This window comes from Mytilus edulis, chromosome 7 (assembly GCF_963676685.1).
Source record: "Mytilus edulis chromosome 7, xbMytEdul2.2, whole genome shotgun sequence".
Classification (NCBI taxonomy): Eukaryota; Metazoa; Mollusca; class Bivalvia; order Mytilida; family Mytilidae; genus Mytilus; species Mytilus edulis.
In genome coordinates, this window is record NC_092350.1 from 60,431,596 (window position 1) to 60,503,684 (window position 72,089).

The 72,089-nt window shown below is 32.4% G+C and overlaps 1 protein-coding gene across 1 annotated transcript; it reads left to right on the top strand.

Moving 5' to 3' along the window:
• Positions 1–31,751: 31,751 nt before the first annotated feature.
• On the top strand, positions 31,752–49,540 carry LOC139483281 (uncharacterized). The gene is made up of 5 exons (XM_071267311.1): positions 31,752–31,763; positions 32,372–32,429; positions 35,552–35,779; positions 37,117–37,365; positions 49,029–49,540. The coding sequence occupies exons 1-5, from the start codon at positions 31,752–31,754 to the stop codon at positions 49,277–49,279; spliced, it is 798 nt and encodes a 265-aa protein (XP_071123412.1). The 3' UTR covers positions 49,280–49,540.
• The last annotated feature ends 22,549 nt before the right edge of the window (positions 49,541–72,089 follow it).

Here is a 72,089-nt window from a genome sequence, read left to right on the forward strand (position 1 = left end):
TAATTAGGATTTTCTTTGTATGGAGCGCGGGAGGGTCAAAATGCTTAAATGAGTATAGTGTTTCTCAAAATCAATTTCTCAGCCATGCCCTTAGTGCACCAATGAAGGATTGACAGGAACACCAGCAACTTCCCTTAGTCAATGCAGTACTTTTTTAGCCGAAAAAATCTTGTCACGTGTTGACGTAAAGCGAAGGAAGTGCTCCTCCCTTCACGATTGTTTTTTCTTGTCTACGAGATATCGACCTATCCTATGCAGTTGTAATTTGTCGATATCTGTTTGTTAGTCTCTGAACTGTTGCCTAGTGCACATTAAATCGAGCCATGATGTCAACAACCCTCATTCCGGCATCAACCGTTTCAAGACCTTTCTGACTGTCATTTTCGGGGTGGCCTGGTTGACGCCCCAAGCAAATTTTTCAACGGTGTTTGTGTTTTTCTTACCAATGGTGTGTTTCTGAACGTTAGTGAAAAAGAATTTTTTAATATCGTTTTAAAATTACAGGTACAGAAGTAAAAACATCATTGACACGTGCAAAGCTGAAATGGCGCGAAATCAATCAGCAGGAAAACAGTACGACTGTTACAGGTAAAACTAAGGATTATATCAATGATGTTTAAATATTTTTTTCCAAAAACAACAAAAAAAAAATTATAAAAACCTTTTTGGCTCAGTATATATACGGAAAAACAAGGTGGATATTTAATCATCGGCTCTCGTGAAGTTTTCTTGTAGGTTAAAAGAAGGGGACAGTATACCTCTAAGTAATAAAACTTTAAGATTTGTATTCTTTAAATTGTATAACGTCTTAGTCTGGCTTTCTCTTCAATTTTTAGATTATATTCAGAATCAAGTTTTTATGCCAGATCTTTTATCATTTGTTAAATCAAAGACATGTAGTAGATGTATTTTTTTTAGACCAAAAAAACTATCATACGGTATTCCACATGTACGGTGAATTAAATTATTGACAAGCATACCACATCTTCTTATATTCATTCGTTATTTGATGAAGATCTTCAACAAGCCTTAAAGGGATAATTCGCGATTTTTCACTTTAAATAAATGATTTTGAAAATGAACTTATTGATAACTATACACTTTTTAATTCTAAATAATTATGTTTATCCAGAGACATATAATTGTATTATATGTCTCTGGAACAAGCATGTGCATACAATAATGCATGTATGTATACGCATGAGGTTCTCGCTACATTAAAGACCCGTAATTAAGGCCTTCCTCTTTTGTCTGCTCTATAGTCGGGTTTTTGTCTCTTTTACACATTCCTCATTTTCATTCTCAATTTTTGTAATATACGACGGTATATTGTTCCTGTATCAAATACCATGTACATGTACATATATGAGGCTATGAAAGTAAGTTTACAGAAATAAAGATGATAGTGGAATAAGCACTTTAAATTACAGAATAAAGAGATGAAAATATAAAGAATAGATTAAATGATTCATGATTGCTTAACGCCCAGTTACAAATATTACACTCTACCCCTCCATCTTTTTGTCCATCCAATTTAAAATGATTCTTATAGGAGGGTCTGAGTTGGGGGGGGGGGGGGGGGGGGGGCTGTTTTTCTGTAAACATTTAATTTTCACCCCTTTTTTTCTAATCTTCAAAAAATAAGTCTATTCTTTAAAAGTAATTTTTTACGCATTATTCTCTAATTTTTCCCCAGTTTTCTTTAATCTTTAAAAAAAAGAGTAAAAATCATTCTTTTAAATGAATGAGAACGGTGATTTCCAAACAACAGCACGGCTTTCATTTGTTACTCAACAATGACGTGTTGGTGTGTATTGTTCTGCATGATTTAAGTGCTAGTTCTATGAAGTAACAAGTCCAAGTTTTCATCAGTTCTTTCCAGTGATTTTGACTACACATAAGAAGATGCCAATGAGACAACTCTTCGAAGAGACCAAATGACACAGAAATTAACAACTATAGGTCACTGTACGGCTTGCAACAATGAGCTAAAGCCAACCGCATAGTCAGATATAAACAGGGGCGGATTCAGGCTTTTTGAAAGAGGGGCTGTAGTTTTGTAACGAGGGGAGCGAGGCGAAATTTTTTTTTGCCTCTTTTTAAGACTTAAAACATAAAATAAGTGAAATATGCACTTTTTAAACGGTTCCTGGCGTGGGGCATGCATATTTTGTAGTTGCTGGTAAGGTGTAAGGGTTGGACATTTTAGATGCTGCATCTCCCTATTAATTCACGAAGTCTAGTCTGATTAATCATTTAAAAAAAAAGTCCAAGCAAAAGGGGAGGTGTACGCCCTCTACGCCCCCTCTGGATCCGCCACTGAATTTAAAGCCCGAGTAGAAGTATCGGAAACCAGTTCATATTGACTGAATCCTATAGTCTGTTACCACGAAACCAAAAAAGGTTTACCAAGTTTGTTTTCACTTTTATCATATTTTTACAATGATAACTTTGATAATTTTCTTTAAATTTTAAGAAGAGAAAATTCTGTTACCAGATAATGTTAAGAATTTTCTTTTATTAATCATTCAATAAAATTCAGGTATCTTTTAGCGTTTTCTTTTATTGATCATTCAATGTTCATTATATTTTTAGACCACACATTTCTCTAATCTTTATTTTTTATGCCCATTATTCTCTAATCTTCATTTTTCAAGGGCATTATTCTCTAATCATTGAACCCCATCCAAACCCTCGGTATGGGCATTACTCATTGTTGAAGGCTGTACGGTGATCTATATTTGTTAATGTCTCTGTCATTTTGGTCTCTTGTGGACTGTTGTCTAATTGGAAATCATACCACATCTTCTTTTTTATATTCCTGTCCTTTTAAAATGCCCATTATAGACATATAATAATACATTAGGCTTAACATTTCAATTTATAAATATCAAATAGCGAAAAATTTATATATTTATTCAATAACGACAATGTTGCTGCAATAGATGCCAAAAACATCAACAATATTTTATTGAAAAGAAACGGCATTTTATTTCACTTGTTCTTAAATAAAAAGATGTTTCATTTCATTTGTTAAATACGGACACTGTAAATTTTGAATGTAAATGAGTAAAAATTTGTTTATATTTATATATTGTGTCTTATACGCGTCTCATTTCTCTTTTTAAAGATTGATGCACACAATGCAAATGTTTAAATGTTTTGTTTAGTTCTGTGATTCTCATTTTACGTTTGTATGTGGTGAGACTTTAAAAAATAATAATAATGATAAAATATTGAATCTAAAAATATTCAGAAACTATTAACTTTTCTTAAATTTATACTTGAGTCAGAAAATTAAAACCAGCAGTGTCAAACATGTTTAACACTCAGCGGGCATTCGATATCATTGACATACTATATAGCACTAATCGCAATATGTATACATGCATGTACATATATTTTGGGCATCTTATCAGTAATCTCTCTATTGAAGATGTTGAAATATATGTATTATAATTATTCGCTTATTAGGCAAATTCATATTCTACAAAGATATTTTCAATCATTTTTGTTTTGATAAATACCATTACAAATAACTTATTTTGTCTAGTTTCCTGTGTGAGGATATTTGATTGATAAAATTCAATAAACAATTTAAGGTTGTCGGGTAAATGTGGATTACGGATTAAGATGTTACATGTCAAACTTGAATTAACAAACTAAGGTGAATTTAACCCGAATATATAGTTTCTCTTCAACAGTGTTTTAATTCCAATTTCCTTATTTTCATTTAAACTAAATTAATTAGAATGAAAGAAAGATTCGAAACTAAAGATAGTCACAATTAAAAATATGTATTTTGAAAAAAAGACAAAAACCGCCAGATCATATCTGATTTAAATCCAGGGTCCGTATATGCATCTTCTGACTTCAGACTCAGACTTCTCTTGAACTGAATCTTAATGTGCGTATTGTTATGCGTTTACTTTTCTACATTGGCTAGAGGTATAGGGGTGGTTGAGATCATAAACATGTTTGCGCCTGTTCCAAGTCAGGAGTCTCTGGCCTTTGTTAGTCTTGTATTATTTTAATTTTGGTTTCTTGTGTACAATTTGGAAATTAGTATGGCGTTCATTATCACTGGACTATATATATATATATATATATATATATATATATATATATATAGTATATATTTGTTAAGGGGCCAACTGAAGGACGCCTCCGGGTGCGGGAATTTCTCGCTACATTGAAGACCTGTTGATGACCTTCTGCTCAATGTTGGTTTTTTTCTTTGGTCGGGTTGTTGTCTCTTTGACACATTCCTCATTTTCCATTCTCAATTTTACAATGGTACGTAAATTAAGATTTTATTCGAAAAGACGGATTTTTCTACATGTTCTACATGTACCAAAAAAAATGTACAACTATTGAATATTGTAAATGTTTAATGATGATACATGTCCAGATCTAGATCGAACTGCTTTGCTTCGTCGAAAGTACGAATATAGAAAAATCACAGATTTATATTACAACTAGAAAGTCCTCGAACAGTTGAAGAAATCATCAGAATTTGTTTATTGTAAGTTATTTTGTACATGTATAACTATAATGCGAACCCGAAGTTGTGAAATCGCAACTAAGCGTACTTTGGAAAAGCGACGGTTCTATGAAAACCTATTGTCAAGTTCAAGTTCTGTTTCGACATCATTGTAATATATGTCACTGAACGTTAAAATTCAATCCTTTATTTCGTCTTCGTCTTCGTCAAATAGTGCTGTTGGTTTCTTTTTATTATTATTACATACTAGTATACATGAATACACCACAAGTTATTCCTATGTAATCTCATTTAGATATTTAGTAGTTTAAACATATTTTATTGTTCTAAACAAATGGATTAGAAATTTAGTGCATGCAAAGTAAATTTTAAAGATGACAATGATTGCAGTATCTGTGTGAATCTACTTCTCAATCACGCTTCACAAAGATATTACAGAATATTCAAGATTTACAACTTTTCGTGAATATGATTGCCAATGGAATAAACCATGCAGCAGATTTCAAAATAACCATATTAATTTGTGTCTGAATTATAACAACTGAAACTGTAATTCTGCTGTAGTGCACCTTTAGAACTTGTATTTCAGATAATTTGACCACGTGACAAGAAATTATACAATAAACATTGGTCACGCACGATAGGTTCTGATGTAAGACACGTACCGTTACAATACCCAGTTTACACGCATCAGCGCACACAGGTTTCTCGAATGGGGCAGTTGATTGGAGGAAAGTTACCCAAAACCACGCCTACCTTTACCTATTATTCAATCAAACGCCTTTGACATAAACATAAATAATACATGATTAATATTACAGAGATTTTGAAAAAAGTTGAGACTCTAAATTCTAACTTGAAATTATAAATTTATGCTCGTAATGCATTTTCGCAATTTACAATAAATGTTATACATACTTTCACCTATCTAGTGAGGAAAAAATAGAAATTAAAAAAAATTGCAATTTACAACTATTTCGAATTATAGTGCACAGCAAGGACGTATATTTGTTTTTCGTCCTTGTGCACAGTTTGTGATAAATGGGTGTCAAAATGTATTAAGCAGAAACCCAAAGACCAGTTTCAAGAAGAATTCTTTGCTTTTATGCAGAATCGCATAAAACATAATGCTGTCATATTTTCAAAAAGAATTATCAATTAGAAAACTCCTTTTTACATTTCTAAATTCATATATTACGCAGATATAGATGTGGTAGTTGCCGATTGAGTCCAGAAGGTTTCAGGATTTACACAGAGAAGACAGAATATGTCGTCTCTGTGACACAAACAACATTGATGATGAGTACCATTACATTATGAATTGTAGAACATATAAACTATAGAAAAAGAAGGAAATGTTTAAGGAACTACTGTTAGTCAAACCCTTATATCTTTAACGCTGATCAACAGTTAAACTCATCAAATATTGTAATATTAGAAAAACTATGTAAAAGTTATAAATGTGAAAGTCAGTCCTCCAAGCTAATTTAGTTGTATCGTTTACACATGCATGTACTAATTTTACCTTATAGTTATGTGTATGTATGTTCTTGACAACTAATAATTGAAGTTTTATGAGAAATAACGTATTCGTATTCCTTTAAACATGTAAACCATAAATTGCAGTACACGAAGACAGCCTACGGGTAAAGTACAAGTGAATATATCACAAAAAGATTATATTTAATCCTCATCCGTACGCGTCCTTGTAAATGCCGAAAACTCTGGATTTTCTTTGAAAATTACCTGAGAGGTTATAAAAGATCTAGAAAAGACCAAAAATGAATTGAAATAAAAGATTTTTGTGTAGACGAGTTACAACATTGCATAAGCAAGATTAGGAAATTTGAACAAAAAAAGTTCGTGCTCATCTTTGTAGTGGCGAAAAACACGCATATCGAGTTACGTAGACGAAAAAGAATAATTACATTCATAATAATTATGATGTAAATTCACGAAATTAAAAGGTTATAATTAGAAAACAATCAAAAACACGATTCGTCATTCCCCATGTATAATTATAGATTAAAACAAAATTATAATTTTAATTCTGAAATTCAAAAGGCATGTTTCTGATACGTGACAGTTCAGCGAACACTATTACATGAAATGCACGATGATATTGACCGAAAACAAAGGTGAAAGATTCAAATTGTAAAATCATTCGCTGAACGGTAGAATTTCTATCAATCATTCAACGATATAAAAAGACTTTTGAGTGTAAAAGTATGATAGAAATACTTTTAATTTATTGAAATGCCTGTTATATTGTTCCAGTCATTGGTTACTAGTGCATGATTGTCAGTCCATTTCAATATTTCATAGTACTTTTACAAATTCTGAAGAAAAAAAAGAAAAGAAAAAACTAATATTCCCATGGGAAAAATATATCTTCCCATGAGAAGGAAATTGTCCCGCAAAGTGTTCAACTCCCACAAAAGGGAATCTAACCAACTAAGAAATGCATAATCATCTGTAGATTGATTTTTATATATGAAACGATATGTATTGATTTTACTTGGTTCAATGTTCAGTGGCAAGTATTTTATATATGCGCAGGTCCTGAGACAGATAATCAAATTATCAGATTGCGGGATGACGGACAGGAAGACTCCAAACGTAACAGTGTGAACTAGCTGTTAGAAACTTAAGTACTCTCAGATTCTTTCATCGTTGAAGACCCTCTAGCGACTATAAAGATGAACAGGAATACAAACGCTGACCATTGATAATTTGTATTTTTGTTAAGCTCTGACTTTGTGTTCGATTAGGTCCCGTGTATGTTTACCCCATATTCCTTTATTTTCTATAAAGGCGTCTGTCTTGACAGTAAGTTGACACGACTTAATCATGTTAATACTAGTTAAACCCTTAAATGTAAGACACCAGATGGAAATACTCAAAAAGGACAGCCAGTTTGGTTCTCTTTAATGTTAGAGTTCAAATCTTCATGAAGAAACGACTATATGTTTTCTGTATTCAGCATAGAATAATATCTTCTAAACTATATTTTTTCGCACAATGTCTGGATATTGGTGGACATGCATTATTGCGAAACCAGACATTTACAAATGAAAATTAACACTTAGACTATAGACATTTAGTAGGGAAGTAAATGAACAAAAGACAAGTAATTCAGTTGGGAATGGAAATAGGGAATGCATGGATCACGCAAAATTAAGCAGGGGCGACATCGGAGTAATGGGAGTTTGCTCTTGCAAGACATTCGCCGTGAAAACAATTTGATATGAAGACAAGCCTTTGTACTGTGACTTTGTTTTAAAATTTCAAACATGAGGCTGTTACGGCCCTGGTCAATGTTTTTAAGCAATACATAGTTTCCTTTCATTTTGTTGTTGGCTTTCTGAAATAAATGTTTACATATTATAGACTATCATGATCCTTTTTTTTCAATTTCAGTTAAACACTATGTCTGATTTGCTTTTTCAGAAACTTTAGCATGTTTAAATGTCTTTTTCTTTTTCTTCATCTTTTTGAAACCCTAGTTTTGTATTACCACTGACCAGTTCAGTAAAAAAACAGCTGCTTCATGTTTGTATAAATGTGTTTGTAACCTTTCTAACATGCTATTATTTTCCGTTATTTTTTATTCCGTGTCTATAGATAGTCTTGATCGGAGAGTCAAGATTTATTTTGTCTGTTGGTTGCTTGGCTAGCGTAAGCTAATCGATTTACCTCACATTTTGAAGTTGGATGGAGATTGTTTTTAAATAAATGCCGTACCTTTGTACTTTGGTTTCCTGTCGGTTTTTTCTCAATTTTAAATTGGGAAGTTTTATCATTTGTTTTGCATGATTATAAATTTTGACTTGCAAATGAACAATTAATAAATCTAGTCCCATGTGTGCTAGCGAAATGTCTTTAGTGTAATCTCGGAGTGTAATTTTTATTTCAACTTTTACGTTTGCTTCAGCACAACCTAAAACACGAAAACTTTCATTGTCTTGTAAGAATGAGATTCGTTACTTCAAACAAAAATCGCTTTTATCTTTTTTTTTTTTTTTTGCAGTAAAAGACCGGTTTCTTAAAAAAAACTTTCATACAATCGACTAAACGAAGTATAAGCTTCGGGAAGGTCAAGGATTATAACATATTTTTCGTAATTTTGCAAAAATCGAAAATTTACGGTAATTAATGGTCGAATTGAAGCTTAATACCTACCAAAAAATCTCAATGAGCGAAAAGACTTTCATTTTAGTCATCTCTGGTGTATTTATGATGGCTTGGTTTGAAGCGAGAACAGACGAACTATGCTTACTAGTGTTGCATAAAAAAAACATGAGGATATGGTTTGTCCTTTATGAATCTATATTGCAAATTTGACTCATATATACATGCATATAAGGATAATGATTGTCTCATAGAAAAATCGGTAGTTTTAACCGATAATTTATTTTTCGATTTTTATCGGATATAGTAGTTATTTGGAAAAATACAAACCGTATAATTAATTATTAAAGTTTCGTATGCATCATAAATCAACCGGCTCCGGCAACTTTTGACTTGTTCTAATATCAATAGTAATGATTTTCAGCGGAGAAAAAGATAGATATTTTGGTCGTGGTTGAAAGAATCGTAAAAGTGTTATTTTTCTAAATTCTGTTTGTTTAATCGGACAAAGTAGAGTCTTAATTTGATTTTTTTTGCCGAACTAGACTCTATATTGTGTATTGAATTGAAAGTTTGCAAACGTCCCGACCAATGAAATTCATTTTAATATGTAACGCGAACTTCAACGTTTAACGAGAGCACCTAGATGAAATATTTTATCTATACTACAAGTATGGACACAGACGCAAATTGTCAGTGGGGTTAAAGGTCGTTACATATGTATTGAAAGCTAGACTGGAAATGTGTATTAACAAATTGAGTTGATGTGTACATGTCTTCATTCAAATGCATTGACTGATAAAAAAAGGAGGCTTCAACTTCCACCCCTCTCTATGAATTAGTTGTTTGAGTGTTTGAATATGGAGTTTGTTAATAAATAGCTGCACTGTAAGCGCATGATATGTCTTGATTCCTTTTAAGCTTGCTTAAAGGTTGAACTATTTTGTTTTGTACAATTATTAGTCTATTTGTTTTCTCATTTCATTTGTTTTATATTTGTCATTTTAAGGTCTTTTATAGCTGACTGTGCTGTATGAGCTTTTGTCATTGTTGAAGGCTATTTGGGGACCTGTAGTTGTTAATCTTGTTTTAAATTTTGGAATGCAGCTGAAGTCAACAAACAGACATAGACAATTCACCCAAGTTTTATAAAATGATGTGGAAGTGTTTATGTGAATAATTGAGATGGGAAATGAGGAAAGTGTCAAAGTGACAACAACCCAACCATAGAGTAGACAACAGCTGAAGGCCTCCAATGGGTTTTCAATGTAGCCAGAAACTCCTGCAATTATAGGTGTCCAAAAACTATAAAATCCCTTCTTTTTTTTAGCATATATAAAAATTCATAACACAGAAATGTATAATCTGAAATTTATTACAATCAAAAGGGACCTTAGGTCAATAGTGTAAACAATTCACCAAAGTTTAATTAAAGGTGATGGATGCATTTTTGTGTTATTGTTCAAAATTGGAAAATTCTCTCTTTTTTAAGGATAAAATCTCTCTTCATAACATGGAAATGAAAATTCTGAAATTTATAAAATCGATGTGGAGCTAATGTCAATAGATATAAACATTTCAACAAAGTTTCTTGAAAGTAGGGGGAAGTGTTTTCTAGTTATTGTCTGAAGTGTGGATGATGGACTGATAGACAACAGTATACTATAATATGTTGTGTGTGAGACATTGGTATACTAAAATGGTTTTGAATGAATAATGATTAGAAACTGTTTAATGCAGTTATTGAGGGAACGACAGTGAAGAAATTGCTGAGATCAATGCGTTTGAATCCTAAGAATTCAATTTTTGTTGAAATGAAACAAAGTTCAATTTTTGACCCTTTGGATCTTAATGTAGACCAATTTGAAAACGGGACAATCCTGTGCAATTGAATATTTCTGGCTATTGGCAATACTGTGCAATTGAAAATTTCTTGCTATTGCGCAATATTGTGCAATTAGATATTTCTTGCTATTGTGCAATACTGTGCAATTAAATATCTTGCTATTGCACAATACTGTGCAATTGGAGATTTCTTGCTAGTGTGCAATACTGTGCAATTGAACATTTCTTGCTATTGAACAATACTGCGCATTGCAGAATACTGCGCAATTGAAAATTTCTTGCTATTGCACAATACTTAGTATAATAATTTTTGACCCCGATTTGGACCAACTTGAAAACTGGGCCCATAATCAAAAATCTAAGTACATGTTCAGACTCACCATATCAAAGAACCCCAAGAATTCAATTTTTATTAAAATCAAGCTTATTTTAATTTTGGACCCTTTGGACTTTAATGTAGACCAATTAGAAAACAGGACCTAAAATTAAGAATTTGGACATGGTTAGATTTGGCACATCAAAGAAGCACAATACCGTAATTCATTTTTTTGATGAAATCAAACAAAGTTTAATTTTGGCCCCTTATTCCTTGGGACCAAAACTCCAAAATTAATCCAAACCTTCCTTTTGTGGTCATAAACCTTTATAGATTTCTATTAACTTATACTAAAGTTATTGTTCAAAAACCAAGAAAAATGCTTATTTGGGGCCTGTTTTTGACCCCTAAATCCTACACTGTTGGAACTAAAATTACCAAAATCTATCCCAACCCTCCTTATGTGGCCATAGACCTTATGTTAAAATATCGTAGATTTCTGTTTACTAATACTTAAGTTATCTTGTGTCTAAATTTCATATATTTCTATTTTACTTTTACTGAAGTTAGAGTGTGAAAACCGAATGTCTTTGGATGAAGACGATGATGCCAACGTGATACCAATGTACAACCAAAAAGTTTTCAATTTTTGCGGTTGTATAAAAATGATCTCAAATCAAATTTTTAATGGAGTTTGCAACAGTAATTATTCAACTACTCATTTCAATACATCATAAAGTATTAAAGTGTAAATGTCATACAGTCATGGTGATGATGCCTCCGCTAGCATATAACATTATAAAGGTACATAAATCAAGAACTGTAAAAGTGAAGCTGCTAAAAATTGAACTTAAACCGAGTTTAGAGGTACCGGTAATACATGTAAGCATTGTATACACATTTCACTAAATTTAGTTGAGACAAACTTGAGAAATTTTTCCATTTGTGAAAGGGGATAACCCTAGAATGATAATCAAAGTGCTTGTAATCACTGAATGGCTATTAAAGACTGCTTAAATTTATCAGTTGGTAGTAAAGTGAATTTTGCATTGTATATTGTATATATAGCATTATTTTAAGTCGATTCAACTACTATTCTGGACAGAGAAAGATAACTCCAATTTTCAAAGAAGATTTCATAAAGCAATGGTTTTAGGTAATATTAATTGAACAACCATTCTGGACGAAGAAAGATAACTCCAATTTATTGTCTTGAATCTACAAAAATGTTTGTTTTTGGCCCTAAATTCCTCGACTGTTTGCCCAATAACCCACAAAATTATATAAAAATTTCAAATATGTACAATGAAATATAGTTTTAGAAATTGATAAGCCTAGATAGGCCTTATATTTTTTTCCCCACATAGTTGAAGGACCATATACACTCAGGACAGAGTCATAAGTAGGCAGTAGTCTACAGATGTATTAAAACAACCTAGCATCATATTGCTAGTACAAATATAGTGGGAGTAGCATTCTCGGGTAAATTTGTTCTTTTTTTTATATAAATATGTTTGGTTCAAATCAAAATAGAATGCTTTTATCTCCCTAATACTTACATTGTAAATAGAGGTGGTACTACTTTGACAAATCCTTGTACATGAGAGTTTTCTGTCAAATCTTTATTTCACAAAGAATGAATTGCATAACAATGAACTGAGCTCAAAGCAAAGTACTTTAATAATACACTTAGACAAAGAGCTAAATCCAGTGATATACTTTGTACTACAGGTCCTTCATTAACATCCATTGACCAAAACCATATCTCAACAACATTCCATACTACATGGTTGGATTCGGAAGTCCTGAAAAAGACATGATTTTTTTTAACATATTTTAAGTATATATACACAGGTTAAAACTTTCTTGTTGTATAATCATTCCGTATCTAGCAACTATCAATTTACTTAATGCACATATTGATATATGTTGAGTGTACCTCTGTTGGAAATAAGAACACACAAACCTCCACCTACATGTAGTTTTAGTCAATGGACAAAACATTCAAAACTATAAAATATTATAGATCTAAGACTTGTCAGTGTCTATTTACCATTGCCACTGAATCAGTGATATATGTATTGTACACATAATTATATACATGCAAGACTAAAATTATAAAGTACATACATGTTTGTATATAAGACTAAAACTGACATTCAGTCTTTGCAACATCTTCATTCCCAGAGTCATTTTCAAATCTGACTTCATGGTAAAATAAGATTCCATATCTACAACCAATTAAAAGGAAAAATCCTTCTGATAGACTAGCATTTAAATCCAATTTCTGAAATGGAAGCTAGGTCACCTTGGAACTTAGAACTAAAAAAAAATCGAACAATATATCTGATATATTTCAAATGCATGTACATGAAATAATATAAATCTCTAAAATTCACCATATTGTTCCCTTTTTCATCTTCTGTTAGATACTGTATATCCAGTGGCGGATCCAGAAATTTTCTTAAGTGGGGGCCCACTGACTGACCTAAGAGGGGGCTCGTCATGATTCAGTATTCCCTATATAAGCAACCGAATTTTTTCTCAAAAAGCAGGACCCCCCCCCCCCCTAAATCTGCCTCTGATATCAACCTCTAGATGTCTTTCAATTACATTCAGTTTAGTGTGGGTTGATCTTTGATTGTTGTACATGTTACAACCAGATTCCCGGCAGGGGGCAACTTTGTAAGACCGCAGAGGTTCAAGCTTAGATTTTGAAATAAGGGGAAAATGTAACCTTTTCAATTGATAAAACAGGCTCAACATCATTTCTATACATATATAAACATATTCTAAATTGTGGACACACCTTCATTAAATATTCTACTTCAATTAGTGGAGGAGATCAAATTAAAAAGTTGCAATGGTTAAATACTCCAATCACAGTCTTTCCTGCTAAAATCTCATGTGTAGAATGTGATAGACGGTTTTTGGGTCTATATATTGTCCTTGATATTGAGGTTATTTTGACACAGCAAAATATAAAGAAAATGTAAACTATGATCTGGAAATTGACTTCGTTTTCACAAAATAAGCCCACTTAAACTGAACTTTAAATGCAAAAGACCTCTAAATGGCTAACAGATATTGCTATATAAAAGAATAGTCCATGATTATACATGTACATGATATTAAAGAATTCATGATTTACACTGATTCTGTCAGTTGAATGGACTAGAATGAGATAAGTTATAAACATGTACATGATAGACATAAAGGTTTTTTCCAACAGTTGTGGTGTAAATCAAATTAGTTGTATTTTATGGTTGTTATATTTATGTACATGTATGTAAATCATTGGCTCTTCAACCAATGATATTTTACAATATCGATTATTTGTTTATTTTTCTATTGTTGGTATTTGTCAGCATACTAAAAATGTTTTAACACAACACGAGCGCAAGCTTGATAGGGTGTCCTCACACAGGGTTTCCGCTGGCGGTCGCCATTTTCCCAATTTGCGAAAAAATAATACTTGTGGCGGTAAAAATTCGTCATTTGCTGAAGAATTTGGCGAAAGAAATATATAGAAAGATTTATTTTCCTCCTTGTTTATTTACTTTTTTTGAGTTTCTCGGACTTTAACTTATCAGACAATACTCGGAATTCACCTTGACCTCATTAAGATTTTGACAGAAAATCAATTATCAGCTATCGAATGGGGGGGGGGGGGGGGGGGGGGGAATGCTTTCTGGCGTCACAATTTCAAATGACATAGGATAACATATGATCTGTCCATATACATGTATGAGGGTAGAAATGGGGGTATCTTATTGAAGTATTCTTGCCAAATGAAGATTAAACAGTAATTCTTAGACATGACCATAAAAGAGGGGGGATAGGACCTTTATCGGGACTCCGGGATCGGGTGTTTTTAAGCTCGGGATTATCCCCCCTCATAAAATGTACACTTTTTTCCAGACGATTAAAAAATCAGCTGAATTTGACAAATCACACTATTTGTTTTCCAAAAATAACCGTAATTGGATGGGGGTTCTGTGTATTCACATTATATATAATAGACTACTGACATATAGATACGTAGTTGACTACGTATTGACGACAAACAATATTCCTACGACTTTTGCAATTTGGGAAATCTCAACTACTTGTCTTTAGAGATTTTCGGCGATTAAATATTTCATACATTTGTTCTTTGACATCTTAGTAATGTAAATGGACTATAAGTATGACTTTTGAGCAAATTTAAAGGGAAATGACAAATTAGCGTTCAAGGGGAGCAAATGCTTTTTAAATTGGTAAGCGGGTTTTAATATATAGAGGGAAAGTGGAGTCATCTTTTTAGACTTTAGTTACATGTAAATATAACTTATGTAGACTTACCTTCTAATTCTATAGGCTATCAAAAAAAAACCAAAAAAAACCTCGGAACTATTTCTACAATTCACTTGGACTACTGATATGCAAACCTAAAAACAAAAACAAAAATATCATAAAATAGTGATTGAAAGAGTCATAACACTTTGAAAGGATAATTCAGACACGTGTTACACGGGGAGCATGTTTGTTTACAAATAATAATGTCACGTGATCGCGCACTGACCTCGCATGCTGCATCGCCCTTACAATTCACTAATACATGTACATAACCATTTTCATGCAAACATGCAACGTGAATGTGATTGGTTATCAAATTATACAAAAATAATGCATGAACCGTTGAAAAAGAAATTATTTCATCAAACAGATTGGATTTTTCATTTCGACACGAATAGGTCGAGTTGACATTCCTGTCATCGGACATAGTATTGAGATAAATGGGATAAAACGGGAAGCACATCAGTAGAACCTTAACATAAATAAGTAATACTTACCAAAATTTCTCTAATTGATAACCTATCGAACTGAAATTTCACAAAAATACCGGTAAATAATTTTGTTCATTGTGATGCTGGTTAAATAAATATTCTTACTCCTATTGCTTCATGTAAAAAAAATGTATAGAATTGAATTCGACTACAGTTTAGCATAAAAAAACGTGAATATGTAAAAGCCAGGTAATATGTTAATTATAAAGTGTGTATAAATTTCCGTAAACGAAGTTACCCGTATACTTCACCAAGAATTACATTTGAGCGCAAAGTTCTGTATATGTGTGATTTGGTTGGTTTATGTAACATTAATTTAGACTGGGATCCTGGCTAATCTTGACCTTACGACGCGCAGCTAGATTGGGCCGGATCCCAGGCTAATGTAACATCGTAGAACTCAGGATAACGGAATTTTTTGCGTTGCTATTAGATCATTGAGGCCATCTATTTTTATTGCGGGTTCCACATATTTAAATCGGAATTATAGAAAAAATGGAATGTTGTGAGCAACATCAAAACAGGAATGATGAAAACTGCAACATTTCCAGCAAAATATAAATAGGATGGAGGATCTGTGTATTCACATTATTTGTAAAACTCTCCTTATTCATGTGAAGCGTGTGCTTTACATCGAGGCTTATTCTTTACATCGAGGCTTATTATGCTAATCATCGACGCCAAAGTACTTCAACCAATCAGACAATGTTTATTTGGGGCATTCGATCGATTTTAACTCAGATTTTGGAATATTTCAATCGAAATTATAGAAAAATGGAATGTTGTTAGTACATATAAAATAGAAAATGATGAATACTTTTAGCTAAAGATAATTTGGATGGGAGTTCTGTGTATTCTCATTATTTGCACAACTCTCCTTACTGATGCCATATTTTGGAATTTCCGTGACCTAAATGGTTCGCGAAAATTAATATTTTTATATATAGTATAGTAACAATCAGTTTTAACTTAGAAATTTCCGCTCAAATATATAGGAAATAAAATTATATGAAAACAACAATGCAGAATGTTTCTTTTCCATTTTTTTTTAACAATGTTTATGTTCATTTCAATTTGGTAAGTAGACTTATATTTAATGCCCAAAACGTAAATATATGTTTTCTTTTAAAACATTAAAAAACGTGAGAGTATGCCGATAAATAGCCAGTCTAGGTCGTTAAACTTAAATCAACTTACCCATCGTTATCGCAGACTAAAATTTATCTCATATATATATTTTCATTTATTACAAGTACGTCAGGGTGCATGACAGCACAATAATCTTTTTACAGAATCGTAAGAACAATATTTTTGTTTGATATTTGCTTCTCTTCCACAATTAACGCCCGATTTGGCCAGTGACCGGTATTACAATTTAACACAGTTTTAAAAGTTCAGTGGGCTGCTACTTCATTTATAATTTTGGGTATGACTTTCTGTTTATCATATTCAACATACGTCAACATTGTCTTCATCAATTTTATCATTCAATTCATCAAAACCTTGTTTTTCATTACAAGCTTTTCCGTATATCAATATACGGCAAGAGAATGCATATTTGTTGTTTACCGGAAATATAAGATACATCGATTTAAATTATGTACACAATAAATAATTGCTGTGTAGTTTCCATGTCTACATTTGATTTACGAGTACAATATATTAAACATAAAAAGAGAAAAGAGAAACGGTAAATATACAGGAATACATAAAGTTTCGTAAATAGTTGCAAAGGACCACATGCTACTTACATGCCATGAGGTTTTATAGCATTCAGTAATTTTTTAAAAGCACATATATATGTGCGATAAAGATCTAGTGCATTTGAGCAAATTAAATTTATGTTATCCATCTAACTATTTTATTTTCAACAGATTCCCTAGTTTGACATATTTAAACCACGCGTGCATATATATTTTGATGTTTTTATTTAAATCACAGTGTAGATACTATTCTGTACGCTATCCGGAAGTCGCGATTTTCGAAGCGAGAACAATTTGGATCACATTTTAAATTTGATGGGTATACTGAATTAAACGGTAAGTTGATCATCTGTACATTGCTTAATGATTAATTCAGCCGACATCGATATTCTCAAATGGTTTAGAATTAAATTCCGCACATTCAATATTCGTGTGTTTGCCTTAATCAAGAGATTTTCAAGTGCATCACTAAGAAAAATCAGTCGGCGAACCTAAAAACAATCTTTTTGCCCTCTTAGTGTACAAATTAACGTAAAAACCAGACTTAATTAACTCAATGAAATATATTTCAAGTGGTGGTAAAAGTTTCAACCAGATCTTTGAAGCCAGAAATAAGAAAATTACACTTGTTTGAATTTCTCACTGTACGATCAGTCTCGCTTGTTTATTTTAAAACTGTATGATCAGTCTTTATGTCACTGTATTCTAGTAGTGATTTCAAAGTTATTTACGATACATTAGAAGGTGGCATTTTTCTAAGTAACACAATATATTTCAATACATTCACATCCTGAAAACTTATGAAACATGTTTTAGCTTGATAGGGTGTTCTCGAGTTACTACATTAAGTATAAGGATGTTTAAATGTTGCTAAAATAAGAGGAAGGTTTGATGTATACTAGTAAATAAGTTTCAGAAATGTCCTCCGTTATACTTAAAATTGTACAAACACACATATTTAGTTGTTATATAAAAATGCATGTATTTACACACATTCGAGGCCGTACTGTAGCCTATAATTGATCACAGTTCCTTCACTTTGTTTAAGATGTAGAGCTATATAAAAAAGATGTGGTATGATTGCCAATGAGACAACTATCCACAAAAGACCAAAATGACACATACTTTAACAAATATAGGTCACCGTACGGTCTTCAACAATGAGCAAAGCCCATACCGCATAGTGAGCTATAAAAGGCCCCGATAAGAAAATGTAAAACAATTCAAACGAGAAAACTGTCTTTTTGACACTCAATTGTACACCACTTTGTCAAGCGGGGGGTTATAGTGATAAAGAAGTCCGTCTTTCCGTTCGTCCGTTGGACCGGTACAATATCTTTCGCCGGTTTTGTAAGCGCATCTCCTCATAAACCACTTAATATACATTGGGGGTTCCGGCCATTTTTAAATGGAGAGGGGTCCAATCCAGGAGAAAAGGGGATTCCAAATATATGTTCCCATACAAATGAATTGATGGTTAAAAAGGAGTTTCAAACTGCCGGTTCCCCTTTTTTTGAATCCGTCACTGATATAACTATTAATTAATCTTATTCGGATTCCTTCTCATAAATGACAATGACTGTATTGTGTACCGTCTATTTCGAATTTTAGTAAAAATCTTTTATGGGGTTTCTTTATATAAGATACGGACTTCAACATTACATTATATGGGGGGCACCTATCAGGTATTTCCAACACCTCCTAAACCAATCATTAAAGTTTTCTGAAATTGCTCCATTTTTACTCGATTAATGCATTATGGACCTTCTATTTCTGTAAACTTACCAAAATTATATCACATGAATTATTCCCCTACGCAAAGCTGTCTTTATCCATTTTTTGTTATTTTAAAAGACAAGCTTGATATATGTTATCATCAATTGGTCAACGGCGGACGGTGTAAATAATCTTTAAAAATGTAATAGCTTAACAGATAACTGTAACGACACACTATTACAAAGTCCACAAGCGAATCATGTATTACTTTTTAGGCATTTGATTTTAAATAAGACTGATGGAACAAAAATACAATTATTTTGCCGTCTAAAAAATTCATCCGAAATATATTTGTATAATCTGATGAAAGTAATTACACGTTATAGTTCCCTGGATAGTTCATAATATCACATATACACGTATATACCTTCAAATTGCTGTTGTTTTTTCTTCAAAATCACGACTGGTCATACAGTAAAAAATCTGAAATCGCTTCTAGAATACAGTCAGTTCTAGACTGATCGTACAGTAATTTATTTTGGGATCCTTAAGGAAAACATATTTTTTTATGGGAAATGCGAATATTCTACTTACATACGAAAAGAATATTGAAACAGTATATGTTTAACTGTAAACTGATACAAATATTTGCAATAAAAGATTATTTGCTTTGTACTACGAGAGCAAAATTGTCCACCGATGTCACTTTTTTCTACCAAGTTGATGTGATGCACACGTATATTTTTATATTCTAATGCATGTTTTTGTTACAGCTACTCATATTTATGATGCTATATATACCTTGAAGATGTTCAAAGCACTTTGTAGATAAAGGAGTAAACAAATGATGAGAAAAGTTACCGTAGGCAAAACCGTCCTGTTAGCCAGTTGGAAATCATCGCTTCGAAAATCGCGACTTCCGGATAGCGTACAGAATAGTATCTACACTGTGTAAATGCCTTATATATGAAAATGTCACGTGTATTATACGTTCGTTTAATTAAATTGTGGAGCATGTGACTTAATAAGACTACGCATTTAAAGTTTGAAACAAAAAACGATAAATACATCGAGGTCGTTTTGCTTGGGTGATTTACCTGTAAAAGGCTCGGGTCTCATCCATGTTTAAAACGAATTAATGGATGTTTGAAATAGTTTAACGGGGGCGTGGCCTATTAGTTTAACGCAACTAATCAGCAACTTGATTTCAATTGATTCACCGCAGAGAAATCTATTTGACTGGCGTTAAAATGAATTGATATCAATTGATATGAATTAAATATAATTTTTAATTTTTGTCAATCTTTATCAATAAACGATCAATCTCATTTAAATAGCGTTAACACGTTTTTGTCCGTTCAAGTTAAATTCGGGTTACTAGTGATATGAATGTAAAAAATGAGAAACCTTACAATCAGTATCAATGCTAACTTGTAAACCATTCACTTCATTGAATGACATAATTGAATGAAAATAAAAGTGGCCCTAATATACTATCTTGGGATACACCGTAAGTTACATCAAGCATTTTGTTTTGTATTTTATTAGAATATGTCTGCATATTCATTTACAAAATATGATTGTACACCGAACAGTAATTTACGATACAAGTAGTATGATGGTTACATATGTAACATATTTAATTGAATGACGTAATTTCAAAATTATATAAAAATAGCATCACTAAAGAGGTAATAATTTCAGTGCTGCTGTTTTCATTTTTAAGTTTAGGCAAACAACGACAGATTTTAGAAATGTTGACGAGTGTGTATTATAAAACAAATTTAAAAGCATAGGAGGGACTTAGATTAAGAGAATTGAATACAGGAGATGCAATTTTGAATTCGCTGTTTCAGAATCTACTGCATTCTGGGTAATATTTTCAAAAATGTACAACAAAACGTCGTGATTGGTTAAAAACGTCCAAAACCATGGAAATTCAGCCAATGACGTCACGTTATTTTCATTTTGGGGTACGAACAACAAAATTACCCACGATTCTTTAGATTTTGAAAAGGCGAATTTTCAATGACACTTACCTGACATGTTCGTAATAAGATCGCCATATACTTCTACCTCACAGAGCGAAAGTTGGTAATCGTTGCTTCTTTTTTTTTATCCTGACGAATCTGCCTTTCACATCTGGAGGGCATGATGCATTCAAATATGTTGTACTTGACTGTTGATAATGACAATGTGATGTCCTCCCTTTTTGAAAAGTTCCCCATTTATCACAAAAGCATTGAGGGTCTTTTATAACATCAATGTCAAGGTTTTGTAACCATTGTGCTAACAATTAAAAACGAGAACATTGCAGCAAGTTGTTGTGTTATTTTGATTCCTATGGGTATTTGGTCCTCTTTTTAAGTTTGAGGTTGCTGTCTCTTCGCAATATGAGCCTTATTCCTTTTTTGTCTATTATTGTCAAGTTTCAACCTTATCTTAAAAAAAGAACGTGCTTTAATTTTTATCGCAAACTTTCTTATTACTAATCTTTTGAGCACCGATGTCATCCTTATTTTTTTCGTTGGGTTGGTGTTATTTAGTTGTTTTTTTTTTGGTTTTTTTTTGCTATGGAATTGTCAGTATGTCGTCGACTAGGGAAACGGAATATGTAATTGGTTGTTTCTGCCTCTCTTTTAATGCCAACACAACACAACTATGATATCATCAGTTTAAGATCTTATGACGTACAATTAAAGAATAATAGAACTATTTGAATATTTCACTGATTGTTTTTGTCCCTCTTTAAATATCAACACAACAAAAAAGTGTTACCATCAGTTGAAGAGCTATTGAAGTACAATTAAGGAATAACAGTACTTCAGTTGATTTGTTGCCACCGTCCTTTGCAGTTTTGACGGTCCAAAATGCAGTTAACTGGCGACGCGTAACGGAAGTTTGCGTCCGTTAAATCAAAATCAAAACTCTAATGCAGAACAAAAAGAAATAAAACGCTTGAAAAAATGTATAAATTTGACAGAAAATAGAATTCAGCAAAACTTCATGAATGATTTTGGCGCAAAGACGTCAGGGCTAAACATGACGTCATACAAATGAAAACTTACAAAATGAAAAAAAAAATTAGGGGTCCTTAGTTACGACTGTTCAACTGTGGATTTGATGATAACTTTGAGCCAATGAAAAATATTGTTACATAAAAAATGCATTTAAATGAAAGGTGAACCTAATTGAAAACACACAAAAGGTTTTGACATGTCCGTTATGTGTGTTTCACTGACAAGTCTATATTGCGTATTTTAAAGTTAAAATATAAGCAATATTTACCATTTAATGTTTCATCTCAAAATGTTCTGTCCTTATACATTGTTATACATTGTTATTCATCCTAAGCTTTCAAGTATTCGGTTTGAGGGTTTCCAAAAAGCGCCTCGGACGTTAAAAAGGTGTTGTTTTCATCTCTCAGAGCAGTTCAAATGCACAGGGGAAATAAATGATGAAGATAACTTTTTGAAATTAGTTTTATCCGTCATGTTTCTCTTAAGGTCAACTATCTTATTAAGAAAGAAATTGATGAGACCTTTATTTTAGCTTTGAGGTATGTGTACCCTTTATGATTTAACGTATGACTATGCAACGTGGAAGGTTAAGGTACATGTAACTATAATCTAGGTTCGATATACCATTTTCTACGTAAGGAAATACCTGCACCAATTCCTGAATATAACAGTTGTTTTACATTCGTTAGGTGTGTTTGCGCCTTTAGATTTGCCTTTTTGTTAAAGGCTTTTCATTTGAACTTTTTGGTAGGTCGGTGTTCTAGTTATTAAACAGTCTTAATAAAGGTTAATCTATCTTAATGTACAGGTTTGTACTCACCACAACATGTATGCGTCCTTCCGGTTAAAACAACATGTGTGACTTTGTAATATCCTCCCAGGTCAACTGCCCACCAGCTTAACTCAGTGTTTAAGTATGCTTTAATATGTGTACATTCAAACTCATTTGATGTGAATTCTATATAGTTTCCATCGACAGCATGTTCAGATGTCCATGGATTAACAGTTGTTAATTGCTTAGTTGGTTTTCCAAATGCAATGTTATTTTCTATAACAAAAAAAAAAACAAGGCAGACACAAATTTAATTATACTCTTATAACATATTTGACATATTGTAATAAGGTTTAGAATTGTTTTTAAACTGAACATGATGAAAGTTTCAACAAATAAAATCATAAACAGTCCTGGAAATTATGTACTTGTGCATGGCTGCAATGTAAGAATCAGAGATTGCGTAATAATAAGTCTCAATAGCAAGCAATATGTTTTAGCGTTTGTTGACCTTCAATCAATATTTCAACATACCAACAGACACAATATTCAAAGATAACAAATATAGTGTGTTATAACATTTTGTGAGGGAATTCGATATTTGCTATACCACTGTTCATTCCAACGCACTTTATGACAATACCACTATATCAATAAGAATGAAATTATCTGCAGTGTTTTAAGAAATGATTTTACGTTGAAGTCGCTTAATACTTGTGAATTATGTAATGTTTGAAAAGGCTATTTTTTATAAAGTCAATAATTATGTAGACTTTTGAAACCCAAATTTTCTATTGCTTTAAATACGCAAATGAAAGATTCAAAAACTATACAAATAAAGAACGAAACGTTTATGAAATTAAAGTAAAACTTTTGGTTTTCAATTTTTTATTCGTTATTTAAAAATTTTGAACCTTAACTATCTGACATAGTCTCCCTACCCAATTTATCCCTTTTACTTGTTATGGTGTGGACTGGTCATTGTTAATGAATCTTATGAAATTTGATTGGATTAAGATGTTATTAGTTTACCTTCATAACCTAATGCTTTGCATACATGACCATTGATGAAATCAGAACGTTCATATGAATATGTACAGTAATTTAAATGACCTTCAAATTGGACACTGGACGAGTCGATATTACGTTTTATGAATGAAAGTAAAGGTATAAAAGGTAAAAATCGCCACTTCTTATATTTTCACAAAATTTTACGAATACACAGTAAATATATTATTTTTCAAAAGCCTATTCCGAAGAAAAAAGAGAAAGTTTACGAATAAGTAAATTTTTATTTCATTATACAAGTTTTTGAAGAGAAATGCCGAAATACATTTGACGGACGGATACGCCAGGTAAAATTATTGTTTATCTTCATAAGAAAAAAACAGTTTTCATTCTCATTTGAATATATTAATTACAATTAATCCCAAACTAAAGAAATCATTCAAAAAGTCAAAATATGTCCGATCTGCCAATTTGTTGACATCAAAAGTCAATACGGTCGTCTACCTCACAAAATCTTGTCAGGCACTATAATCAATAACCATTCCATTATGAATTGATTGTTTATACTTGTAGTTGTTTCATCCATAATGTCAACAAAGTATTATACCGATTTTTAAATCGAGATTACATGTTAAAATGTAAAAAAACTAGTAAAGTAGAGCGATAGAATGAAGTATGTGTCGGACAATGGTAGTAGTAGCACATCTTGATATAGATCATCAACTGGCATTACATGTCAACTAACGAAGTTTTGTTGCAACGTATATGCATGGCAATTTAACATATTATTTGTTATGTAGGAAGCAGAAACTTAATTATTATCATTTTATGTTTCCATTCTTTCAAAGGTTACATATATTCAATGAGCCGGCAAACAATCGAAATGAATTACTTGATTCCACTGTTGAAACCAGAGTAATTAAGTCGTTATATTCCGATTCACTATCGATCGGTCCGTTAACATCGAGAAGGACACTGACAGAAAGGGAAGCAAGTCATTTCGTACCTTTACCATTTCGTACCCACATTTGTCATTTCGTACCGAACATAAGTATTAACCAGCCCATTCTGTGTATACTTATCTCAAATCAAAAGCCCTTAATTCAGTGGTTTTCGTTCTTTGCTCTATAAAGCTTATTTGTGTTTTGTTCATTATTTTGTAGATAAATCAGGCGATTATTTTTCGTTCTTATTTGGTATAGGTTTTACTCTTTGTTTAATGCCAAACGGTGACCCAAAAAACAAGTCCAATAACAACCTTATTTTCATATTAGAAGAAACAACCGTTTAAAATCCGACATAGTGTATTTGTATCTGCAATAAATATTGTCAAGTTATATATAATGTTTATTCATATGATACTGAAAAGTACAGAATCTATTTATTTTATTTGTCAATTTGTAAGGCAGATGGTCTAATGAGTCAAAATCTCATTTCGTAATAATTTCCGCTTTTGACTTTTGATTCGTTTTGATTTTGTAATAATAAAAAACTGCAGGCTGAAAACATAGGAATCAGCAAGCTATCTAAATAAGAATTTACATTATGATACTAACGACATTAGACGACTTGCTTCATATTTTAATATTTCCCTCGAGTTTGATACAGAATGATAGCATTAAACTAAATTTGATGACAAATATGATACTAATATGGGGACGAAGTCCCCAATAACAGTAGAAAATTCAATAAAAAAAAAATTCGGGCAAATTTTTTTTTGTCGTGTTTTGAAATCCCGGACATGCGCAGAAATGTACAATGTACTTCCTTTTCCCGGTCTCGTTTGTATGAAATTTTGAGTAAAATATATATTTGTCAGTCTAGTATAAAATAGGAAGGAACGTGCAATACCAATTTCATTTTTAATAATTCCTTGATATGAAAATACATTACCTGTTGATAGCGTTTCTTTGTTTAGATTGCAGATGACGTCATAATTTAAATAACGTCACAACTAAAATCCCTAACAACAGAACCAAAATCGGAAACGTTACGGTATTCGTTTCTTTTTTTTAACAAATATTTAAGTTACAAAAAAATAATTCATACAGACTTCGTCCCCATTTACAGGTACAATGCCTGCCTCATATTAACTTCCAAATAACCAAAATAGTCTCTAAAGCATGTACAGTTTACATGGCTCAATTGATTACTCATACTGAACAGACTGCATAAGCGTCTTTTTCTACTAAAACTTGTCAGAGGAAACATTAGTAAAATTGACACTCTAAAATTAGTTTGGTAATTATAACGAATTGATCGACCGATACAATAGGTCTCTTTCTCGACTCACTAGATATGTTTTCATATATTTGGATCATAAAATAGCAGAATAATTGTAAAATTAGAAAGAAGCTAATTACATGTATGACCATATTCAACGTTGTATTTGACATGTGCGAATTCGTTGTAAAATTAGAAAGAAGCTAATTACATGTATGACCATATTTGACGTTTTATTTGACATGTGCGTATTGCGGGTGATGATGCATATCAGGAAGACTTGTCAGGTCGACGCATCAAATCTGTCTCTTGTTTGAGCCCATTTGATTCTACACCTGAAAAATACCCGCATTAAAATATCCACGTATGTGATAGATATAATATTAATTGAAATGAAATGTAGGCAAATATGTCATGCAAATCTTCTTTTCTCATGGTTAAAGGGTTATATACCAACAAAATTTGTTTTCGCTTAAAAACATTGGGGGTGCGAGTCCAGCAAGACAGGGTCATAACAGTTATACGGAAATGTTATTGTAAAAGTAATATTTTTTTTTAAATATTTTTTTTAAAGAAAAGGGACATAATTGGTTATAATAACTCAATGTAGGGCTCAACTATTAAAGGGACACTCACTGCCAAATTGATCTTAACCGGTTAAACTAAGTTTCTAATATATGGTTTATAACAATTTAAAGCATTTATACAAAGTATCAAAAGTAAAAAATAATGACCCTATAAGCAATGTCAACATAAATAATTTAATTGCAATTGTTGTTTTTTGTGGGGTCTGTTTAATTTCATATTATAGATTAAAAATATATGTTTATCGTCGATTTACCTTTATAAGAATGATTTTGTGTATCGAATCAGTCAATTAAATGATTTACCATTGTTTCACTTTCAATATTGGCATTCTTTTCCTTTTGATACCTTTGCACACATAATGCATGCGTTATCGATCTATACGTAACTAAAGGTTTTAAATTGAAGTTCACATGATTACAGATTCAATGAGGTCGAATTGTTCACTTGCATGTAAATAATTCATCATCAATGTTTCTTAGCTTATTTTGACAAATTTAAACCATACTGGTTTCTAAAAGCAAACAGTCATTTCACTATTTCCCTTTTTTTAATATTGCGCAAAAAACATCATATTTTAGATTTTTTTAAATCTCGTAGCTAGTGCACCTTTAATCAAGTAGATGAGAAACTTAATGTACTTGAAAAATTTAATTAACAAACAAAGCACCTTTAATGCTGGAAACTCAAATCCCATGATGAATGACGTGTTTGATTATGGCGAAGTGCTGTTATCAAGAAGAACAAATCCATTAATGGGAAACTTTGTCTAATGGAGCTAAAACCGGATTATCAGTATCATGGTTTGATGATAAAAGGGAAATTTTATATATTTGTTCAAAAAACAATTTTAAGTAGATTTATCATTCGACGGTTATCATAAGATTAGTTTTTCATAAAATATCATTAATGTGGAAATAAAAAAGTAAGTTAGAACATGTCATGTTTTTTTATGGGAACTGAAAGACCGATTCAACTCTTATGCATGCTTCATGTGTTATTAGATTTATGGAACCTACCTTCTTGTACAAATTACAAATCACGTCAAATCATGTACAAGTATCACGATTTCGTTTTCCCTCCGTGTCAGTTCTTTTAAATTGATGTATACAATTTACTATATCAAATAATCAACTAATAAAAAGAAAAATCACAAAAATACTGAACTTGGATGAAAATCAAATCGGAAAGTTCCTTATCACATGGCAAAATAAAAAAACAAAGCACATGAAAAAAGAATGGACAACAACTGTCATATTCCTGACTTGGTACAGGCATTTTCAAATGTAGAACATGGTGGATAAAACCTGGTTTTATAGTGCTAAATCAACCAAAATTAAGTAACACTATGATAGAAATGTATTTTCCAAACAGTAATACAGCATACCTATAAAATTGTTTCATTTTTGCATTTGTTTTGACTCGATTTTTCTACTGGAAGTATCCGTGAAGTGAAATTGCACCCATGACCTTTGATCTCGATTTAAAAAAAAATGCACCATAATTTCTTTTGACGACCGGGATATTTAGAAAGTACACATTCTTAGCTTTCCAGTGATATATAATTTAGCCGTTTGTTAGGTAGGTGCATTAAAAATGTAAATTTTGCTCTCATGTCACTCGCCTATATGCTTCTTGAAAGATTTAAAAATGGTGTTTCCAGTCGTGTCCGTGCGTTAACTCATGAATAGTTCAATCATACAACTTTTCAAACTTTAAAATATGTTGTTACTGATAATAACATGAAGGTCAAGTATGATATGGATGATTTTCACATTCAACGTTCATGAAAGATGGTTCTTGAAAGATTAAAAAATGTAAGATATAAATAAATTAAAAAAAAATCGGGATTGCTTTCTTCTGAAAGGCTCTTGTTTTATTTTCCTTGGGAGTCGGCTATGTTTTTTTTTATCTTCATTTTTCATTTACATCTGCCTCATTATAGAAACATTCAGGCCAGAAGTTGGTATAGGTCGACCCACTTTGGGATGGGTTGAGAGGGAGGCACATCATTAATATCTAGTCCACTGACTTTGTTATTTGAAAATTGTTTATGAAATGTGCGTATTGTTATACTTTTACTTTTCTACATTAGTTAGAGGTATAGGGGGGAGGGGAGATCTCACAAACATGTTTAACCCCGCCGCATTTTTGCGCCTGTCCCAAGTCAGGAGCCTCTAGCCTTTGTTAGTCTTGTATTATTCTAATTTAAGTTTCTTGTGTACAATTTGGAAATTAGTATGGCGTTCATTATCACTGGACTAGTATATATTTGTTTAGGGGCCAGCTGAGAGACGCCTCCGGATGCGGGAGTTTCTCGCTACATTGAAGACCTGTTGGTGACCCTCTGCTGTTGTTTTTTATTTGGTCGGGTTGTTGTCTCTTTAACACATTCCCCATTTCCATTCTCAATTTTATGTTAAATTCAAATCAATATAAATACTGTGATTCTTTCAAGTAAACGAAAGATATATTTCTTTTTCAGGATAATCCAATGACAGGTATTAGTATTAGAGACAGTTCTACATCCAAAACAAAGTGAAGGAACTGTGATCAATTATAGGCTACAGTACGGCCTCGAATGTGTGTAATTACATGCATTTTTATATAACAACTAAACCTGTGTGTTTTTACAAGTTTTAGTATGACGTAGAACATTTCTGAAACAAACCTTCCGCTTATTTTAGCAACATTTAAGCATCCTTATACTTAATGTACTAAGTCGAATACACCCAATCAAGCTTAAACATGTTTCATAAGTTTTCAGAATGTGAATTTATTGAAATATATTTGTGTTATTTAGAAAAATGCCACCTTCTAATGTATCGTAAATAACTATGAAATCACAACTAGAATACAGTGAAATAAAGACTCATACAGTTTCAAAATTTTCAAGCGAGACTGATCGTACATTGAGAAATTCAAACAAGCGTAATTTTCTTATTTCTGGATTCAAAGATCTGGTTGAAACTTTTACCACCACTTGAAATATACTTCATTTAGTTAATTAAGTCTAGTTTATAAGCTAATTTGTACACTAAGAGGGTAAAAAGATTGTTTTTAGGTTCACCGACTGATTTTCCTTAGTGATGCACTTGAAAATCTCTTGATAAAGATACGAATACTGAATGTGCTGAATTTAATTCTAAACCATTTGAGAATATCGATGTCAGCTGAATTAATCATTAAGCAATGTTCATATGATCAACTTACCGTTTAATTCAGTATATACATCAAATTTAAAATGTGATCCGAAAAGTTCTCGCTTCGAAAATCGCGACATCCGGATAGCGTACAGAATAGTATCTACACTGTGAAAACAATCAGAACAAATAGTGCACCTGTATTAAAGCATTTTAATTAAATGCTATTCAATGGTTAATATAAGTGTGCACAAATGTAACTTAACTATTAAATAATAGTTTAATCAGTATAAATGCTATCCAAGTAAGCGATAAATTGAATTAATGAATCAAACTATTTGCAAGAAAAAACTTTCAAATAAAATTAAATCATTATTTTACAAATTACAGAAATAAAATCATTCGGAAAATTCAACTGCAATAACTATATCTATTTTTCAAAAAAATATGTACTTATCTTATGTCTGAATCAGCCTATCCTTTTTGTGTTCCTTTTAATAGTTCAAATCACGCAATGAACAAATCACGAAAAGCATGCAATTTTATACAGAATAAAAGCGGGAACACCGCTTTTGAAATTATGTAGGTAAATAAAAGACGCCAAAATCCTTCCAAATTAAAGAAAAGTTAACCCTAGTTTAGCAGACGATAATCTCTATTTATTAAATTGATTTGATGCTTAATGATTAAATCTTATTAAATTGTTATTTCATAGACATGATAGAGCACTTGAATTGTTTTGAAATCTTTTCTTTTACATCCGGTAATTGTTATATCAACCACAGTATAAAATTCTAATATTGGTATATTTACATGATAGTACGCAATAACTTTAAAATATAAATTAAAACTGGGAGATTCATGGAGCAAAACAAATTTATTAGAATTCTGTTGATTGCTCATCTTTGACGAATAGAACAGAAAGGAATAGTAAGTCATAAATTTTTTTTAATTTGAGTGAAATAATAACTATTTGGGATATTAAGATCTGTAAAAGAAAAGAAAGAAATGATTTGAGGATTTGAGGATTCTAATGCGTGACGACAATTAGGTAAGTATACATATAAGATGTTATAAGATAGATCACGATGGTTTTTGCTGATAGTATCTAGATAGATACTTCACACAATTGTTCATTTGTCGACTACTCTAAGCATTTTTTTCATTTTATGTTATTTGTACGGAAATAAAAAAAAAGTTAACTTCATGCTTTAATTTTTTTAATAAAGGGAAGTGGATGACCAAATCAACTCTTATTCATGCATCAGGGGTCAGTAGATATATGGATCCTGCCTTCTTTTATAAATTACAAAACACACCAAACAACCGATTTATGAACCACGATAATTTGTTTTAACAATGATACTTTCTCCTTCAAGAAGTCAGTTTTTAAAACTCAGTAAACTTGCACATCTCAAATGGAATCGTAGCTTTTGTGTAACTATCACTGGATATTTCTGAAAACATATTTCACAAGCACACAAAAACGTTTAACTTTGAATATAAGCAAATACTTAGTCTTCAAATTATGAAGATGGAATGGCACAATTGGGTTATAAGGTTCCGTAAACAAAACTTCTCAATTCCAGACAAAACAATTGGCCTTAGCATAAGAACGTCAAATGATGACGATTTTAACATAGACAAAATCATTCAGAATCGTTAGAAGCAGGCCATCACGATATGTGTGTTGTATCAAATAAAAAGTAGCTACTTAAATCCTTTGTTAAAAACTTTTTATTTTTGTATTCATGATTAAAAATGACAAAGTTATTGTTTTATATCTTTTTAACTTATAAATTGTTTTCCTTTAAAAAATAAAGTCAAACAAAAAGTTGGATTTTCATTATGTTCAGCATTATTCCTGTTTGTTACTAATAAGATTTAGAACAAACATATCTTTACGATATGATCAACACGTTGTAAACCGTTACAAGTGTCTCGTTTCATTTCGTTATGTCGGAAATGGTACACACAGAAAGAGTTTTATCAAAACCTAAATAATGTTCTTTATAACAACTCAAAATAATGAATTCTATTAGTAAAAAGTAGCTTTTTTATCATTTGTTACACTATTCATAAAAGTTAAATTATAACCTCTTATATGCACAAAAAGGTCTATATGTACTAAAAACACGTCAGAAGCATGGGTTATTCTATATGTATTGATCGATAAGTGTATTTCAATAAATGTATTTTGAGATCAAGAGTGAAAAGAAACAGGAAACCGCTAGTTGCTATTTAGATACTTATTTCATAGAGCACTTAAATGGTTTTGAAATCTTTTGTTTTGCATCCGGTAATTTTTATATCAAAATTATGTATAAAATTCTAATATTGGTATATATTCTTGATATTATGCAGTAACTTTAAAATATAAAGGAAAACTGGGAGGTTCATAGAGCAATACAGATTTATTAGAATTCAGTTGATTGCTTATCTTTGACGAATAGTACAGAAAGGAATGGGAAGTCATATTTTTTTTTATTTGAGTGAAATAATATTTATTTGGGATTTTTCAAATTTTGAGTGTTTTTGAAATTTAAGTTTAAAATGCGTTTTTGTTTTATTTGCAGGGAATGAAGAGTACTACTGTCATTATTTTGCTTGCTAATTGTGTTTCCAGCATTAAAGGTAAATTGTTTGAAATTTAACATTTTCAAGACAATACACTTTCTTATCTACGTGAATAATGGTTGAGCCATGAATTCAGTTATAAGTACAAATAACGTCCCTTTTCTTTGAAAAAAAAGTTTTAAAACAAATCAAACTTTAGCAATGGAATTTCCTCGATCAGCATTTCAGCGCAATCATTACAAACTTATTATACCGCACTATCTCAACGTGACTATTCAGAGAAACATCTATTTTTGTATGTTGTGTAAAAATTATAATATTTACAAAAAAAAATGTACAAATTACAATTTGTACACAAACAGTATTATAAATTATAATTTGTGTGTTGACTTTGTACAAATTGTAACAATAATTTTGTGCAATTTCCGATGCCTTAATTCACTCACATACTCTAACAAAACAATTGATGTATTTCGTGAATGAGGTTTATTGGGTGATCATTAAATACATTTTATGGTGTGTATCGATGCTTTTTTTTAAACAAAATTAATACTATAAATTATAGTAAAAGTTATAAGGGAATTTTATTCAAATTTTGTACAAAGTGTAATTCGTAAAAACACTTTTTATACAAATTACAATTGATAGCTTCACATTTGCCATTTCATTTTATTTTAAGTAATAATGTGTCAAAATCTTTGGAAATATCTTAAAGATGTGAAGCAATCCGTCTATAGTCGTAAGTATCATAATGACATTTATCTGACATGTTCATTTTTATTTAAGGTAAGGTTGGCTTGAATTCTGGATCTTTTTTTTATTGATATTATACTAATATGTTACATCATTTTGTTCAGGAGGACGTATCCAATCAATTAAAAAAAATAGAACATCGTCACTTTTTTTAAGGTGGAAAGCTCAAAATTGCGATTTTTTTACGTTGTTTTAAGGAAGATTGTGTTTAAACTCTTCTGGAATATGCCAGTGACTATAAAAAAATAAAACTGAATAATATATATATATATAAATAATTGTGGTCCATTCATTAGTAATACATTTTAATTCAAAAGTTCATTAAAAAAAATCCTATAAACAAGACTTTTAAATATATGGGCTAAAAAACACCGTAGCCATGGGAACAATAAGCCAAACATATCCCTTTTCTTGGTTCACCGTTTTTGTAAAAAAAAAACCTATGAACTAAGCGATTTAACTATTTGCATCATTATGACCTAAGAAAATTGATTTGTCCCCGAACTGGTTTTTACGGTGATGAGCGTTATGGCATTTCTGTAAAACACAAAAAAACATTTTTTGTAAATCTGTAAAGAAGATTTCCTATTGAAGGTAATCTTTTCACAGCAACTTTTTACAATGAATCATTTGGTCTTGTAACACTTTAATATTGATCATAATCAATTTGAGAAAGCAGTGATAATTTTTTTTTTGCCCACATCTATCAGTCGGAAGGGGAGGTGTTGATAACTTTGGTCATACTTGTGTATAAAAGCATGTACAATTCTCTGAGTTTAAAGATATTTAAGTTGTGAGCAAAATATTGTATTCTGTGCGCACAATATATTCAAGTTGAACGCACAATATATTATTTTTTGCGAAGAACATTATATTGTTTTTTGCATGTAACTAGCGGGGCTCTGTATTTCAAAGGGTGGTTACTGATTATAGGAAACAAGGTTATTAGACTTATAGAATACACAGATACCAATTAGTCAACTCTCCACAATAGACAACATTGCACAGACATTAAAAACTAGAGGTCACCGTATGTCCTTCAACAATGAGTTCTCCCATCCTTCATATAAAAGAAAAAACTTACCGCCTGATTTATGAGCACAATAATGAACGAAACACAATTATGATATATAGAAACAAACGAAAACCACTGAATCAAGGGCTCCTGAACACGAAAAAACAGATCTCCGAAGAAAATTCAAAACGTAAAGTTCCTAAACAAATCATGGCAGAATCAAGCTCTAACACATCAAATGGATAAAAACTGTCATATATACAAATGTACACACCGAATTATGACGGAGTTAAACAAGTTTGTTGGTTGTCTTTTAAATAATAATTGTTCTCTTTTTGACATGAGGTTGTCAATTTTTCTTAAGAATTTTGAACGACCCCTTTATAGAATTTTTACTTCTAATTTCACTGAAATTAAAGACAGTCAATAGATTTGTTACCATGTCAATAATAATATAATTTGATATCTATAGGGTCTAATAACTCGCATGATTCAGTGTCCTCTATCGATTAGTCTCCTCTACATTGTTAACGGATCTATCGATAGTGAGTCGGACTATAACGACTGGATAAGTTGGGTGAAGACGACGATGACTAGAATTACTGATTTCAATCCGTGGCCGGATCTTTTTAAAAGAGTGGAAATAAGTGATGATAACGACTTTTTAAAGTGCTGCTATCAATAATACAAACATTCAGAACTGTAGTTGCAACTGAACTTTGTCCAATCATTTGATGATCAAGAGAAAACAATCTATATGACGATAATTAATTCAAACTCCCGTTTTAACTGAATTAGTTTGATGTGTTTCCAAGTGTAAAGACAAATATTTGATGATACTTTTGTCAATTAACACTTTAATGAATGTATAAAATTTTGACATTATGGATGATGTACATATAACTGCAAAGTACATATAATCATTTTATTATGAAATTGTTATTTATTGATTGATTAGTTGGCTTGCCATCTTTCGTAGATATGTACATGTATGACTCTCGGTATTATAGAACGTCCAAGTCTATCTTTTAAACAAATGAAACACGATTCCTTGTTTGTGCATGCATTTTTGATATTGAGAAAACTGTTTGAAGGTGATATTTGTGTTGATCTTTTTTTTCTTTAGCTTGTTTTCTTTGTTTTCATCGCTAAATCATTACAAACAGCTGCGATGTAACATTTAGTGATTAACTTTCATTAACATATCGCTATCCGATTTTTGTGTATTCGACATCTCTTTATTTTCACTGATTACTATAAAAAAAAACATAGTTACATTGTGGTTTTGCATAAGATGATGCTTTCTGAGACTGCTTATGATTTTATTTGTTAAAAAATTCTAAATTTATAATAATATGTACAATATGTTATCAGTGTATAAATACATCTGTGTATACCTTGTATATTTTAGGAAATAACATTGCATTAGGAAAACCAACTAAGCAATCAACAACTTACCTTACATATACATCCGAACGTGCTGTCGATGGAAACTATATAGAATGGTTACCATCAAGTGTGTATGGTTGTACACAGTCTATCAACTCACATACCAGTGAGTTAAGCTGGTGGGCAGTTGACCTTGAAGGACATTACAAAGTCACACATGTTGTTATATATAATAGAAAATCTTCATGTTGTAAGTAGAAACCCGTAGATAAAACTAGAGTAAGACTCAAAAATCTAAAATAACATAAATGTCGAACTTCAAGAAAAATTCAAAACGCAAAGTCCTTTACAAAATGGCAAAATCAAAAGCTCAAAAATATTTCAAAAATGGAAAACAAATGTCATATTCCTAATTTGGTACTGACATTTCATTATATAGAAAATGGAGAATAAGACCTTGTTGTAAAACAACCCAAACCTGTCAATTGTATGACAGTTGTATAGTTATCCCTAGATTCATAAATTGTACACGAAACTCAAAGCGAAAATATAAATGTCATCAATATCTTCCTTCATAAGGTAGTAGCCCTAAAATGAAACATGAAGGATATTTTCACATAATAGCAAACACATTTAACTCCAAATAGGAATCTTCATCCTTTATTTTCCTCTATGTATTCAAACTACTCTGAAAAATAAAAAAAAACAGCACGTTATAAATTCAATGCGTCCGACGCGCTTTTCTGATTTTGCTTTTCATCACGAACGCTCAAAGCTGATTATTTCAAAGCTTAAGATGTATAAGGACCGAAAACATTGAAGATAATACATCAAATGGTAAATATTTCTATTAAATTAACATTGAAATACACTATATAGACTTGTCTGACAAACACATATACAGGAACATGCCATAACTGATTGTTTGTTCCCAAGTTGGCAATATGGCAGTTGTTCTCAATTCGTTTGGTGTGTTTGAGCTTTTTATTTTGTCATTTCACTTAACCGTTTTGAATTGTCCTTGGAGTTCGGTATTTTTTGCTTTTTCATTTTCAATTAATTCACCTTTTATAATGTACTTCAGTATCTCTTTAACATATGGTTTCACATTTGTGCTGTGTTGACACTGGGTGGGAGAAACAATAATGAAATATTCCAGCTGACTAGTCGATGACAAACTGACAAGGTCATAGCAAAAACGAAAATTAAACGAACAAAAGGCACACAACAGTATACAAATCAAAACATCACATAGAATATGTAGAACACAACAAAAAGATACCAAATAACCCCAATCTCACATAAAACTGAGGTTGATATCGGAAGCTTCGAATGTTAGTAATAAAAATGTTCGTGATACGCCCATTCGTTGTTTTAAGATAAGATATGGATAAACTTTAGTCTAGACATTTTAAATTGCAATAAAAGAAACAAATGAATAAGGCTTATAAATGCGAAGTGACAGTAACCTAAAACTTAAAAAAGACTGAATAATCATAGGAATCAAAATAACAAAAAAAATGGGTGTAATATTTTAGTTTTTTGTTTGTTTTTGGTTCTCATTAACATCAATGATTGTCATTTAAGCTAACTGGTTACAGAACTATGACATTGATGTAATAGAATACTCAAAACGTTTTGGTGATAAATGGGCAACATTCCAAAAAGGAAGGACATCACTTTGTCATTATCAGCAGCCAGTTTCATTATTAATGAATGCAACATGCCCTCCTGATGTGAAAGGCAGATTCGTACGGATAAAAAGACGAATCAACGCTTTTCCACTATGTCTCTGTGAAGTAGAAGTTTATGGCGAACTTATAACAAACATGACAGGTATATTTCATTTAAAATTTAGGATTTTGTCTCCCACATGCATAGCTCTGATTCAGATTGCAAGTTATTTATTTTTTTTCAGTCGTGTTTAGATGACGTTTTGTTTTTTAAAAGGTTAGCTTCAAGCATCACTGATCATAAGTAAATGTTTTTTGAGACAGAATTTTCTTATAATTTGCCAAAATGAAGATTTTACTATGCTTTTTTCAAAAATATAATAAAAAGTATGGGTCACCGTGCTATTTTTCAAGATATGATTCATTGAAAATTGCCTAAATTTGGTTAGTTTGTTCATGGATAAACACATAAGAGAACATAACAAAATTTCTATGAGATAGAATTTTGAAATAAATTGTGAGAAGATAGGTTTCATTATATGTTTTAAGAAAATAAAAAGAAAACATGGTGTCGCCGAACTTGTTTTCTTGCCACAAGTAAAAATAAAACATTTCCCTATTAGCCCAGTATAAATTTTGTACTAAAAGAGTTATCTCCCTTAAATGGCTCATTAGGAAAAAATGATTTTAAAACCCAAAAAGGTTGATATTTGTTAACATTTTCTAATTAATACAATAAATTAACAAGTTTTCTTTATATAAATAAACAGTCTAACCATTAAATTTCAAATCTGTTTCAAAATTTGCTGTTTTGGGCAAATAACTAGACCGATTTTGTACTGTGATTGTACAATCCAAGATGGCGGTATACCATGAATCTACCTTAAATGTCAAATGACTCTAGTTGGCAGTAAAAAACAATCTAAAGTTCAAATTGAATACCTACACAACAGTGCCATGTGCTGATTTTAGTTGCACGTTATCATACATAATATTTTGTCGACAAACAAAGTCAGTAATTTATAAATACTTATGAAATGAAAACATTAAATATAACATCAAATACATTCACATAAGCAATTCATTATAAAATAAAATAACTGTGAGACACGTCTTATAGTGTCGGTTTTTTCGTATTGAATGGTTACATACCATGAAGGGCATGAATACAAATAACGATCTAAGAACAGACAACTGGAAGAAATTAATTTCAATCTTATTCAGTTCCTTCAAACGGAGTTAGGTAGTTTATGAGCGTTAGTAATAATTGAAGAAATGAAATAACATTTATTCAATAATTACTTATGCTCACAGACTACCTAACTCTATACACATAAAGTTCACACAAGCCTCATAACACTAATAACAACCAAATTAAAGTCAAAATTGAATACCAACACGACAGTGCCATGTGCTAAACTATAATGTTTATCTTGTTCATAGAACTTAATTCACATTGAAAATTAAGAGTCGATATTATTAATTTTATAAATCTAAGTTTTTGGAAACAAATACTCTATATTATAAGGGGCCTTCAATATAACATTCATTTGCGGTCTCTGAACCCCATCTATCATGTCGTTTGAACAATCGATTGGAAATGCCTAAATAAGCGCAAGTTTCAGATCCACCAGAACGTAAACTGTGTGATCCATAATTCTGAATATCTGACACATATGGTTGAACATTTCCAATAAATAATTATCGCATACGTGTGTAAGACACTTTATTATTATCCTTCTGAAGTACATATCGATCCTTGAATTAGTTAAATTTGTGTTAAAACAAATTCTTCTGAACCCGTCGAAATATCCACCCACTACAAATATAACATTAAAATTCTATACTGAATCCATACAGGCTATACCTACAGAATTGCCATAACGATAATTCTAATATGACGTGCTTCTTTCGCTTTGTAAACAACACCGTGATAAAATTCTCGATATATATATATATATATATATACAACTCGTCTAAACATCAACCCAACAATGTTAGATCTGTAAATTTGCTTTCGCAAATTTTTGGTTCTTCCCTCGCCGGGATTCGAACCCATGCTACTGTGATATCGTGACACCAAATCGCCTGCACTGCAGCCGTCCCGCTAGACCACACGACCACCTGGGCTCTCTAAAAAGAGCTTTCGGTGGGCATGTGTTACCTTTCCACGTCAGTTTTAATCTAGCGGCGTACTACAGTACATGATATATAAGGCATGAAGATGTTATTGTTACAGATCAGCTAAATTATCTATAGTAAAGGATCCTACAAATTAATGTAAGATACAGTCACAGAAAATAATTATATTCATAAGTACGTCTGAGTCAGTGACAACCCTACAACAGATGTATCCATCGGATCGCCATCAATGATAGTGATACATGGCTGTGTACATAATGTATATACAACTCGTCTAAACATCAACCCAACAATGTAAGATCTGTAAATTTGCTTTCGCAAATTTTTGGTTTTTCCCTCGCCGGGATTCGAACCCATGCTACTGTGATATCGTGACACCAAATCGCCTGCACTGCAGCCGTCCCGCTAGACCACACGACCACCTGGGCTCTCTAAAAAGAGCTTTTGGTGGGCATGTGTTACCTTTCCACGTCAGTTTTAATCTAGCGGCGTACTACAGTACATGATATATAAGGCATGAAGATGTTATTGTTACAGATCAGCTAAATTATCTATAGTAAAGGATCCTACAAATTAATGTAAGATACAGTCACAAAAAATAATTATATTCATAAGAACGTCTGAGTCAGTGACAACCCTACAACAGATGTATCCATCGGATCGCCATCAATGATAGTGATACATGGCTGTGTACATAATGTATATACAACTCGTCTAAACATCAACCCAACAATGTTAGATCTGTAAATTTGCTTTCGCAAATTTTTGGTTCTTCCCTCGCCGGGATTCGAACCCATGCTACTGTGATATCGTGACACCAAATCGCCTGCACTGCAGCCGTCCCGCTAGACCACACGACCACCTGGGCTCTCTAAAAAGAGCTTTCGGTGGGCATGTGTTACCTTTCCACGTCAGTTTTAATCTAGCGGCGTACTACAGTACATGATATATAAGGCATGAAGATGTTATTGTTACAGATCAGCTAAATTATCTATAGTAAAGGATCCTACAAATTAATGTAAGATACAGTCACAGAAAATAATTATATTCATAAGTACGTCTGAGTCAGTGACAACCCTACAACAGATGTATCCATCGGATCGCCATCAATGATAGTGATACATGGCTGTGTACATAATGTATATACAACTCGTCTAAACATCAACCCAACAATGTTAGATCTGTAAATTTGCTTTCGCAAATTTTTGGTTCTTCCCTCGCCGGGATTCGAACCCATGCTACTGTGATATCGTGACACCAAATCGCCTGCACTGCAGCCGTCCCGCTAGACCACACGACCACCTGGGCTCTCTAAAAAGAGCTTTCGGTGGGCATGTGTTACCTTTCCACGTCAGTTTTAATCTAGCGGCGTACTACAGTACATGATATATAAGGCATGAAGATGTTATTGTTACAGATCAGCTAAATTATCTATAGTAAAGGATCCTACAAATTAATGTAAGATACAGTCACAGAAAATAATTATATTCATAAGTACGTCTGAGTCAGTGACAACCCTACAACAGATGTATCCATCGGATCGCCATCAATGATAGTGATACATGGCTGTGTACATAATGTATATACAACTCGTCTAAACATCAACCCAACAATGTTAGATCTGTAAATTTGCTTTCGCAAATTTTTGGTTCTTCCCTCGCCGGGATTCGAACCCATGCTACTGTGATATCGTGACACCAAATCGCCTGCACTGCAGCCGTCCCGCTAGACCACACGACCACCTGGGCTCTCTAAAAAGAGCTTTCGGTGGGCATGTGTTACCTTTCCACGTCAGTTTTAATCTAGCGGCGTACTACAGTACATGATATATAAGGCATGAAGATGTTATTGTTACAGATCAGCTAAATTATCTATAGTAAAGGATCCTACAAATTAATGTAAGATACAGTCACAGAAAATAATTATATTCATAAGTACGTCTGAGTCAGTGACAACCCTACAACAGATGTATCCATCGGATCGCCATCAATGATAGTGATACATGGCTGTTTACATAATGTATATACAACTCGTCTAAACATCAACCCAACAATGTTAGATCTGTAAATTTGCTTTCGCAAATTTTTGGTTCTTCCCTCGCCGGGATTCGAACCCATGCTACTGTGATATCGTGACACCAAATCGCCTGCACTGCAGCCGTCCCGCTAGACCACACGACCACCTGGGCTCTCTAAAAAGAGCTTTCGGTGGGCATGTGTTACCTTTCCACGTCAGTTTTAATCTAGCGGCGTACTACAGTACATGATATATAAGGCATGAAGATGTTATTGTTACAGATCAGCTAAATTATCTATAGTAAAGGATCCTACAAATTAATGTAAGATACAGTCACAGAAAATAATTATATTCATAAGTACGTCTGAGTCAGTGACAACCCTACAACAGATGTATCCATCGGATCGCCATCAATGATAGTGATACATGGCTGTGTACATAATGTATATACAACTCGTCTAAACATCAACCCAACAATGTTAGATCTGTAAATTTGCTTTCGCAAATTTTTGGTTCTTCCCTCGCCGGGATTCGAACCCATGCTACTGTGATATCGTGACACCAAATCGCCTGCACTGCAGTCGTCCCGCTAGACCACACGACCACCTGGGCTCTCTAAAAAGAGCTTTCGGTGGGCATGTGTTACCTTTCCACGTCAGTTTTAATCTAGCGGCGTACTACAGTACATGATATATAAGGCATGAAGATGTTATTGTTACAGATCAGCTAAATTATCTATAGTAAAGGATCCTACAAATTAATGTAAGATACAGTCACAGAAAATAATTATATTCATAAGTACGTCTGAGTCAGTGACAACCCTACAACAGATGTATCCATCGGATCGCCATCAATGATAGTGATACATGGCTGTGTACATAATGTATATACAACTCGTCTAAACATCAACCCAACAATGTTAGATCTGTAAATTTGCTTTCGCAAATTTTTGGTTCTTCCCTCGCCGGGATTCGAACCCATGCTACTGTGATATCGTGACACCAAATCGCCTGCACTGCAGCCGTCCCGCTAGACCACACGACCACCTGGGCTCTCTAAAAAGAGCTTTCGGTGGGCATGTGTTACCTTTCCACGTCAGTTTTAATCTAGCGGCGTACTACAGTACATGATATATAAGGCATGAAGATGTTATTGTTACAGATCAGCTAAATTATCTATAGTAAAGGATCCTACAAATTAATGTAAGATACAGTCACAGAAAATAATTATATTCATAAGTACGTCTGAGTCAGTGACAACCCTACAACAGATGTATCCATCGGATCGCCATCAATGATAGTGATACATGGCTGTGTACATAATGTATATACAACTCGTCTAAACATCAACCCAACAATGTTAGATCTGTAAATTTGCTTTCGCAAATTTTTGGTTCTTCCCTCGCCGGGATTCGAACCCATGCTACTGTGATATCGTGACACCAAATCGCCTGCACTGCAGTCGTCCCGCTAGACCACACGACCACCTGGGCTCTCTAAAAAGAGCTTTCGGTGGGCATGTGTTACCTTTCCACGTCAGTTTTAATCTAGCGGCGTACTACAGTACATGATATATAAGGCATGAAGATGTTATTGTTACAGATCAGCTAAATTATCTATAGTAAAGGATCCTACAAATTAATGTAAGATACAGTCACAGAAAATAATTATATTCATAAGTACGTCTGAGTCAGTGACAACCCTACAACAGATGTATCCATCGGATCGCCATCAATGATAGTGATACATGGCTGTGTACATAATGTATATACAACTCGTCTAAACATCAACCCAACAATGTTAGATCTGTAAATTTGCTTTCGCAAATTTTTGGTTCTTCCCTCGCCGGGATTCGAACCCATGCTACTGTGATATCGTGACACCAAATCGCCTGCACTGCAGCCGTCCCGCTAGACCACACGACCACCTGGGCTCTCTAAAAAGAGCTTTCGGTGGGCATGTGTTACCTTTCCACGTCAGTTTTAATCTAGCGGCGTACTACAGTACATGATATATAAGGCATGAAGATGTTATTGTTACAGATCAGCTAAATTATCTATAGTAAAGGATCCTACAAATTAATGTAAGATACAGTCACAGAAAATAATTATATTCATAAGTACGTCTGAGTCAGTGACAACCCTACAACAGATGTATCCATCGGATCGCCATCAATGATAGTGATACATGGCTGTGTACATAATGTATATACAACTCGTCTAAACATCAACCCAACAATGTTAGATCTGTAAATTTGCTTTCGCAAATTTTTGGTTCTTCCCTCGCCGGGATTCGAACCCATGCTACTGTGATATCGTGACACCAAATCGCCTGCACTGCAGCCGTCCCGCTAGACCACACGACCACCTGGGCTCTCTAAAAAGAGCTTTCGGTGGGCATGTGTTACCTTTCCACGTCAGTTTTAATCTAGCGGCGTACTACAGTACATGATATATAAGGCATGAAGATGTTATTGTTACAGATCAGCTAAATTATCTATAGTAAAGGATCCTACAAATTAATGTAAGATACAGTCACAGAAAATAATTATATTCATAAGTACGTCTGAGTCAGTGACAACCCTACAACAGATGTATCCATCGGATCGCCATCAATGATAGTGATACATGGCTGTGTACATAATGTATATACAACTCGTCTAAACATCAACCCAACAATGTTAGATCTGTAAATTTGCTTTCGCAAATTTTTGGTTCTTCCCTCGCCGGGATTCGAACCCATGCTACTGTGATATCGTGACACCAAATCGCCTGCACTGCAGCCGTCCCGCTAGACCACACGACCACCTGGGCTCTCTAAAAAGAGCTTTCGGTGGGCATGTGTTACCTTTCCACGTCAGTTTTAATCTAGCGGCGTACTACAGTACATGATATATAAGGCATGAAGATGTTATTGTTACAGATCAGCTAAATTATCTATAGTAAAGGATCCTACAAATTAATGTAAGATACAGTCACAGAAAATAATTATATTCATAAGTACGTCTGAGTCAGTGACAACCCTACAACAGATGTATCCATCGGATCGCCATCAATGATAGTGATACATGGCTGTGTACATAATGTATATACAACTCGTCTAAACATCAACCCAACAATGTTAGATCTGTAAATTTGCTTTCGCAAATTTTTGGTTCTTCCCTCGCCGGGATTCGAACCCATGCTACTGTGATATCGTGACACCAAATCGCCTGCACTGCAGTCGTCCCGCTAGACCACACGACCACCTGGGCTCTCTAAAAAGAGCTTTCGGTGGGCATGTGTTACCTTTCCACGTCAGTTTTAATCTAGCGGCGTACTACAGTACATGATATATAAGGCATGAAGATGTTATTGTTACAGATCAGCTAAATTATCTATAGTAAAGGATCCTACAAATTAATGTAAGATACAGTCACAGAAAATAATTATATTCATAAGTACGTCTGAGTCAGTGACAACCCTACAACAGATGTATCCATCGGATCGCCATCAATGATAGTGATACATGGCTGTGTACATAATGTATATACAACTCGTCTAAACATCAACCCAACAATGTTAGATCTGTAAATTTGCTTTCGCAAATTTTTGGTTCTTCCCTCGCCGGGATTCGAACCCATGCTACTGTGATATCGTGACACCAAATCGCCTGCACTGCAGCCGTCCCGCTAGACCACACGACCACCTGGGCTCTCTAAAAAGAGCTTTCGGTGGGCATGTGTTACCTTTCCACGTCAGTTTTAATCTAGCGGCGTACTACAGTACATGATATATAAGGCATGAAGATGTTATTGTTACAGATCAGCTAAATTATCTATAGTAAAGGATCCTACAAATTAATGTAAGATACAGTCACAGAAAATAATTATATTCATAAGTACGTCTGAGTCAGTGACAACCCTACAACAGATGTATCCATCGGATCGCCATCAATGATAGTGATACATGGCTGTGTACATAATGTATATACAACTCGTCTAAACATCAACCCAACAATGTTAGATCTGTAAATTTGCTTTCGCAAATTTTTGGTTCTTCCCTCGCCGGGATTCGAACCCATGCTACTGTGATATCGTGACACCAAATCGCCTGCACTGCAGCCGTCCCGCTAGACCACACGACCACCTGGGCTCTCTAAAAAGAGCTTTCGGTGGGCATGTGTTACCTTTCCACGTCAGTTTTAATCTAGCGGCGTACTACAGTACATGATATATAAGGCATGAAGATGTTATTGTTACAGATCAGCTAAATTATCTATAGTAAAGGATCCTACAAATTAATGTAAGATACAGTCACAGAAAATAATTATATTCATAAGTACGTCTGAGTCAGTGACAACCCTACAACAGATGTATCCATCGGATCGCCATCAATGATAGTGATACATGGCTGTGTACATAATGTATATATACTTAGCGCAGACTCCAAGATGAACACAAATGGCTGTTTAAATATGCCTCCCACGTAAATCCACATGCATCGTATTCGTTGTGGATTTCGCTGTGTTAACAATTACAATTGAATAAAACCCTACAGAACATTTATTCTGATTCTGACGCATAACAAAAAGAATTTACACATTAGAGAACGGAAAAATGAACAAAAACAAAATAAATTAAAATTCCGCGAAATTCCAGTAATGATTTTTGCGCATTAACGCCATTTAAAAACATGACGTCATACGAATAAAAACGTTAAAGCTGAAGGTTTTTCTATTGCGTTTACCTTCTAAACTCGGATAAAATTGCATTATAATAAAGTATTCAGGTAGGTGTTGCTTGTTTTCTGTTCTATTGCATTATTCGCACATTTACTGATTTCATCAAGTCAACATGGCGGCTCCTTGGTTACAACATGTCAACAGTGATTTTGACGGTAGCTTACGATAAAAAATATAGATTTAAAATTGCAAATGTTGGGTTTACTGGGAAGTAAAAAAGGAATCACATTTTTTTTTCTAGCGGTTAGTTAAGAAATCATTCATGCAGGTTTATTAGATTTGTTTTATATTTGTCGAACAGTGGGTAAAATAGAACAGCCACACACACGGTATATCCATCATCGCTTCAGTTTTTAAATGATCGTATTTGTCCTATTAGAATCGAAATAAGTCATGGAAGCCATAGATTTGTTGTAAATTTACACATGGCCTGGGCCGTGATATTCGTTAATTTTATCCCTCGCTGACGCTCAGGATAAAATTCGAATAGCACGGCCCAGGCCATGTGTAATTTTCCAACAAATCTATGGCTTCCATGAATTATTTCTTAAATATATTTTTTTTATTTTTGGAATAAATATAGATACATAGCCTATTTCAAAGTTGATATCACATATTAGTATATTCAATTACTCGGAAACTCTACAAAATAAAATAACGAATAAGCAAGTAAAAACGCGCAAATGATACGCTGTGACATAATATTATATTCCTCAAGAAATAAACTATTCAGTTTAGATAGGAGCTCTCTGTTTTTGTAGCTAAGCGACGTATTGTACCTTCTAACACACAACTAACGTTTGGTAGGAGACGTTTAACCAATCATATTATGTGTGCGTTGTATGCTTTAAAATGCTGAAATAACCGGAATAGCAGTGTGACAGTTATGATAAATGAAAATCCAGAAAGGCGCTTCGGACGCATGAAATTATTGAACATGTTGTTTTTAATTTTTTCACATCACTGGGTCGATACCTCTGCTGGTTGACTATCAGTCCCCGAGGGTATTATCAGCTCAGTAGTTAGTACTTCGGTACTGACATGATATAACAAACTTTTCTAAAATTGTCTGTTTATAAATTTAGAAATTTTCCAGAAACTGAGGTTTCAACTCCCTCAGGCAAAGTTGACTATAGATGAATTTGGCTATTTGTTTTAATTTTTTTTTTATGATATATAGCCATTCAACAGTTTCGGTTCTTATACGTCCCTCGGATTTCAAATGTTTTGCTTTAGGCGTTTCTGATGAAGGTAAATCCAGAAAATTGCTTCAGACGCATGATATTATTAAACGTGTTGTTTTCAATTTTTTTTATGAACTAATGAAGATAAATAAAGTGTAACGTATAAGGGTTTCGCCGGTAAACTATGGTATCCATGGTTTGAATGGTTTTAGTACTAGTAATTTTTGGGACCCTTTATAGCTTGCTGTTCGGTGTGAGCCAATGCTCCGTGTTGAAGGCGTATCTTGACCTATAATTGATTACTTTTATAAACTGCTACTTGGATGAAGAGATGTCTCATTGGCACTCATACCACATCTTCCTATATATATGATAAGTTTTAACGGTACAGTCAATTTTAGATTGCAAGGAATTTCCATCAGAAAATAAACATTGGTATGGAAAACAATTAATCTCAGATTCATAAACCTGCAAACACACATGTATAAACAATAATTAAACAATAACTAGATACATAAAGGTAGAAACTACCAACAGAAAAATTCTTGTTAGTACATCTCACAAGACTATGTACAATAGTCTTGAATGCTGAACAAAAGCATTTGAAGGGTTTAGTAAAGTAGTTCTAAACAAGGCTAATGATAGCCTTATTGCCAAAATCTGAAACCAATTTAGACAGACACTAATACAGCCTCGACAATATCATCTGTAAAATATAGATTCATCAACAAAATTACAAACCTCATGCATATCAGTATTATTTTCTAAAATTTAGCCTCGAAGCTAACATCTTAGATTTAATATCAGTATTACCAAAAATGGCTTTCTTGCTTTTATCTGGAGTATAAAACTCCTTACCGCTAGGTAATTCAACATACGCAATAACTTTATCTGTACAATAGCCCTAATTTAGGCATAATATCGGCCCATAGCTTGCGGATCGGCAACAAGGAATAATTTATTTAAAATATAGTTTGGCATTATCTCATGTAATTAAAAACACGTGGTATAAGAAATACAAACGATACAAAAATACCATCACCACAAAACCAATGTACTGTAAGAGCATCAATATCAGAAGAATTTGCACTGCAAAATCTTGAATACAATATCAGTAACTTGAAATTGTGGCCAAAAACATATAAATCTTTTGCATGACGTCTCACTTAAGCTTCTTTAAAATGAAATATATATATAGTATGGTAATCTCCAATCATCCTTATCAGCAATGCAACTAAAAAAAGCAGCTTGTTCGGCTTTTTTTCCTAGATATCCAACTTATGTCAATGCTGACATTGTACTTCAAACATGCGATAAGTATGTCCAACGTATGTAAAACAGATTGTGTACTGCCCTTGCTTACAATTCTCACAACATTCCATGTTACCTTTTTTTAAATGTTTCTAACCAAACCAGACGTTTAGTTGGTTCCCAAAGTGACTTCTCGGTCGTAGGTTCATTTTGTTCAAAACCGCTTTAAACTAAATATAGCTAAACGTGTTCTGAAACAGTCTTGCATATTTCTAGATATTGTTCAATACCTAACCCATCATCAAGATTCATAATAACTTGTTTACCTTATGATCGCCATTCTTAACAAGCCGCCTTTTTCAGTAAAGTAAAAAGAAAACAAGCTGTACTCAAATAAAATTGTAAAATAAGAAACACGAAAAATGAAGGACTCTTATTGATAACAAACATAAAAACTCTATGCCTGGTTAAACAGAATATATAAAAAAAAACCAGGATAATTTTTATTTCAGAAGAATCTAATCCATATGACACTAAAGCTTACGGATTTCCTGGTAAAGTTTACAATGGCCTATTCCTACAGAAGATGGTTGCCAGGAGTGAAATTGAGTGTACAAACCAATGCATTAGACAAATCGGCTGTTGTGCTGGAATATATAATAAGGTCACAAAAGAATGCTCCTTGATGAGCAAATCTGACAATAATGAAGAAACGACCCATTCGTTTCATGAAGATGACGACTGTTCAACATTTCTGATTTGACGTTGTATCAAGAGCAATGGTATGAATATTTGCCATATCTTTCTTTCATATCTGTGCTTATAAAAGATTATATCTGTTACTTGGTTTTAGATAACTTTTGTTCATTAAAGTCAGATACGGTTCTAACCATGATAGTCCATATGATGAATTCCAGTCAAATGCATGCGTATTTGTTATCGTAAATAATTGTTTATCTTTAATTTTTGATTTTTTTTTATAAATCATGTTTCTAATATAGTATCCTGTTGAATATTTTAATGTATATATTACTAGTCACATGTGTAGCAGGACCTATTAACCAGTCCGTAGCACCTTATATCTCGACGTTGTTGTTGTTGTTGTTGTTGTTGTTTGTGTTTGTAATATGATAATATAAGTACAATGTAAAAATATTTGACCTGGTTTAATCTTTTTTTGTACTTACATTATCCGATTAAAAATACGAACAACAAAACAAAAATTTAAAAAATCGAGATATCAGGTGCTCCAGACTGGTAAACAGGTTCTGCTTACACGTGTGGCATCTATTATATATACATAAATATTTAACAGGATATCGTATTAGACACATGATTTATCAAAAACAAACTTATTTTAACTATAAAAGTTTATTTATGATTAGAGTTGTAGACTTTCTTACTTGTTGGCTATAAAGTCTCATCATCGTTTGTATTATGTTTTTGATATTTAGATATTGTGGCACCAGACATCACTAAACAGACGTTTATTGTCAATTTACTGATCTGGTGCACGTGAAATTGATACAGTACTGCCAATGTTATTCTTTAAACAAAACCACAAAAAAAACAATGTTAATCTTATTTGATAATGTTTGGTTTAAATTTAAAAATAAACAAAATAGTAATCTGGATAGAGAATGAGGCAATATAATGCATTGATTATATTTGTGAACTGAATGTTTGTGTTGAAATATTTTTTTCATGTTGATGAGATTTTATATTTAGCATAATGGTGATCATTTTTTTTCCTTTTGTCTTTAAAAATTATTTTTTTCCAATTTTTGTTTCTCAGTTCGGGTTTTTTTTTCGTGTGTGTTTCTTTGATACTTATCTTTTTGTGTTTGACTTAGTATTTGTAAACTTAATATATAGTCTAATTTCTTAGTTTTTATATTTTAAAATATTATTTAGATTTACAATGAGCTTTGGTTGAAATCTTTTTCCATTGTGAAATTTCTGTTTATGTCGAGCTAAATTCCATATACGCATTCATATGGAATTAATATCTCTCTTGAAAAAAAATGGTAGCTTACAAAGAAGCTATTGAACTAAGTTATATAAATTCCCTCTTGATTGTGGTAGCCGTCAGTAATATATGTGTTGTGAACTTACTTATTTATATAACAAACGGGTCCGAGCGGGTAAAATCATACATGGGCTTCACAACAAGTATTTGTCTCATTAAACAATTACCACAACTTTATACGGCAGTTACGTTTATATGCAAACAACATGTAAAAATACAATACTTTATTATAATACACAATAAATATACAACACAGTTTATTCACACAGGAATACGCGAATGAATAATAACAAATGATCAACCAACGTTAACGTGTTTGAATTGCCGATCGCGCTATATTTAACAGGGGAAACTACAATCTATAAATAGGGCAAAGTATATATTTAGAACCTGATGCGGAGATCAGTAAAATAATACAGTGTGTAAAATGTGTAAAATGTATGCTGTTTACCTTTTATAAAATATATATCAAGTCAAATATCAATCTTCTTATTCTTCGTTCGAGGTGTATATCAACTTCGCTCTTCAAAACCATATAAACAATTGCTCGGCGGAAGTTGACGTCAACAATGGGAAAGTGAAAGTACGGGAATAAATATGACGTTACGTCGTGTAAATTGTACTTTCACAACACTGCCCCCCCTTTTCAAAAAATCATTTCGCCCTCGAAATTAAAACATTACCTATATGTACCTTATTTACAGTTAAAAAAAAAAAACATCAACAATAACGACATGAAAAATAAACAATATGCATAATTTCTAAATTTCAAAAAATCACCTCTTATGTAAATGCATATTCATAACAATTAAAACATAGCAATATCAACACATTTAAATCATAAAGCAATAAATCATCAACATATAAATATATATTGTTCAAACATTGTCAAATTTATTTATACAGTTTATTAATAGGTGACTCATACGGAAAGAACACCACACTTTTAATCTTCCTATTTTCTTTTCCCAGTTTTCTCTTCTTCTGTGACAATGGTTAGGTTATTTCCTCTTTTGGTTGTCGTCTCATGGCAAGTACCTGTACAAAGTATTTAGGTGGAATAACTCCATCTTCATTTCCAGCACAAAGTATTACATTATTGGCTGACCGGAAAAACTTGAACCCGTCTGTTAAAGCTGTCTCTAGATTTATAAATATCATTACTTCACAGGATTGTCTCATGCCACTGATGACTCCATTTTCTCCTAGTTCTCCTGCCGCGAAGTGGATATGGTTTCTTCCCATTCTACTTAAACCTGTGTGTTTGATTTTCTCCCAAGAATTATAGGAGGTTCCATGGATAATCATAGAAACTTCCTTGACATTTAATAATGGTTTTAATTCAAGATCCTCTACGTCAATACTATGTCCTTGGTTTGCTCTGATTTTCATTTTTCCAGTTTCCTTGTCTGGCTCCATATAAAATCTCTTCTTGCCGTTTGTTTCCACAATTCGTTTTACATCTTCATGGTTATAATCCCGTAGATTGCTTTGCCTTTTAAGAATTTCATCAACATAAAGAAAACCTCCTGGCATCATTTTATATCCCTGTCTTTCTGCATCATGTCTTAAAATAAATGATAGTGCCTTTGATAGATGGATGTCTGACTTTTCTCCCCATGATCTTTGCTGTCTCCTGTCTCTTCTATTGTATCCTTGTATTGGATCTTGCTGGTAACTATCATTGTTGTTAGAAAAACCTTGATATCGTACGCGTTGACCTCTGTCATAAATATCTCTTCTATCATCCTTACTCTGATGCTGTTGACCTCTGTCTTGATTGTGATAGTCATACTGTCTTTTGTTGTACCTATGATGCTTCGGATCTCTCACTTGACCCAGAGAGTTGTCCAATTTTTCATTAAATCCTTGTCGTTGTTGACCTTTTCCTCTGTTGTAGTGTTGAGGTCTGTAATCTTGTTCACGTTGGTTTGTATAGTACAAAATTTGACCTTGGTCTTGTTGCGCATCCCATTCCATAGTTTGATTATCAAGAACTTGTTGGTCCATATCAATTCCTTGGGGACCTTCGACGGTTGTACTTTGTACTTCATTTGACTGGTCTTTTGATGCAGCATCAGTAAAAGAACCAATAGTATACTGTATGCAGTGTTTAGGTAGGCTTTTATCTGGACTTGGATCCCAGGTATGATCCTTTTTGTCTTTTGGTCTCAATCTATCTTGCCTGTCTGAGCTAGAATCTCTCATATGATCATCATGGTTTTTGTCTTTAGGTCTTTCCCTGTCATTGGAATTGATATAACTTTGTGCCTCTGTCATATCGTTCAGGTGTTTTACATTTGGTTTCTGGTTAGTTAGAGTTTTAGCAAATTCACTTCTTTGTGGTCTCTCTTCTTGGTTATGTTGTCTGTTTTCTTGTCTATAGTTGTCTCGGTTATTCCCCTGATTAACTTGTCTGTCATTACCTCTGTTATACCGTCCACTATAATTGCCTTGTTTATTCCATTGATTGCATTGTCTATCACTGCCTCTGTTGTAATGTCCATTACCACCTCTGGCTCTGCCTTTATCACTTCTTTGATAACTGTTCCCCTCTTCTTTCAAAGATCCACCTTGCTGGTGCGCATCCGCCCTTTGTCCACTGTGGTACTTCAACAGTCTGTTACTTTCTCTTCTCTTTACTATACATGGATACCAAATGTCTTTTATTTGAAATCCACGTTTTGTATTTACCGTGATGTCCAATTCATCAATAATATCACAACCAAGAAGCAAAACGTCATTCAAGGGTGCTACGTATACTGGCCAAGTAAAACGCAGTGGCCCTAAACTCATTTCTATCTCTGTAATACCAGTTGCTGACATCTTTTTCCCCTCTTCAGCTACTAACAATCCATGCGTTGCTGTCTTCAACTCAAGATGATGTTCTTTTGCAAGGTTCCTATAAACCTTTTCACTGAGCACAGTGACCTCAGCACCTGTGTCAATTACCGCTTTTAACTCATAATCATTTATTCTAACAGACGTTTGAATAACTGCTGATTCAACTCTGTTAATACATACACTATTTTCTCCATCAACACTATCATCAGAAGATTCGTTGTCTTCAAAGTGTTTCTCTGGTAAAATTCCGGAAGTTAAATCAATAGTTTCCTTATTCATATCATCTCTATACTGATTCACAGCATCAACCCTGGACAAAACTGGTTTTTCAAGATGTTCATTCTTACTACATTGGTCTGATTTCTTACTGATAATTTTAACATCACTGCTTGAAGGGCCTAAACCTTCAGTAGTTAGATGTTTCTCAGAAGAGTTTTTCTCTGAGGTTACAAATTTTCCTTTTAAACATTCAATTTCCTTCTTTGGAATAGATTGTTGTCTTTTCTCCATAATTTCTTCATTACTCTTTGGGGCTATGGCTTGGCCTACAGGCACAGCCCTTTCTAGTTTAAAGGATCGAAAGGTGTTTTGACTGGTGCATATGCATCTTTTTGTTGGTTGTTTCCATAATGGCCATTTCTCTTTGAATCCCATTTATCTTGTTTTGATGGACAATTACGGTTATAATGACCAATACCATTGCAATTATAACACCTATTGTTATTACTCTCCCTTTTCTTTGCGTAATTGGACTGCTGGTAATTATTACTGTTAGTACTTGGCAAACTAGGCATTTTTTTATTTAAATTAGCCATTCCCTCAATAATAGAATCTTTGAGTTCTCTGCCAAACTGGTTAAGTCTTTCTTCAGTTACGTATTGTTTTTGGTGTAACCTTCTGATATCGTTTTCTTCACACTGGCTATCGAACTGTACTTCTCGTATTGAAGTTTTATGTTTTTTACCACTCCTAGATATACAGCTTTCATGCCACATGACCATATTCAAAGCTTCATCAATAGATTTTGGTTGCTTGCTTATAACATCATACGTCATATTTTCATCATTAAGACCATAAAGGAAATGTTCAACAGTCAATTCTTCGAATAGCTGAGTCCCTTTAATTTCTGGGTAAGCTTTACTTATCAGGTTTACAACTCTATAAGCAAATTCTTGTAGGCTTTCTTTGTTCTGCTTATTAAGATCTTGGAGTGCTGCTCTGTGTGTTGATGGTAATATATTGTCACCGAACCTCTTCCTCAGCTCAACAAACAAACTAAAAATATCTGTCTGTACTGCATTTGGAAGCCTTGAAGCAAAGTTTAAAGCTTCATTTTGCAAACATAATAACAGCTGTATTGCTTGCTTCTGATTGTCCCAAGCGTAACTTCTTGAAATGATCTGGAATTGACACCAAAATGATTCCCATTCAGTTTTTCCATTATAAAAAGGAAGTCTATGTTGTGGTTCATTTGATGACATACGACTCATATTTGATACCTTGGAATATGCATTTTCTGGACAACGAGGTCTCTCATATCTCGAGTACATATTATCAGCAGCTGCTCTTGGATATTCTGTTCCTCTAACTGGTTGTATAGTTTCTGACGGAACATATGTCTGAGGTTCAGCATAATTACTTTTGGTATGTGTATAATCAGGCATATTTCTAAGTAATTCTGAATGTCTTGTGGAAGTCTCTGGGTAACCCATAAATCTTTCATGATGCGTACTATCAGAATTTTGAGATGACGACTGTCTATGATCAGGATAATTATCAACATACTGATATCTGCCCACTTCAGAATAGTCCATTCTCTGCTGTTCATGTCTATTCATTTCACACCTCTCCCTTTCAACAGTGCTGTGAGTGCTTTGATGTTCTCTATTGCTTTGACCAGATGTTCTGTTTAATTCCCGTCGTTCAGAGTGATCAGTACTGCAAGTACTTGGATTTTCCCTCATGTCCGAGTGATCAGTATTCCATGCACTTTGATATGCATCTCTGTTATCTGAGTGACCAGTACTCCAAGTTCTTTGATATGTTTCTCTATTTTCAGATGGAACAGTATTCTCTGTACTTTGATTATTTGGTCGCCTATTGTCAGTATGTAAGGTACTTTGATGAGCCTCTCTGTTCATTTCCCATCTAGGAATTGTATCCCCTTGCCTCATTGCGGTTATTTCTTCTTCATTATAACTATCATTATGTCTTGGCATAGTACTTTCATCAGTGAAAATTGGTGTATTACCTCCAGAAACACGGGTCATTGTTTCATCTTCATTTGTTGCTGAATTTTTTGGTACGTTTTCTCGATTTTTATTCAATATGTGTGAATCCGATACTGAACCTAAACAACTTCTTGGTTCATATAAATTTTTAGTTCTTTGAACTGTAGGTAACTGACGACTTCTGAGCATCATTCTTATTTTAATATAAATATTGCAAGAAAATCGAAATTATATATATATGTAAACACGATACTTAAACCACGGTTTACTCAATATTATTCGCGTCTGAATAATTTCAAACCTAAAAGCTAACAAAACCTGGAATCGATTTTAAATATTTATTGAAATACCGAAAACGATCATATACAAAAAAACACACCTTCAAAACCAATAGCTAAATCAGCTATAAAAAGTCTAGAAGTAATGCTAGCCCTACAGTTAAATTTCAAAACCAAAAGCTAAATACGCTTTGAAAAGTTTTGAAACCCTTATAAATCAGCGGAACACGATATTTCAAAACCAAAAGCAAAATACGCTTTGAAAAGTTTTGAAACCCTTACAAATCAGCGGAACACGATATTTCAAAACCAAAAGCAAACACTGCTTTGAAAAGTTTTGAAATTTAAATAACACGAATACGATATTTCAAAACCAAAAGCAAAATACGCTTTGAAAAGTTTTGAAATCAAAATAACGCGAAGTAAAGGGGAAAGGGTCAAAACCAAAAGCCAATGAATGCTTTGAAAAGTTTTGATACGCGGGAAACGCGGGACAAAAGGACAAATTTCATAGACCAAAGCAAAATATGCCCTACAAAGTCTAGAAATTTAGGATCACGGCGGAACTTAAAACCAAAAGCTAACACAGCTTTAAAAAGTTTTAAATTCGGTAAAATATCACGATAAGTTTCCGAACAAAGAAAACAAAACCAAAAGCTAAAAACTGCTTTGAAAAGTTTTGCAATCTTTAAATAACACGAATTTTAAATTAATCCCACGGCTGTCACCAGTTGTTGTGAACTTACTTATTTATATAACAAACGGGTCCGAGCGGGTAAAATCATACATGGGCTTCACAACAAGTATTTGTCTCATTAAACAATTACCACAACTTTATACGGCAGTTACGTTTATATGCAAACAACATGTAAAAATACAATACTTTATTATAATACACAATAAATATACAACACAGTTTATTCACACAGGAATACGCGAATGAATAATAACAAATGATCAACCAACGTTAACGTGTTTGAATTGCCGATCGCGCTATATTTAACAGGGGAAACTACAATCTATAAATAGGGCAAAGTATATATTAAGAACCTGATGCGGAGATCAGTAAAATAATACAGTGTGTAAAATGTGTAAAATGTATGCTGTTTACCTTTTATAAAATATATATCAAGTCAAATATCAATCTTCTTATTCTTCGTTCGAGGTGTATATCAACTTCGCTCTTCAAAACCATATAAACAATTGCTCGGCGGAAGTTGACGTCAACAATGGGAAAGTGAAAGTACGGGAATAAATATGACGTTACGTCGTGTAAATTGTACTTTCACAACAATATGTGTCACAGGTGACATCGGATATGTTTTGATTTTCCTGGACTGTGAAATCTTCGAAAAAGACTTTCACCGAATTTGTACATATCATATACGCAAGGTATCGGATTACACTGGTGGATCAGAATTTGCTTATAGGTTGCAGTTCTGTAAATATAGGCAATGATAATGCCCTTATTGATACATATTGTGCAACCCTACCTTTTCCATGGCTCTCCCTAAGATTTCAATGTGGCCGCTATTCATGTGCATTTATAGTGGTCAAGTTCCTAAGTTGTTTGTCAATGAGATGAACTATAGAGAACATATACTAGAAACTAGTTGGTTAACCAATCAAAATATCTATGAATCTTATATATCTCCCCAAAACAAGGAATGGTTTTTGATTTAGTTCTATTTACAAAGTGCAACCTAATAGAGCACATGACTTTTCATTTCTGTTAAATGTGTCTTATAGATGTTCTCGTAATGTTCAATGTTGTAGTCTGTTTTATTCTATTATCAAATATCTCATCAGTTTCTTCTTTCAAAGTTTTTGATCCATTATTATTAAGCAATTTCAATTGAGATGTTACACTAGTCTACTATCTCAGGTAAGGGTGACGATTGGCACTTATAAACGTTTAAACCCATTGCATTTATATGCAGCTATCTTAAGTCACGAGTCTGTTGTTCAGTGGTTGCGTTTGTTGGTGTTGTTAATATTTGTTTCTCGTTTTTCATTCTTATTATACATAAATCAGATCGTTAGTTTTTCTGTCTGAATTGGTTAACACTAGTTCTTCATGGGCCCTCTACAGCTTGCTGTTCGGTGTGTGCCAGTTACTTAGAATAGGTCATGTTGCAAATCCGAAATTGTTTATAATTTTGTTTGTGTAAACCTGTTAGAATTATCAATTTTTTATCATGTGTGTATAATGTGTTTAGTATTATTCAAAAAGTCTAATGTCAAGTGTGTATTGCAATTATTTATTTGAGACAAGTCTAAAATTTAGAGTCCATGACATAAATAGATTTAGGTATAATAACATCCATCATTCGAACCTTGTAATTGACGAATACAGAAATATCATAAACATGATCATTTGGTTATATAACTGTCAAAATACACGTTACATGGTTAATTGTTTTCGCTTAAATTATACATGATCAACAACCAAGTATCATTGACTGATATTGAAATCTTTGTATCTAAAAACTTCTGAAAAAAGCTCATTTATTGATAGGCTGCTTATTTTGAATATCAAATGGAAGATCCTCAAATGCAATAACATTGGAATGCCTTCTCCTTTCTAAATATTATCTTTTTTTCTATAATTAGAATAGGTTTTTTTTTAATTCTGTATTCATGAATTTTTTTTAAAAACAGTTGTCTGTGTTGTTTTTATATGGGTATTATTGTTGTTGATCTAACAAACGTTTATCTGGTTAGATTTAATATCTTTTTTAATGTAGTTGTTCTCACAAATAGTAATATGTGAAGTGTTTATATGTGTATCTATGTAGTTGTTATAAAACACTGTTATCTGTGAAGTTTTACTCAAGAACGTTCTGACATCATTTGTATAATACATGAAACTTTACTTGAGTTTATTATTTGAAACACATGCTGACATGACGGAAAAAAATGTATCGAAATATGCTCAAACTTAAAAATTAAGTGTATATTTCCATACGAAATTCCAACATTTGGGAACTATGAATGCAATGAGGTACTACATAGAGATAACCGACGTTTATACACCTATAAACTGACAAGAATATGATGTTGACCTAAATAAATGTCACTATTTACAGGAAAAATGCGTGCATCATCTGAGAACATTGCACGCAAAATTTTTGCTACATTTTATAGGCTATCTGAAGTTCTACTAATTTTATTTATGTGCTAAATATCAGACATCTATTTAGTTTGTAAAGGACAATTGCGAATGATCAAGTTTTGATCATCTCTCTTGTTCCATAACACATTTCAAAATAACGCATTTAAAAATAACACTTTACATTAAATTATTATGTGTATTTGACAAAACTCAGATATTTAAAAAAAAATTAACGAGGTTATACGTTATATTACAAATCCAGAATTATGTTTATTATCTGTCATTTTATTTGTGCAAAAGTGTCTGAATTTCTCGTAGAATGTTTTACATGCATTTTCAAGTAACTGTTGTCATTGTTATATGTACAGCTTCACTGATAAAGTAATGCCCGTTAATAAATATTTTTCTTTAAAACGTGTTAAATTGATTTTGCCAAATTGAAAAAAATAAATCAACCAAATGTACAAAAATTCATTAATTAACTACACTGTTATTTGACTTTATATGATGAAAACTGCCTATGCAATATAAAGTGTCAACTCGGCCAATACAGAATAACTCGGCCAATATAGATTTTTCTGTATTGGCCGAGTTCTGATCCGGCTAATACAGAATTTCGGAACGTCTCTAGTTTTTCGATTGAAAGCCACGATAAACACAAACTGAAGGAAAACAGTCGTTTGGAAGACGCAGTTTTTATTTCCTCACCATAAACATGCTAAAAGGTTCAGTATGGCATATATATTCAGACTAGAGACGGTCACATTCATTTAAAAAACATTTTGAAAGCAGACGATGAATTATTTGAGGTTTGGGACACGAGAAGATTATCACAAAGTCCCTTTCTTGACAACCTCATAATTTCACGATGGTACAAATCGATTTACTGTTTTCTTTTCATCTCATGTTTTCTAAACTGTCAATTATTTTTAAACCAGAACCAGGCAAATTCATTCTGTAATTGTGCAAATCTTCGTTCATTGGTCATTTGGCTTGTGGATAGTTTTATCATTTTCAACTCCTACATTATTATTATTTTTTACTAAATATTTAATTTGTTTCTGCATAACACATGCAATGGCAGTACCTTTCCAATTACTATTCATGTGTTGCGTCTAAATTTAAGTTGTAACACTTAATGTGACTGAAAAGGGTAGAAAAATTCATCAGATGAGCAAATGCTGAAGACACTTGGAAACGGCACCTAATCAATAGATATTGCATCTTATAAACAGATTAAAAGGAACTGAGATTCAAGGTGAAAATGTTTTTAAGACAGACAGCTAGATACCATAAACATACTATGTATACACATGCCAGAGTCTGAGCTTGATTTGCTATATGATATAAAAACTAAATTGACGAAAAAAGGTCATTTATTCAAAATCATAAAATGCAAAAAATACATTTTGCAAATAAAACATTTGACATAAAAGTTCATATTTAATATGAAATAATAATACATAATTAATACGAAATTACATCAACTAATATCATGTCAATTGAATAAATGACAAAGAATAGAAAAGGTGGGGAGAAAAATCTGCCACAAATCCATTCTTAGGCTGAAAGAGTGGATCTGAAATCCTCTCTAAGGCTGAAAGAGCGGATCCCCTGCCCAAGGACTCTGGCGACGTGAATACAATTATATATGACTTGAAAAAAAATACATTCACATACATGTACACCAAACATATATCACCTTATTATGTAAAACGTTTCCACATTTAGCAGAAATATTAAAAGTTCGTATTATCATATACCAAGATATTACTGGTAACAATGATTAAAGGTGTAAATCTTATTCCGGACAGTGAAAATTCAAACAAAACTAAAGTACATTTTACGAAGCCCTGGATCCGTCCTAAATACGAAGTTTTATATCTGACTATTTCTGTAAGGGATCATGAGCAAAGGATTATCATACTACACTTGACATTTTTCAATCGAAAATGTATAAATATAAAAAAGAAGATGGTATGATTGCCAATGAGACAGTTCACCACAAGAGACCAAACTGACACGGAAATTAACGACTATATGTCATCGCACGGCCTTCAACAATGAGCAAAGCACATATTGCATAGTCAGCTATAAAAGGCCCCAAAATGACCAAGTAAAACAATTCAAACGAAAAAACTAACGGCCTTATTCATATAAAAAAATATATGAACGAAAAACTTCAATGTAACACATACACAAACGACAACCACTGAACTACAGGCTCCTAACTTGGGACAGGCACATACATACATAATGTGGAGGGGTGAATTCCATAGGGTAAAAGTTTTTAAATTGAAATTAGTAAATAAGTATTTAGTGTAAACCTTTTTTAACTCTCAGTTAATTTTGTTGTGATCCGAATTGGTATGAGACTATAAAAATAATATTCGTAACTCATGATACGGTAAAAAGAAAAGTTTTAGTCACAATTTTTAATATACAGCTTTTTAGAAATTTAATGACTGGTGAACATCACCATTCAATATTAATAGTAATAATTTATATCGATAATATCACAATAAAAAGGGGGGAGTACACCAAACTTACTTAAAACTTACATAAAATAAATTCATTTCTACCTGGCATGCTACAGAACTTATTTTAACAAACTGTTATTCCAATGCAATACATTTTTAAAGGTTTATATTGTATGGTAGTAAATAAAGTTGTTAAATGAAAAATATAATAATCCAGCTTTAAGTGATGTTTCATATATATTTTTTAACCAAAAGAAAAATCCAATTTAGTTAATAACCAGTTTAATTAAATTTAAAAACTTTGGTTTGTGATGGATTTACCTCTAAAGACCATAGCATTTAGACAACATTGGAATAAACCATCAAAGTCTTTTTATATATATAATATGAATACTTAATATGAATTAGATAGGCAACAATAAAAACCATAACATGATTTACGAACTATTCATGTATACATACAGGAAGTTAAACCGAGCCATGAAATTAAAAAATAATTTTAAGGTAGCCTATCGAATGATCCCATTGACACCCCAACAATGTGTAAAGACAGCATCGGCAGGAGGGCGGCAATAAAGACACAAATCGTATGAAATAAAGATCACAAACGTTTTTAGCAGGCTATACTGACCCAAACAAGATACGGTTGAAATTATGTGAAATAAAGATAAAAACCGTTTTGGCAGCCAATGCTGACCCAAAACAAGACGGTTGTAATTATATGAAATAAAAATCATAAAATGTTTAGGAAGGCAATGCTGACCCAAAACAAGACAGTTGTAATTATAAGAAATAAAGATCATAAAACGTTTTGGCAGGCAATGCTGACCCAAAACAAGACAGTTGTAATTATATGAAATAAAATCATAAAACGTTTTGGCAGGCAATGCTGACCCAAAACAAGACAGTTGTAATTATATGAAATAAAATCATGAAACGTTTTGGCAGGCAATGCTGACCCAAAACAAGACAGTTGTAATTATAAGAAATAAAGATAATAAAACGTTTTGGCAGGCAATGCTGACCCAAAACAAGACAGTTGTAATTATAAGAGATAAAGATAATAAAACGTTTTGGCAGGCAATGCTGACCCAAAACAAGACAGTTGTAATTATAAGAAATAAAAATCATAAAATGTTTTGGCAGGCAATGCTGACCCAAAACAAGACAGTTGTAATTATATGAAATAAAGATCATAATGTTTTGTCAGGTAATACTGACCCGCAACAGCTGAAGTATAAAGTTCTGATACTAAATTTATTCTTTTTAGCTGTAAAATTCCATAAACGTATTTGACTTCAATCCTTGAATCATGGATACTAATAGGACCATTCCATCCATGAACTGCGGCAGAAGTCTTTGTTTGTTTTATTTTCCTTCCTCTAAAACTAAGTGCTGTAATTAAGTAACGAGAGTCCTGGACAATTAACGACATAGTCAACTTTAAAGAGATGGTGGAATAACAATAGGTGCTTTGAGCTTTCATTGTAACTAGGGTCCAGTTGTGTATCAAAATGCTGATCGAAGTCGTATTTTGTAAATTTGTATTTATAAAACAGTAAAATTAGACTTTGGTAAGTCAATGTTGATACGACTCCCACTTCTGGATCAAAATTCTAATCTAAATTACATATGTGTCATTAATGTCAGTGAAACAGCAAACCATCAATAATCGTAGTTTGTATTATCGGACTAATGGCATACCGCTGACAAATGAAAGTATATGCAAGTTTTTGATATCACGCTTTATTGCACATGTCCTTCAATGGGAAAAGTTCTTTCGTAGCTGAATACCATTCTTAGTGCTCTTCGTCCATAGTTAAGGCATGAAATAAACAAAAAAAAAAGAATATAAAATAATGAATGAAATTAAATTCCCATTAAAAAACAAATTTGGTCTTACTCAAGGACCACAAACATAACGAATGTTAAGGAATAATATGCGATAATTAAATTATCATAGTTTCTCTTCTTTAATAATCAACCATTAAACAGAAAAGATGTTTTTATCATGTATTAAATGAAGAGTATGAACTTTAAAATATCATCAGTATATATATATAAACCTTAAACGACTATTGACCCGAGCACGATTCGACCAACAAAGAACATTCAGTGTGTCAAAATGTCGAGATAGTCGTTGTGGAGCATGTCCGTATATCCATGTCGGCAAGGGAATGGACATACCTAATGGTCTATCACTTTTTACCAACGAAGACATTACCTGTAAATCCGAGAACTTAATTTATTGCATTAAATGTAATGGTTGCCAGGAAATTTATATCGGCCAAACAGGGAACAGTGTAACAGAAAGAGTGCGCATTCATAGACAACATATAAGGCAGCCACAATACAGAAAAATCCCCCTAAGCAAACATTTAGACGAATGTGGAGGGGGATTTTTTAAAATATTCCCATTTTATAAAATGAATATGGGTTGTGACATTACACGAGAAGTAAAGGAAAAACATTTTATTTCAAAATTTAAATCACGATTGAATGCAAACTATGCATTTTCTATTGTGTAATAATGACGCTCCATACTTCTATATATAGACTAAGTGTAATACGATTTATCTCCCTTTATATACTCAACGACAACTATGACGTTACATACCTACCGTTACATAGTTACGTTAATCATGTATAGTTTCACCTGAAGATTGTTATTTAAACATGAAAGTACTAGTGAATTAAAACTATTCATACCGGAAATGTTGGATTTTTTAGTAATTTATATATATATATATATATATATGGCTTGTCCAATGTTATTTTTATTAATACATCTAGTATATAGAAAAAAAGCAAACGACCTTACAGTGCATAAGTATCGGCATAAAAATTATCAATTACGTTCATCGCATTCCAAACTATATCATGTACATGAATTATACTAGTAAAGATAAATAAAATAATACATTAAAAACAAGTATTACAAACTGACAAACATGTTAATCTGGCTACATGTCTCAAAATACTGGCAATTTTGTATGTAGCTAAAGAATTGATTACAAAATTAATTTATTCCAAACCAATCACCATGACGAAATAATAATTAAAAGTAGTTTAGCATGAGTTTCATGAAACAATACAGAGATCATAGACCAAGCTACTACGACCTCTGCAAAAATATAACATGCGTTTCATGACGAAGCATAAAACAAAACCCACTACATATTAACTTTACAAAAGCAAATACACAGAGGTCATAGACCAAGCTACTACGACCTCTGAAAGAGTAGCATGAGTTTCATGACGAAGCACAAAACATGTAATCTAATTTCAACAATTTATCGTTTAATTAAGTAGGACACTCTGACCCTTTGACCAGACTAGAGACATAATACATTTACAGTATTAATAGCTCACTCTTTTATTTAAGTCGGTTAGTAATAACCAATTAAAACAGAATTATCTTCTCTGCTGTCTTAAATTATTTTATTCCGCTTAATTTGCAATTAGCAAATAAAATTGGTTATCTCTTTTGATATGAAATTAAAAAAAAAAAATTAACACTGTAGTTAATTAATAAAGATACTATTGCATGTATTTCTGTATTGACCTTGTTATTGGTCCTCGGCCAGCTTTATTGCTTTATTTTATACAGCAAGCCTCGGACAAATAACAAGGCCAATACAGAAATACTTACGTAATAATATCATGATATGTTCTGACTAAATGTATATTCTGTTAAGAAATGCCTACGTTGTTCTATTTGAATTCAATGATAAAAAAAAGAAACTTTTTTGGGAAACTTTTTTAGTCTGAGTATAATTTTCAAAAGGGAACTCCGTAATTGTTCTATTTAAACTATAGCATTGTGAACGTCACCATTAGTGTGTCAAAAATTATGACGTCGATGTTGACATGCAATCAAGTATATTGATGCCTCAAAGCAGACGACATTCAATTCTAATAAGATCTAGTTACAATAGTAGTGTTCATAAACGCCTTTATTTACACGCAAACATTTGGTAAGCTTTTTCATTCTGAATAGCAGACAGCAACAACTTGACCGCTTCAAAATATAATGTATTCTGGACATTTTTTTCAAATGCATTCACAAGAACGTTTTTATGGTTTTGATAAGTACTAAATCATGGAATGTCATCCAATGACGCAACGGTATATTCATTTTTGGTAAACGAACAATGAGTTTGTGCATACTTCTTTAGAATTAAAAAGGGCGAATTAGTCTAAAAAAATAATTAGATGATTAAATGAGTTATTGCAATATGTTTGCAGCTTGCATTATTTCAGTATTAAAACGTCTTAATATTTGATGCCTTAAGTTAGTACCAGATCTCATACAATTGTATTTGGCAATATAATTAACGTTATTTGAAAGAGACAGAAAACTTGTAATAAATTGAAATACGTCAGATTTTTAAGAATTGTAGAACATGTGTTAGTAATGTCAAAAATCTAAACTATCTATTGATAAGTTTGTATATGTTAAATTTTTTTGTTTTAAGTCGTTTTGATAACAAGTATAAAAAGAAAGTATGAAAGCAGCTATTATTTTGAATATGGAAAAGTGTTATCCTTAAATCTATAATACGATAAAATATTTTGAATTTAGAATATTTATTGAATGCCAAATTAACATTGCAGATTTAATACAAAACAAATAAATTTAAAAAAAAAACACAGCATTTTACATAATGATTTGTTTGCAACACAGCTATATTTGACATTTATAGGTTGCATTTTTGTAAATATTGGCAATGCAATTTCCCATAGGAACTCCTTTTACGGCTAAAACTGTACCACTTTTACTATGAAGTTTTGAAAAAAATCTTATCCTAGAACTGAAAGTTCATATGCACCACAATTTTTTTCAAAGGTCAAAATATAGGGCTGTGCGGCATATTTTCAACGTTTATATGCCCTGAACTTCTCAGAGTTTAAACTTACACTAATTTTCTTAACTACCCCTACCTCGAATGAAAGGTTACCACAAATTTCAATGTAAACAATATGCACGTGTTTATTTACTGGTAACATTCCCAAGTTCTGTCTCTGCGATATGGAACACAGAGAGCATAACTGGGAACCAGTATGTAAACAAAATTAATTTTCTATGAATATTCAATTACTCCCCAAAAGAGGCGTGTTTTTGAGAAACAGCTGTATTTACAAAGTGCAACCTATAATTATCCATTAAACATTATAAATCTTTGTAATATGTAAATGTGTATGTATCTCTCTATGGTGAAGGTTTTTCATTGAAGATATCAAACGAATGATTCCAAAATAAGGCTGTGATGCAAGCGTGGCGCTATCATACTTTCTCTATCACACATAATTTGATGATTTTTTTGTCTGATTATTTTACGTGTATATTGATATAATAGTACTTGATGTCGTTCAGCTAATAAATTAATGCAACAATACCATTGCGTTTACTTTGAATTATTTAATTTAAAGGTTTGGCTAAAGTCTAAACCATACTGACCCTTATTGAGAGTTACTTTCATTTGTAGTGTATTGTTTTTAGCAAGTTCGAATTCTCCGAAGGATTTTAGGAAAAACTAAAGCTAGACAACAGACTTAGGACACTCATAGCTTTGCATGCAATCGTCAGCAACAGACGATGTCAATTATTTGTGCTGAAATCAAAATGCAATATATATGCATGTTCCATACAACACATTACACCCCAGCAACTATTCCATTCATTCCGTCCCTCGCGAGAGATGAGACGTTTTATAAAGGACAAAACCAACAAGGCGCCTAGAGTCAATCCTTTTTGTTCATACACACGAGTGAATGGATAACAACTGTCAAATTGTTGACTTGGTACAGGCCTCTTCAAATGTAGAAAATGATGGATTCAATTTGGTGTTATAGCTAGCTTAACATCTCACTGCATGACATATAAGTAAACAACTATAACAACTATACGACTCAAATATAAATGTTTGTGCATTTCTATTAAAAGATTTAACTATTATTTTAACATCTAAACAAATTACTCTCGCATATGTATACGTAAAAGAAATGAAATGAAAGATTTGTATTGATAGTTCAATATTGTTTGAAAAGAATAAACAGACGTGCCAACGGATAAGATTCTAACAATATGAAATAAAAATCATTTAATAAAACATATTACAAAATAAAATGAGTACACTTTATAAAGTGAATGTGTCTGAAGTGCTTTTCTGGATATATCTTCATCAGGCACTCTCAAGCTGAATGATTGTATGAGAACAAGAACAGTTGAAGAGTAAGATTACAAAAAAAAAGTCCTCAAAATAAGGTTCAAATACAGCTAAAGTGAACTTTGTATAAGGGGGTTGAAACCTTAGTTTCTTAATAAATAATAAATTAATTTGGATGATCTAAGAAAGGATTGTTATAAATTAATTCCAAAGAAACGCAAACAATAATCCTTGTGATAAGGAAAGTACAACAGAAGTACTACCGAATATGAATATCAACATTTGGGGTTTTATCGGCTGTATTAATATTCTTATAGATTATCGTTGATAATCTCAACGGGATTGATTTTTCGTTCGAGCCGGTAATGCGAAAGTGAGAAAACCAAATCGAGTTGTGCTATTTTAAATACGAGGATATTTGGAAATTCTTCTATTCGTTTCAAAAATAAACCATTGTTTTACTCTTCTTTTTTAAAAAGCGGTATCACAACTATCCAGGACATTTGAAATTCAGAAACTACAGACTTCATTAGCTGTAATGAAATTTATAGGAAGCTCATTGATCGACGAAATTGTATTTCCAAATTTTCAAAAATAAAACAGGCAACTCCTAAAGATTTCGTGCAAATTTTGAAATCTTGCAGAAACAAGAATTTGCATTATGAAAGTAAATTAAAGATGTCAAATGACCTTGAGATCATTAACTTAAACAACCAAAAAATCAAACCATCAAAATTAAAACTCAATTATATTCGTACGGTTTTAAATAAAGATGTATCTCCAAAATGTCAAATTAAGTGGGAGGAAATATTTGGAACAAATATACCTTGGGAAAATATGTGGTTAGGATTAAAATATTTGAAAATTGAAAATAAAGTAAAATAATTCCAAATCCTTGCACAATATTTTATATACTGAAGAAAGATTAAAAAAAATGAAGATATCAAATGGAAAATGCCACATTTGTCAAAATGACAATAATATAGAAACCCTGCAACACTTATTTTTCAGTTGTAGTACATCACAGTTAATTTAAAAAAAACCTCCAAGAAATACTGATCAAATCAAACATAGGAATAAACAATCCGTTTGGTGAAAAGGACGTTTTATTGGGTAAAAACACGGGAGAACTAAAATATGATAATTTTTTAAACATAATTATCTTATACTTCAAATGGACACTATTGAAAATTAGGATTTCAATAAAATTTAACAAAACGCCTAAAACACCACAAGATATTTATAAAATCTGGAAACAAAACTTGAAAATTAATTTTAAATTTGTTCTTCTTTTGAAAGGCGTTGACATCATTGATAAGACAAAATTGGAGTCTGTAATAAAGAAAATTTAGACATTTAATATAATATAATATAGCTTGATTCAAAGTACATTTTTTATGGTTTATAGTATTAGAATATCGATTGTATCAATTTATATAAACACAAAAAAGTGATAAAAAAAGTATTAGCTTATCATGTTTATTGTAGTAAATGCACATTTTTTTGTGTTGGTATCTTATACTTATTTACTTACTATTATGTATTAAAGAATTGAACTGTAAGATGCTTCTAACATTATATGGTTATATTTTTTACACTAATTGTGAACCCAAGGTTAAAAGTGGACTACTTTTTTTATTGCCTTCTATTTCCCCTGGATAGATGGTTTCACTTTGTAAACAGGGACCCTAAGCCTGATCCTGGACGACAAAGGTAATTGTACACAGGAAATATTTAGGAATAAAACGTTTATAAGTTCTAAAAAAAAATCGAGTTGAGATGACCAGGGATAATCTGTTTATTGCTATTTTACCTATCAGGACGTTGTCAATTTCATGTGAGTTTTATTAGCAACCCCACGTGCCTCTTAGTTTCTAGCGATAATTTTTATATCAATCGACACCGCTGAGAAAGGAAATACATTATCAATCAGCAAGATCAAAAAAACAATTCCGAAAAAAATAGCCATAAACACTTATATATCTTAACATATAGCTTGTTAAAAAAATTATGACCAAATCAATCCGTTAACTATTGTTAAAGGGAGTAAAAGGTTATATATTTTGGAAACGGTTTAAGCTTAACTATTGAAAACCTTTGTAAAAGAGGGGCGAAAGATATGAGAGGGACATTCAAACCCAAAGAAACAATAATAATCTGCTTTCCTGGATTTAGATATTTCGGTTTTAAACATGTTAAACGGGAAAAGTCAAACTAACATTTACGACAATAGGGACGATTTTTCGTTCCCGTTTGTGAATTTTCCATTTTCAGATGGTGATATTCCTTTGGCACCTTACTATCTTACTATGTTTATATTTCACAGCTCGTTCGCTATGCCCGTGTCTGTTGTTACGTTTTTGATTTTAACGAATGCAATCTATGTATTACTGGTAATTTATTAAACCAGGGATATCGTTACCATAAATTACTTAAAACCTTTACCAAGTTTTTCCATATTATAAAGATTTGGTTTTGAAGTTTGGTTATACTTTTCAAATCCTTATTTCAAACGAGATCGCACATCCTCATTTTTACGGAAATGTTGTTAACCGTGCCTGGAAATTTAGAAATGATCCTTGTAAACTTATCGCTCCTTTAAATAAACTTATTCTAAAAGGTTACCAATTTAACACTGTAATAAGATCATTGAATATTGTTTTTATTGGTATAAATATAGATTTTGTTATCAGTAAATTAAAAGCAAACTAAATATTACTAGTATGCTATATACAGATGCACATGCATGGATCTACAATCCGTCGATACCTGTAACTTGGCATTGCACAAAGTCATGTTTTTTCTCTGACTGTTTATGACGTCTTTACACTAAATCCATTGGATGTTGGATATGTACAGATTGATAATTTAGTCTTAGATGCATGATTTTTTTATTTTTCTATTAGTTGATAGTGGCTTTGAACTAGCTGTCTGAAAACTGCGAGTACTCTCAGATGTGTTCCTAGTGTTTTTTTGTTGTCGGGATGTACAATACCAGGCCACGTCCACTTGTATTTTTGTCCATCTGATGAGTTAAGCCTTTTTCAACTGATTTTTATAGTTCGTTCTTATGTTGTACTGTTATAACACTGTCACAGGTTAGGGAGAGGGTTGGGATCCCACTAACATGTTCAAACCCACCACATTATGTATGTATATGCCTGTCCCAAGTCAGGAGCCTGTAATTCAGTGGTTGTCGTTTGTTTATGTGTTACATAATTGTTTTTTGTCATTTGTTTATATAAATAAGGCCGTTAGTTTTCTCGTTTGAATTGTTTTACATTGTCATTTCGGGGCCTTTTATAAATTATATGAATATGCGGTATGGGCTTTGCTCATTGTTGAAGGCCGTAAGGTGACCTATAGTTGTTAATTCCTGTGTCAATCTGGTTTCTTGTGGACGGTTGTCTCATTGGCAATCATACCAATCTTCATTTTTATATTGACAACAGGATGGCTAAATAAGAATAAGATAACCAGACAAAACGTACACAGGACACAACAAATAAATAGAACAGTATTTGAACAAGAAAGTGTAAAACATGTAAAAATAAATGTGAATGACGTTTGACCAATTTCAAGTCGAATTGATTGTAAAACATATACATATAACAGTTAAGAAACATTGAAATTGCTATCAGATGTTTAATGTTAGCTTTATCAAAATATCACAAAATACAAATCGTTATAAAGCAGTATTTCATTGATCTCGAGTAAAACGTTATCTGTCAATAACATTTTATTTATGTAGGTTAAATTTAATTCTGCGAAAGATATGAAATTGAATAACGGACCATTTTACAAAATAAAACACGATGTATTGATATGATCCATCTGCAAATTCCCATCAATGTTGCATAATTTCAGATCTTATATATATGTAGTAGTTACATCAGTTGAAATATTGGGTAAACTATAGATTGACAAACGATGACATGAAAAACTGAAATTGCATTAGTACATGAAACAATATAAACAAAGTTTAACTCAAACATATAACATTCACATAAATTGTCATTCTTTTATATTATATTGCAAAAGAATGGATGGCTTATTATGATATCTGAAACAACATGTTTTGAGATATAATAAAAAAAAGTTTGGCAGATCATCTTTTTTGCAAACTTACATTTACAGTTCAAAATGAATAAAAAATTTAATAAATTTTTAAACACATATCTAATAACATTAGTTGTAAATGATCATATTAATTCATAAATGTCTTATGTACTAATAAATACATAGTTTAAAATTTTTCATCGATTCTTAGTGTTAAAAAACATCTTTTATTGTTAAAACAGTACCGCTTTTACTATGAAGTTTCGTAAAAGTTCATATCCTAGAATGTGAGGTTCAAATGAACTAACTTTTTGGCAAAAGTTGTGCGGTATATTTTCAAATGTCATATGTCTTGAACTTGTATTAG

Excerpts from the sequence above, each read along its gene's own strand:
- LOC139483281 (XM_071267311.1), top strand. Across the intron at positions 32,430-35,551 it reads TTGTGTTTCCAGCATTAAAG|GAAATAACATTGCATTAGGA; the intron begins GTAAATTGTTTG and ends TGTATATTTTAG. Across the intron at positions 37,366-49,028 it reads ACTTATAACAAACATGACAG|AAGAATCTAATCCATATGAC; the intron begins GTATATTTCATT and ends TTTTTATTTCAG.